Here is a 72,089-nt window from a genome sequence, read left to right on the forward strand (position 1 = left end):
TGAGGCCAATGTCAAGAACAATTTTACATTTAAACTTTATATCCAAAAATCCATTTTTAATTTTTTTTAAAACCTCTTATTTGCATTTTGAAAAGATCCCTTGAAATCTTGAGGCCAAGTGTCACTCATTGCCTCTTAGTTGCTTGTTTTAAAACAGACACACATTAAGATTTTTAAACTCAAATGAAAATTTTTTCTTAATGCGAAAATAACAATCATCATAACTGAACCAAAAAGCTAGACTTAGTGTCTTTATGACTTTTAAAAACATCCTAATTGTAAAACATTAAAAGCAAGTCACATTATATAATTAACTTTTAACCCTCTTTTTAAGGCCTTTTTAATTTTAATGTTAACACATCCAAGGGGAAGTTTTAGCAATACTAATCAGATCATTACATCACTCATTTTAACCATCATGTTTTTAGTGTCTATCTGCAGGGAAAAGAAAGAACAAAGATGGGCCACTCAGCAACTTCTATGGAATGGGTACACACCCAATCCGACTCTTTAGGGTTAGATGAACTGCGTTTGTGCCAGCTTGCCCTCTTTTACCCTGTGTGGACTCCTCCTAAGGCCTGTCCCACCATGCATGACCAGCTGAACTGCACTTCTGCTTGCTTACCCCTTATCCCTAAAGATAGTTCTTCTGTTGGCTTCTAAGTTTTCCCCTGTCTCTTTTCTTGGTTCTTGAATGAAATACACAGTTTTTAGACAGACAGAACAGGTAACATCTTTGACAGTGTTAAACTAACCTTTACATTTAAATTTTTAATATTTATCCCAAATTTTAGCCAAGGGAACCAGTTCCCAAACAGCCAATGCATTTTGTTAAGCCAGATAACTTGATTACAGTATAAACAGTCTTATGCATTTAAAATATTAGTTTTTTTAAAATACCAGATTTTCTAATTTGCAAGTTAAAAAATAATCTTTAAAAAGCCATTTAAAACAATGTGAAGATTTTTTTAGAATTTTTGGTAATGTGCAAACCTCATAACATTTTGAATTTTAAATTTAAACTCACCCAATTGTTACAGCATGCTGACAATTTTTATCTTTGAACTCGTTTACACACACACACACACAAAACACTCACACAGGTCTTAAAGCACCCAAAAATCAAAATCAGTCATACGTACATGTTTTAAAGTTTTTAAACAAAAATTTAAGACAGTATTTCTTTTAAACTAGGTACCTTTGTTGGGCTTTATTTTTCCAGACCTTGCTTATCTAGCAAGGCAATTCACTAATTAGTCTCTTTGAATCCCTTCTGTTGGAGGAGGGCTGGGGGATGGGGTCACCTAAAACTAAACTAGCCAGATTTTTTTAATCCAATTTTAGACAAGAGCACTTTACAAATTGTTACATTGTCAGGACTAGCTGAAAAAGTCCAAACTAGGCACACAACCTTCTACACCCTCCCTGCCGGCAGCCTCCACAGGAAGAAAATGCAACCTGAGGCTTGAAGGGAACCAAACTAGCCCAGTAACCTTCCATGCCTCACGGGGAGGGGGGGAATAGCAGGTCTGTGACCGAGCCCAGCTGGAACTTTTATTCCCCCAGAGATGTTCAAATAAATAACAAAAACACAGATAAACACAAAAACCAAGGATCCACATTTAAAACTGGTACCAATTCTAAAACAGAACTAGACAAGAACTGAAGGCTGAGTTGGGGACTAATGGGCCCCTGTTTATCCCTACCGGAACTCTGTGCTGTTCTCACTCAGCAAGCTGAATCCAGAGTCTGCTGAGTGAGCCTGCCACACTCACCCAGAACTTCCCTACCCCAGAAAACATAAAACAAACACACACACTAAAGTAAACAAGGCAAACAAGTGGCCACAAAGACAAAATCAAGTCTCAGTGAATGGGGCGACATCTCACCACCATTCACTTACCAGGGGACTCAACACCCCTACTCACCTCCGGAGGATTTTTCTCTTAGATTCCTGCAGACGTTGACCCAGGGGCCTTCCAAGGCAGAGGAGAATTTCCAGTCATCTTGGGGCAAGGGAAAGAAGTCCCTAGCTGCCGTCCCCTCAGACTGACAGGTTCTCCCCCACGCTCAGACCACCTGAGCCACGGCCCAATGCTGAGATCTAACTGGGGCCACTTGCAGATGGTCAGTGGCAGCTTCATAATTGAAAAACAAGCAAGTTATAAACGCAGAACCAGCGGTTTTTGTTTTTAAACTGACTAGGACAAGGTCTCAGGTGTCCTAGGAGTGGACTCACTTGTTGACCCATTTTCTTGAAAGTCACAAAACAAACACCAAAGACAATTAACGTCAGACAGACACAGACAAGAGTAGACAAATGCCGCGCGGTCCCCGAGTGAGCACAAATGAGGAGGGAAACTTCAGAAGGGAGAGGCCGGCCGTGCCTTAACTCCCCCGAACACAGAGACACTTGGATCTCGTCCCCCCGCCACACGACCCTGGATTAGGACTCCAGGGCGGGACTAGGGTAGTGGGCACGTCTGCTTTTCCCTCTAGTCCACCATGAATTCACACGACCCTGGGGTGGGACCCCTGGGCGGGACCAGGGTAGTGGGCACGTCTGCTTTTCCCTCTGGTCCACCACACATGTCCTTTATGTTTTGGATCTCCAAAACATAAAACGAACACAACAAACACAAAAGACAAAAGCTCTATCTTACCTCCTGCCGGTCCTGGAATCTGGGGTTTGGGGCGCCTGGTTCCCGGCCAATGCACCAAATGAAAGACCCTAGTCCCCTAGGATACTTTCGTCAATGGGAGGGCGCCCCAGAAAACTCAGACTCCAGGCCAGGAGATGCAATAAGCAAGAGGAGTTTATTTGACGTTTGCGCAAACAGACTCTCTGTCCCGAGCAGACAGGGAGCCCTGAGCAGCAGTTACAAGCCTTCTTTTAAAGGCAAAAACCACAAGATTAATGCATAACACAAAGCATCCCATGATTGGTCCATTTAAAGGTCATCATATACACCAACAATCACTTTGCCACACGGGAAATTTTATAACACTCTTTGTAAAATGACTGGCCCATGGTTGGTTTAAGGGGGTTTACATGGTTACAGGCCTATGATTGGTTTACATTTGGCTTAGCTTGTGGTCTTGGCAGGTGGTCATTATCTCTAGGTCCTGTCTGAGGAATTTCTCAATGGGAACTGAGGAACATGTACTGTCTGTTCTTTATCTACGACCACTGACCTTGTCCTTGGGACGACACCTGGGCTCTGAGACTTTACCCAATTCCTTATTTCCGGGGGGGGGGGGGGTTGGTGTTAGCTCAAGCAAGCAAGTTTACAGAAGCTGAGTCAGCAGTTAGTAAATTGTAAAATGGACGCAGCCCTAATTTCTCTAATTCTTCAATTCCCAATATTGTTCTCCTGAAACAGACACTGCCTGCACAGCAATAATGGCAAGCATAGCAAGAAACATATTTTCAACAGTGACAGTGTTTCCTGTAGAAACCACAACCTCCTCTGCAGAATGGGTGAGCTTCTTAATTTGTTCCCAAGTTGGTCGTTGGGCTTCTTTTGTTGTCTTCGCCTTTTGAGGAGAAAGGTGAAGACTTTTGTGCTTTTGCATTGCTTTCTTCATTTGCATCTTCTGTTTTTTTTTCCCCTGGGTTTCTCTTATTTTTGTAGGGGCACACGAGTCGGTTGAGATTCCAAATGGGTGACTCGGCATCCTGTGGAAACACACATGTGTACCCTCTTCCCGAGGTGATTAAATTCATCAGGCCCTTTCCATGTGCCTGTGAGCAAATCTTTCCTTTTAACTTTTGGCTGAACTTTAAATCCAATTTATCTCCAATGTTTTTGCATACGTGTAAGAATTTGTTCATTAGTATTAAGGTGATTAATTACAAATAAAGCATGATGGTTTCTCCTAGTTAATAAGTCAGCCATCATATTTCCAAATGAAAGAGGTGGGAAACCACCATCTATTCCTTATAATGTAAGCTGGACCAAACTTAGTCATAACTGTTGTGGGAATCTTTCTTTTCCTTTTATTATCAGAGGTACCTTTTTCTATAAGTCTCTGTGCTTTTGGGATAACTCCTTCTGGTTTAGTTTAATTCATTAATTCTGCCTATTGTAACATATCTGGAAATTTTAAATTTCTATATTTACTGTGAGGGAGCCACAAAACTGCTTTTGAAGTTGCAGGAGTTTCTGGAGGTAACGTCTCATCAGATGATATATTGATTGGGGAATTGTCCACATCTAAACTTTGGTCCTAGTCTTTATTATTTAGAGAAGCCGTCTCTATTGGACTGGAAAGAAACAACATGCTCTGTTCGTGGATCAATAGAAAAATAGCCAAAACAAGAATAAAGGCAACAAATGTACAGTCAAGAAGAATATAGTAAGAATAAAGGCAGAGGCAATAAAGGTGCAGCCAAGTGTATAGGAAGGCTTGAACCAACACCCCCTTCCTGCAGGCATGCTTCCATGAAGCTTATGCTTTGCCTGGCATGATCTCTCAGGCAGACTCAGCAGGAGGTGATGTGGCAGATGGAGTCTGCTCTTAATCATGCAATAAGTGTGGAATAATGAAACAAAACATGGTTCTTTTTCATCATTACCCTATCTCCATGATGAAGGGGATCCTTCACTCTATTCAGTTTTGCAGCTGGGGAAAATGAGGCATGGAGAAGCTAGGTGATCTACTCGTGACCCCCAGCACACTGGAAGCTCAGCCTGACTACTCTGCCATGCTCCCTAGGACAGTGGGTGCTATGCAGTCCACTTCTTATGGTGGGAAGTCCACTGCTTGTCAGTCATGGGGTTTGAACTCTGGGCCAGGGCAGTGTACCTAAGCTCCTCAGATCAAGGATAGCGCTCTACCACATGAGCCAAAGCATCACTTCCGGTTTTCTGGTGGTTCTTTGAGGATAAGAGTCTCACAGACATTCTTGCCTGGGCCAGCTATGAACCATGATCTTCATATCTCAACCTCCTGTGTAGTTAGGATTATAGGCCTGAGCCACTGGCACCTGGCATAAGTGTAATTTTGGCCTTCTTTCTCTCTCTGTCTTTCTCTCACACAGGAAAAGGTTGAAGGGTGCTGGAGGAGGTGGCCCAGCATCCCTATCTGGCTGGAACCCAAGCTGGCCTTCTCATTCTGGATGTGAGCTGTGGGTCAGCAGGTGTGTCGGTTAGCCTGTTGAACCGGCTTCATGAGGTCAGCCCCTCTGTTCCCTGGCTAGACCGTGATGGTTGTTCATTATCCATCCCATGAGTCCTTCCCCAAATCCCTCTGATAGACCATTGAAGGAAATTGGACTAGAAGGCATTGTCCCCCTGCCCAGCATGATCTCGGGCCTCTAACCCTCACCCTCACCTATCTGACCAGACCCTGGTATAAATCAATGAAAACATTCAGTGTCTAGTATCCTTTGCTAGGGTGTGTCATTTCGGTTAGGGAAACGGAGTGCAGAGGAAAGACCCTAGACCTGAAACCTCCCTGGGGATGTTTGTTCTTGTGACAGAGCCAAGTCATTGCTGTGGACAAGAAGGAAGCCTCCATCAGACTGACCCAGAACAATGCTCAGAGGTAGGTAGGCTGTTAAAGTATCAAACCCACTCATGTCTGCTTCCCACTCCCAATAATGGGGTGCAGTGTGGGTGGCTCAGCCCTGGGCCTAACGGATTATAAATGGATGGTGGTGGTCAGGAACTTGTGGCTCCTGACCATCATCCTGGCTATTGGGAAGCTGAGGTCTGATGGTCGTGACTCAGAGCCAGCCTGGGCAGGAGAGTCCATGAGATTCTTATCTCCCATGAACCACCTCCCCCTCAAAACCCACGCACAAAAAAGCCAGATTTGGTGCTGTGGCTCAAGTGGTAGAGCCTCAGACTTGAACAAAAGAAGCTCAGAGATAACCTGAATCCAAGCCCTAGGACTCACAAGCTAATAATAGAATAAATGAACAGTGTACACATTTTATCTGACGACCAAGAAAGATGGATTCAGTCTTCTCACTGGTACTTGTAGCCAAAGGTAAGGGGCTTAACTTGATGTTTCTCAAAACTTCTCTTTCTCTCCTTTATCAGTCCAGGTTCGGTTAGAGGACATAATTGGGATCATCCCCCTGGATGTGACCTTAGGTACCCTCCCCCATTCGCCTTCCTTGGGGTGAATATCCTGGATGCACTCCCTGCTGGAAAGATGAGGTACCAGAGAGATGGGGGTAGGTATCCCCGACACACTCCCACAAACCCACACCCCCCCACACACACACGACTAGGCCTACTCAGACTAGCCTTTTCCAAAGACACTTTATCTCCTTGGATTAACTGACCTAGGAGAGGATCTTGATCCCCTGTAACTGATTATTTTAACTTGGGCTTGCTAGTTGAAACTGGAGCACAAAAGAAAAGCCTTTGGTGCCCGTCACCTGGAGCTAAGGCTCACACCTGTCATACTAGCTACTAGGGAGGCTGAGATCGGAGGATCACAGTTTAAAGCCAGCCATAAGCTGGAAAGCTTGTGAGACTCTACTCTCCATGGAACCACCAAAAAGCCTGAAGTGGAGCTGTGGCTCAAGTGTTAGAGCACCAGCATTGAGCACGAAAAGTCAGAGACAGCTCCCGGATTTTGAGCTCAACCCCACACAAAGAAATGGCCCCGTCTTGTTCCCCACAGACTGCCCTGTGCTTGGAGGGCCCTATCTCAGAGTGTGGTACAACAGCTGTCTCTGGGTGGTGTATCAGTGCCTTCAGAAATCCGGTGGTGTAAGCCAGGACTTCCCCTTTGTGCATTCTCAACCCACACTGGATGGAAGGCAGGGCGTGATAAGGCCGGAAGCCTGCAGAGCAGAGAGGTTCCAGCTCTGCCAAGGTGATGAGAACGGGCTTCTTAGAGGCATCACTTGAAAAGGGGGACTTGCTTAACAAGGCGGAGCTGTCAGGAAGCAGAGAGAGCAAAGTTGCCGCAGATGATGGACAACATAGCATAGTGTGTTCATTTCCAGCCAGGACTGTTGGTGAGAAACTCGGTAGAGATGTGCAAGACTGTCTGGAGACAAGCCTGATGGGTCACAGGAGAACACCTATGTAGGGCTTGGATTGTGTTTTAGAGGTAGACGGCTTGCCTAGCATGCAGGACATCCCGGGTTCGATTCCTAGGTCCTGCATACACGGAAAATGTCAGAAGTGGCACCGTGGCTCAGGTGGAAGTGCTTACGTGGAGCCAAAGAAACTCGGGGATACCACCCAGGCCCAAGGCCATGCCCAAGGGCTGTCAATATAAAACAGCTCTCCAAGGGACCTTGGTGATTGGTGGATGGCTATGCCCTGTCGTTCTTAATAGATCATCCATGCTTTGTGTTTCCTTCTTTGACAGAAGGGAGATGGACACTCCTTCTGCCCTGGACACCCCTGAACCCATTATCAGCAACCCTCCAACGTCTTCCACTGGGACATGGAACAACTGGCCCCAGAAATTGTCAGGTACTGGTTGGGTTGGGCAGGGGGATAGAGGGAAGGCCCCAGAACTCCTAGTGGGTCTGATATGCCCTGGACGACCAGGCCATCCATAGGAGGCAAATGGGAGCTTAGAGAGTATTAGTGATGTGGAGGGGGCCCTTTAATGCCCATGGCCCCACCCAGATTCTGAGCTTCCCTTTGTTGTCACTGAGGGAGGTAGAGGGGTGTTTAGGTGGTAGCATCTAGAGGAGGACTAGCTGGAAATTCTGAAGAATGAGACACCTTAAGCCGTGTGCAGGTGGCTCACACCTGTCATCCCACGCCTGTCATCCTGGCCACTCAGAAGGCTGAGATCCAGAGGACCTCATTTCCCAGACCAGGCAGGAAAGTCCCAGGAGAGCCTCATCTCCAATCTGCAACTGGCAGTGGTACTGTGGTTCAAGTGGTAGACCACTGGCCTTAAGGAAAATTAGAATTCAAGGACAGTATCCAAGCCCTGAGTTCATGCCCCACAACCAAAAATCAAAGAAAGGAAGGAAGAAAGAAAGACACCCCTTCCTTGCTTGCAAGAGATGTTGAAGTAGTGGGGTTGCTGTGGTTGGGAGACCAGGTGCTGGCCCCACTGTACAGACATTTCTAAGAACTTCCCAGATTTGTCCCAGTGTGAAACCACAGTAGGGTGGGTAGTGTCTTACCAAGAACTCCATAGGTCGTGGCCTGTGGCAGGCAGGGAGTGGGTGAATGGGAGCAGGGTTGGGATGTTAGTGTCAATTATATGATCTCCATCCATGGAAGAATGGTTTTGGATGCTGGTGTCAAAGTCTGAAGTGAAGGGCTGCATGTGGTTTGTGGCCTGACGAGTTGCGTTTCCCCTGGGTCTAAGAAGGTGGCTGAAGCCAGGCACCACTGGTGGCTCACACTGTGTCATCTTAGATACTCAGGAGGCTGAGATCTGATGATCATGGTTCAAAGCCAGCTTGTGAAGGACAACCTGTGAGACTTTATCTCCAGTGAACCACCAGAAAGCCAGAAGTGGCACTGTGACTCCAGTGGTAGAGTGCCCACCTTCAGCTGAAGAGCTGAGGGATTGTGCACAGGCCCAGAGTTCAAACTCCATGACAGACAACCAAAAATAAGGTAGATGAATTTTCTGCATAGTGGTGTGTACTTTTAGGAAATTCCAACCTCTGTTATGAGCCATTCCAGATATGTGAGAGGCCATGAGTTTTGTCTACGGTTGGTCTGAGGATAGTAGTGCCATCTTCTTGGGGGTGGGATGTTCAGAGTGCTCAGGGACTGCTGAGGCATTGGGCTACTTATGTGTGTGTGTGTGTGTGTGTGTGTGTGTGTGTGTGTGTGTGTGTGTGTGTGTGTGTGTGTGTGTGTGTTTTCCCTCTTTTTTCTCTGTGCACTTCCTGGGTGCCTGTTTGACTCTTTCTGCCTCGGATAGTGCTTCTCCTCCATGCCGAACTTGTCTTTTAGCCCCCTGTCAAGGTCAACAATGAGTCCTAAATTGGCAGAGGCCTGCATTTCAGCTTTACTTTGGGACCAAAGTCTGGCCTGTCCAAATCTTTGGGCACCTCCAGGGGATTCTGGGCCAGCAGGGCCGACTGGCATAGGGTCTCCCCTGCCTCTGGGGGTCCTTAGTCATGCAATATCCTGATTTTTTCTCAGTTGGGCCTCTGGCTGCACGTCCCTCCCTTCAAGCTGGCAGTGGAGTGGAGGAAAAGGGGTTTCTGGTGGCTCTGGCCAACTTGAACTTGATAGCTGACTGAAGGCTTCCCAAGCAAGGAGGGTCCGGGGCTACATGGGAGATGAGTCCAAAGTGGTTTGGAGTATCCATTGGTGTCTAGGAAATGTCAATGTAACTTGTCACAGGAAAGTCTATCTTCCTGCCCCAGCTTGGCCTCTCAGGTCCTTCTAGACAATTCTGGATGTCCAGAATACAGAGGCACAGACTTTAGATTCTAAGTCCAGGGAACTGGGGCATGAGAGACTGGTATGGCCAATACCTCAATGTTCTGGGGCATTAGCCTTGACCTGGCTATGCCCCTCTTGTTGAAAGTTCTCTTAATCTAGTGTGGCCACACACTGGTCATTTGTGGCAGTGCTATGAAAGTGGCAGGAGTGGAAGTGACCAAAATTTGGATTTATGGCCTGATTGGGGGTGGGGTGGAGGCAAAGGGTGTCTAAAAAAAATCTTAGAGCTGGAACTCAGGCCTTAGGCACTGTCCCTGAGCTTCCTTTGCTCAAAGCTAACACTCTACCACTTGAACCACAGCTCACCTTTCATCTTTTTTGGTAGTTCACTGGAGAGAAGAGTCTTACATACTTTCCTTCCTGGGCTGGCTTCAAGCTGTCATCCCATGAGCTCAGCATCTTAAGTAGCTAACATTGCTGGTATGAGCCATTGGGAATGGCAAAGGATGTTGTGTGTGCTTTTTTGTGCATGAGTGTGTGTATGTGTGTGTGCATGTGTGTGTGTGTATTTGCGTCTGTGTTTGCGTGTGTGTGTTTGTTGTTTACCGAGGCTTGAACTCAGAGCCTGTGTGGTATCCTTTAGCTTGTTTGCACAAGGTTTGTGATCTACCACTTGAACTACAGTACACATCAGCTCCCAGCAGCCCCTGACTGTGTCTGGTCCATGGCAGTAAGTTCCATGGAACCTGCTGCTCCATCTGTGCACAGGGCCACATGACCAAGGGAAAGGACAATATGGATGCTCTTTTGTAGTCGGTCCATGACCCCAAGCACTGGTGATCCCTAGAACTCCAGGGATAGTGAATGCTACAAGCACCAGCCAGCCGGCTGTGGATTCCTGAATCCACAAGTCTTTCATGAGCCCAACTCAACACCCATCCGAGGTGTGCCGACAGATTTGCACTCTTGTGATACCTATGTGAGTAGGCTTTACCTGCCATGCCATCTTCTGCCCCTCCTGGCCCAGAGATATTGATTTACTGCTCAGACCCACACTGTACCCATGACAGATTCCATTCTGATGAGCTAGACGATGACCTCCATGCCCCAAGGCTGGACACTTCTCTGATAATGTGGCTCAATCTGTAGGCAAAGGCCTCCAAATGGGCTGCTCTCAAGATTTGTAGGATACCTAGACATTGGGAGAACTCAGGGGCCCACTGGAAAATATTCTGCTTAGAGCCACAAAGTGAGATCCAAGCAGGCCTGTTGGTCATCGGGCTGGAACTGTGGGCCAGGGCGTTGTCACCTAGCTTCAGCTTACCACTTGAGCCAGAGGGCCACTTCCAGTTTTCTGGAGTTTCAGAGTCCCCCGGACTATCCTCCTGGGCTGGCTTTGAACGGTGATCCTCACATCTCAGCCTCCTGAGGAGCTAAGAGGACAAGCATGAGCCACCAGTGCCTGGTGATCTGGCCTTTCACAACAATGGACAAGGAGCTCCTGAAAGCTTTTCTTTATTTTTTCTGTGCCAGTACTGGCCTTGAACTCAGGGCTGGGCTATGGTCTCCTAACTTTTTCCCTCAAGGTTGGCACTCTACCACTTGAGTCATAGCACAATTTCTGGCTTTGGGTAGTTCACTGGAAAGAAAAGTCTCACTAAGTTTCTTCCTCTGAGCTGGTTTTGACCCATGATCTCTGAACCCAGTCTCCTGAGTAGCCAGGATTTTCAGGGGTTAAGCCACTGTTGGCATTGGACCAGAATCTTTTCTTAAGCAAGAGTTCTTCCCTGCGTTTGCCCTTACTCCTCAATGCAAAGGATGCCTGAATGTCAGGAGCTGTGAAAAATAGGCTTCTAGCCACAAGAAATGGCTGGGGTCCATGGTGAAAAGTCAAGCTAATCTTCCCCCTGGCCCTCATTCTGGGACCCCATCCTCTTCCCTACCTGTGACTCAAATACAAACCTTGACCCAGACTCGAATGTCCTGCCAGATTTGTCTGAAGCCACAGAACATTCATTCCACTCACACCACCTGCTCTACACCACACCTCAGGACCTTTACCCATGTTGTACCTTCTGCCTGAGGCTCTCTATCCTGTTCCACGCCTTAGAACTCCTGTGGAATTTTGGCACTGCTTATATCACCTCCTGGAGCAAGTCTTTCCTTCACTATAGAGATGGAAATTTTGAAGGCTAACAAATGCTCTATCTTAGTGTGTGTGTGTGTGTGTGTGTGTGTGTGTGTGTGTGTGTGTGTGTGTGTGTGTTTGTCTGTGTCTGTCAGTGTTTGTGTCTATGTGTCTGTGCCAGTCCTGGGGTTTGAATTCAGGGCCTGGACACTATCTCTGAGCTTTTGTGCTCAAGGCTAGCACTCTACTCCTTGAATCCCAACTCTACTTCTGGCTTTCTGGGTGTTTAATTAGACAAAAGTGTTTCATATAGACTTTCCCGCTTGTCATTGTGATCAGAACTCAGAACTCAGCCTCCTGAGTAGCTGAAATTACTGGGGTGATGCACAATCACCTGCCCTCTACCTCTTTCCTCTAACCTTGGCCCTCCTGTGTCCCAGAAGAATATGTCTCATCAGGCTCCCTTTTATTTTTTTCCAGTGTTCGGGCATGAACTCAGGCTCTGGGCCTGTTCCTTAGCTTCTTTTTCTTAAGGCTAGTCACAGGGCCACTTTTGTTTTTTTCTATTTCTGTGGTACTGAGGAATTGAACCCAGGGCTTTGTGCATAGTATGTAAGCACTCTACCGCTAAGCCATATTCACAGCCCAAGGCTGACTTGTAACAGGAGTTATATGGGTGGGATTTATTGGCTTACCATTTGGCATAGAAATCGCTGACTATTTCATAACTTTACCAAGATTTGGGACCAGTCTATGACTCAGCAATGAGGAATGATGAATGAGTGAGAGCCACCAGGCCCCAGAGGCCTAGGCTCACATCCTACAGTGGGATAGAGAATATAGATCCAGAATTTTCGACCACTCCTGGAGGCAGTGGCTGGCTGCTAGGTGTCCCAATGGGACACCTCAGCTAGAACATAATGCATCCATTGCACATACCAACCCAGGCAAAGCCTTCGGGGCTTCAGTTAATAAATGGCAGAGGGATGCTTTGTTCAAGCTGCCGGCTCAGACTTAGTACTCTCTGAGGGTTTTTCCCAGCTGGCCCAGTTTGGGGTGGCTGGGCATGGTCAATCTGTTGAATGCCCATCATCCATACATCATCCATCCAAACACAGAGTGCAAGTGTGGGGTTTAACTATGAGCCTAGGCCTTGTGCCTTAGCTCATTTTGCTCAAGGGATGCACTCTGCAACTTGAGCTAAAGAGCCATTCATGGTGGGTTTTTTTTTGCTTGTGATCTCTTAGAAATTAGAGTGTTGCCGACTTTCCTGCCGTGGCTGAATTTAAATTGGCATTCTCTACATCTCAGCCTCTTGAGGTAGGATTACAGGCAGGAGCCGCTGACACCTGGATTTCTTTTCTTCTTGTTCTTTTTTTAATCGTGACAATCTGAAATCTTCAAGGTGTCATTCCAATGGTTTGAATTCAAGTAAACTACCCAGTCCTGGAGTTCAAATGCTAAGACTGCTACCCACAAATGGAGGGAGATCCTGACAAACTCATTCCTATTTTTGTGAATGCTAATCGAATGTTATAAAATAAATAATTAAATTTTCAGTTAATTCATGATTCTATTCTAGAATGCCACACAAATTTTATTGGATTTATGTCTTCCATTCTAGCACCATGGTATGATTCCCATAATGAAAAGATATTGACTAATTTTTAATTAATTCTTTTATAAGTATTCTACCATGATACTTCATTAAATAGTGGCATAATGCAATAACTAATTATTGGTAATAATATACATAATTGAATATCCTCACATTCCCTCTTTTTCTATATATATATATATATATATATATATATATATATATACACACACACACACACACACACACACACACACACATATACATATCTATCAATGTATATATTGGGCACTACTGTGGCTTGATCAAAGGTCCTCAGAATTTCCTCACAGTTCAGTTTGCTGGAGGCTGGTGTGCTAAGACTGAGACCCCATTTATGAATTGGGCATTCTAGGCTGTGAGTTAAAATCCCAGTAAGGCCAAAAATTTATTCATGAAGTAAGAAGCCAATTTGACAGATTTTTTTTCTTTTCTCTGAAAGTCCTGGGTCTCAGTACAATGTATAATCCATATGCAAATATAATCTAGTTGATATGATGTAATAAATGAAGTGTTACATGTATAATGCTAAATAAATAAGGGTAATAAACCTTATATGCATTAAACCCATGTATGTAAATAGATCTCATATATGAATATTATGCTGAGGCTTTAATTCAGACCCTGGGAACTGGTCTGAATTTCTTGTCTTTAAGATCAGTGAGCTTCCCCTTCACCCACAATGCTACAGAGTTACCCAGACCCTGAGTTAAAATCCCAGGCCTGCCAGAACAGTGATGCAAATTCCAAGCCAGGGCCTTATTTATTTATTTATTTACTTATTTCCTAAGCATGGAGCTTGAGCTTCGGTCTTGGCACCTCTGCCACACCAACCCTGGTTTCCTAGGACCCAAGTTCAAATCTTGGAGCTGGTAAAACTAATAAGGAAAAGGATAAAACTGAGAAGTTCAAGAAGGTAGTTTTACTTTTTTTCCTTTGTATTGTGCCCATCCTGAGTCTAAATGACAAGGCCCAGAAAGTTCACATTACCTTGCATTGCTGATATTTGTTACGCTATTAGGGAAGCTATAGCCGAAACCGGCAACTTAGGCCTGGAGGTCGAATCCTGGGACTGCCATTAATGAATGGTGGGATGGTCTAAGAAAGGCATCCTGAAATTACATTTGTACAAATGGAATGCTATAAAAGTAACAATTAAATTAGTAGTTAGTGTATGATTTTCATATTATAAAATTATACACAATTATACTTCGTGGACAAATTTCATTTAATACTTTATTATTTATTCAGTCATGATACTTAAAAAAGAAGGAATAATTTAGTTGCTAATAATTGGTAATAATATTGTATATGCAATTTCATAATATACAGACATCTTTCTTATTTTATACATATACATTTATTTATCTATCCATCTATCAAACTACGCATGTATCTGTTTATACGCTTGTCACTCCTGGAGCTCAGTGGTAGAGTGCTCCCCTAGTATGTACAAAGCCCTAGGTTCGATTCCTCACTACCACATGCACAGAAAATCTGGAAGTTGAGCAGTCCCTTATACAATCGAACACTAGCTTTGAGCATAAAAGCTTACGATTAGACTCTTACTCAAGACCCAAGACTGGCACCAAAAATAAATATATAATGTTCTGAACGCAACCATATAAGGATAAGACTGCAAAAACCTCATCAGAGAGCAAGCTGGGAGTCTGATGCTGACAGCTGCTATCTAACCTGACTTAGCCAGAGGTAAACCGCTGCAACCCAGCTCCATGGAACCAGATGTTGCTGGCTCACTCACCCCTATCATCCAAGATACTCGGGGCTGAATCTGACACTGGTGGGTTTAAAACCCAGCCTTGGCAAGAAGTCTGCAAAACTCTGAGCTGTGGCTCAAAGTGGTAGAGGTCTAGCCTTGAACTAAAGATCTTAGCACAGTAGCCCCAAACTTTCAGTGCAATCCCCGTGGCTAACTCTCCCCCACAAAAAAACCCATTCCTCTAAACAATTAGATGTGAACTTTATGCAGTTTGTGACGTGTTTCTGAAAGAATGGTGATACTGATGAAAACATCCTAATTCTAATGATAGCTTGTGGGATACAGCTATGTGATGAGTCCTTCATGAGGTGTTGTGTGCTGCGTCCTTCACAAGGTGCATTCTTTCATCTGGTCCTTGTAAGAGCTCCACAACTAAGATGATTGTGTAGATGAGAAAGTTGAGACTCAGATATGTCCCCATGTTAAGGCTAAAATTATGTATGTACTGAACTCTAATGAGTTGTCTCCTGCAGACAATTGTTTTGGTTTATTTTTCTCTGTCGTAAATGTTGAACTCAGGGCCTAGGCACAGATACTTCCCTGTTAGGCTCATGGCTAGTGCCCTATGAGGTGTAGCCAAGGACCCTAGGTGTCTGTAGCTGAGGTCTGTCATCCTGCCTACTCAGGAAGCTCAGATCAGACAATCCTGGTTCAAAACTATCCCAGACACAAAAGGTCCTGAGAGTCTTATATCCTTTTCACCACTTAGCAACTTGAAGTGGAAGCAGGGGGTCACTGACTCGGGCCTGTCATCCTAGCTACTCAGGAGCCTGAGAGCTGGGGATAATGGTCCAAAGCTAGCCTGGGCAGGAAATTCCTTGAGATGGTTATCTCCAGTGAACCACCAGATAGCCTGAAGGAGCGCTGTAGCTCAAGTGGTAGAGCTTGAGCTCAAGAACTCAGAGACAGCAACCAGGCTCAGACTTCAACTCCTCCAACTTACAAGAAAAGAAAGCAAGAAACCTGAAGTAGAATGCAGGGAATGGGTCTTAGGGGAAGAGTGCTTTGCATATAAGAAACCCTGGGTTTGAATCCTTAGTATCACATCACTAGAAAAAAAGCCTGAAGTGGCTCTGTGGCTCAAGTGGTATAGTGTTATCCTTGTACAGGTGAAACTCAGGAACAGTGCTCCAGGACTGGTGCATGAGCGCATGCATGCGTGTGCACATGTGCACACACAAATACACACATACACACACACACACACACACACACACACACACACAGACCAGAATTGAAGCTGTGATATCAAATGGTAAAGCAAAGAGCTTCTGCTCTCAGCTCAGGGTCCTGTTTTCAATCACGAAACCTAGCCACCCAGGGCCTAACTAGGAGAGGTCAAAGGTTTCAAAACCTGATGAGCTTCACCAACCCTACATGACAGGAAGCATTCTGATATTACACATAAGCTTAGATTTAGCAAGCTTCCGGAAACCTAGGGAAATACCATTGCCAATAATGAATCATTTCATTAGGTTCAGCTCTCAGTTGTCTGCCAGAAGAACTCTTGAATTAATTGCAGCAGTTTGTTTCAACACTGGGATATAGTCTAACAAAGATAGGATAAGTACAGGGAATTTGGCATGACCTGAGAGGCAGCACAAATGAGGGCTTCTTGGCAAAAAAGAGCACTGGGAAAGAGCTTGGGGTACAAAGTGGCCTTTTTCTCCTGGCGTTCAGAGTCTACCCACACTTATCCTCACTAATTGCCCCGGATGAATTGTTTGTTACACAGTTGTACAGGAGTGAGGCTTTTTGTCTGCCTGTTCCAACAATGAGGCAGACTTCCTCCAGCAGCCTGGGGTGTGGGGAAATGCTCAGGCTACACTGGGAAGAGTGAGGGGGAGCCCCAGAACCAGCACTGACTTGAATGAATTCTCAGTGCAATGAAATAATTCTATTCAAAGCAAATTTCCTATCTGGCTATCTTTCAACATAGCAACTCTGGATGTTCATCGGTAGAAATACATGCATACATACACAGACACATGTAGTTACTGGCTTTTTTGTGTGGCAGATCCTGAGGCTTAAACTGTTAGCCTACACATTTTCCCTGAGCTCTTTTTGCTCAAGGAAGCATTTTATTGTGTCTTAAACCATGATTACCCTAGTCTGGGGTGCAGCTTTTACACCCACAGATGATCCAGGGATCCTAGGACAGAATTCAACTCCTGGCACTGGCGGAAAAACAAAACAAAACAAAACAAATCACATCAAACCAACACAAATGGAGGAGGGAAAAAAACAGCAAGCTTTACACAACCGTTTTACCTTTGTTTCCTTTGCAATTGACCATCTTGGGTCTCAATGACTCCTCTTGAAAATTGAATGTGACATAACATGGCTGAAGGCTGGTGGGCTGTCAGTGAAGCCTGAGCCTAACCCACACACCTAGGCCCTGAGTTGGATACTGGGACTGGCACCTACACATTTCTGAAGATCCTATGTTCCTATGTGTAGGAACACTAATAGAATGTTTGAAATGTACTAATTGAATTACTAATTAGCTAGTCATTCTAGTATGAGATCGTACGCAATAAATTCAAGTCACTGATTAATTTAGTACTTTATTAAGTCTTCTACTGTGATCAATTAATGAAGGCATAATTTTAGATCAAATAATTGGTAGTAATAGAATATATGAAAATCAGATATAGATATCACTTTATATAGTTATGTACTAGAATCTACCTAAATGTCTATCTGCCTCTGTATACATTTATAGCTGCATATACATATGTAAATACACACACACACTGCATCTACACATCTATGTGTTTATATGTTGGCCAATCCTAGGGCTTGATCTCAGGTCCTCAAATTTGTCCAACAACTTCACTTGCATCAGACTGGTGTGCTAACATTGACCCATTCATGAAGTGGGCCTTCTAGGCCCGGAGTTCAAATCACAGAACTGCCAAAAACTTAATTCTGGTGGAAGAAGCCAATTGTCCCACTTTTTTCCTAATTGGTGAAAATCCGGGGTCTCAGGAATGATGTCTAATACACAGGCATATCTATGTCCTATGTAATAGGATGTAAAAAACGTTATATGCATAATCATACTCACTAATATACATAATAAATAAAACACAAAATGAATATCTACACTAACTGCAATATGCAGTAAACATGTGTATGTAAATATAAATCATGTACTTAAAATATATGAGTGCTAAGACTTGAGTTCAGGCCCTGGGAACAGATCTGACCTTCTTGTCTTCCAGCACAGTGAGCTACCCCTTCCCCCACACTGCTGGAGATTTACCCATTGGGTGCTGTGTACTGAGTATTTCACGTATTGCTGTGTGCTGAGTCCTTCAGAGTGCCATTTGCTGTGTCCTTCACAGGGTGCATTCTTTCATCTGGTCCTTGTAAGAGCTCCACAACTGAGATGATTATGCAGACAAGAATATTGAGGCTCAGATAACCTGAAATGGCTCTGTGGCTAAAGTGTTAGGGCACAAGACTTGAGCGAAAGAACTCAGGGACAGCACCCAGGGCCAGACTTCAAATCCTACAACTGACAACAAAAAAAACAAAAAGACAGAAACATACCAACAAACCTGAAGTATAGGGCTGTGAATGTGCCTTAGGTGTAGAGTGCTTTGCATATATGAAACCTTGGGCTCTGTGGCTCAAGTGGGAAAGGGCTATATTTTTACAAGAGAAACTAAGTACAATGCTCATGTTCTGAGTTCAAGCTCCAGGACTAGTGTATGCACACACTCACACACACACACACACACACACACACACACACACACACACACCAGAGAAAAAGGGAGAGAGCGAGTGAGAGAGATAGAGAGAGAGAGAGAGAGAGAGAGAGAGAGAGAGAGAGAGAGAGAGAGAGAGAGAGAGAGAGAGAGAGAGAGAGAGAGAGAGAGAGAGAGAAAGCAGAAGTGAAGCTGTGATACAAAATGGGCAAGCAATAGAGTTCTGTTCTGATCTCATGGCCAGAACCCAGGCCTTGTGGTCACAATCAAAACCTAGCCACTCAGGGTCCAACTAGGAGAGGTCAAAGATTTCAAAACCTGATGATCTTCACCAGCCCAATATGACAGGAAGTATTGTGATATCCGTCATATGCTTGGTTTTCCCAAGCTTCAGGAAACCAAGGAGAGGTATCATAGCCCCATCATCATCTGCAATGAAACATTTCATTAGGTTCAGCGCCATAATTCTGTTCCAGGAATTACATTTAGCACTGTATCGAACACGGCAACATAGTCTCCCTAAGGCAGAGTAAGTGCAGGAAACTTGGCTTGTCAAGGGAGGTGGCACACATGAAGGCTTCCTGTCAAAACAGAGCACTGGGGAGAGAGATAGCTTGAGGTACAAAGAGGCCTTTTTCTCCTGGGCTTCAGAGCCTGCCCACACTCATCCTCACTAATTGGCCTGGATGGAGTTGTTCATTACACAGCTGTACAGTACTGAGGCCTTTGGTCTGCCTGTCCAGACAATGAGAGAGACTTCTTCCAGCAGGCCTGGGGTACAGAGAATCCCTTAGGCTACACTGGGTCCACTCATGGGATCCCCAGAACATGCACTGTCATGAAAGCTGTCTCTGTGCTATGAAATCACTGAATTGAGAACAAATTTCATAGCTTGGTGCCATTCATAGTAGCTACTCTGGTGTTTCACCAATGAGAATGCATCCATACATACACAAAGACATGGAGGTAAAGGCTCCTTTTCAGGGGCAGGTCCTGGAGTTCAACTATGACTCTAGGGGTTGTCCCTGATCTCCTTTGCTCAAGGGTAGTGCATTAGCCTTGAATCACAGTCCCACTTCTGGTTTTTTCTGTTGACTCTTAGAAAAAGCATTTTAAGGACTCTCCTAACTGGGCTGGATTCACACTGAGAATCTCTACATCTCACCCACCTGAGGAGCTAGGATTATAGTCAGCAGACACTGGCACCTGCCTTTCTTTGCTTCTTCATTTCTTAATCTGGACAACCTAATTTCTTCACAGGGTCGTTCCAATAGTTTGAATTTATAAGTAAACTACCCAATGTTGTTTATAGCTGCTTTCTCTGAGAAGGATTTTCTCTCCTCATTTTCCCCTCTGGTCACATTTTAGAAGCCAAAAGTGGGAAATGAGTGTCATAGGATTTGGGAGCTAAGGCCCACAGTTCATGCCAGCTCTGTCACTTAGCTTTGAGCTGCAGTGAATTTACTGTCTCAGGATGAGAGGACTGAAAGCTGGAGTGATCCTAGTACTGTCTGCATTGCTCCTTTCGCTTATAAAATAATCTAATAGTTATGAGTGTTATGTGTCTCTAACCTTAAGTATCTAGAACACACTAGAAGCATCTTCATGTTTCTGATTTGCTAGTACCTCCCGAGATTTAGATTAAGGTTTTGTGTGGAGCGGTTTCTCATCGAATCCGTGAGGAAAGCCGCTTGAAGCCTCCTCAGAAGATTGCCATCCAAAGCCAGCCCAAGCAGGGAACTCTGTGAGACTCTTATATCCAATAAACTACCAGAAAAACAGAAGAGGAGCAGTGGCCCAGAGGGCAGAACTCCAGCTTTGAGAGAGCCGAGCAGGAGATACAGGACAGACCAGGCATGCCTGGGTTGACTTTATATCCAATTAATGACCAGATGGCTGGAAGTGGATCTGTGGCGGAGGTAGAGCCTCAGCCTTGAGCAAAACAACTGAGGAATGCATGGGGCCCTGAGTTTAAGCCCTGGGATGGCCACACAAATTCAAAAAGAGAAGGCCAATTTATGTACCAGTACCCTACCTACTTATGTGTGTATATTACCTCCCTGAGTGCAAATAGATCATATGTATTGCTTTTGCTTTTATTTACTGATTTATTTTTCAGATTTGCTTGTTGCACATACCACATCATTTTCTTCATTTCTGGCCATGGCTTTTCTCTTCCATGGTTCCAGGTCTGTGTCCTTATATGATGCATCCTTAAACTCTCAGCAGCCCTTATTTAAATTTTATTATGAGGCCAAGATAGAAACAGTCACAAATCAGGCAGGAGAAGAGAAGATCAGGGTTCATAGAAATAACCAGTATTCAGAAAATTAAACTTGGGGACATAAGTTGGTAGCATACTTACATAAAAACTACCATTAAGAAAAAGATGACGAGGCTGGGAATGTGGATTAGTGAGAGAGTGCTTGCCTAGCATGCAAGAAGCCCTGGGTTCGATTCTTCAGTAGCACATACACAGAAAAAGCCAGAATTGGTGCTATGGCTCAAGTAGTAGAGTGCTAGAGACAGTGCCCAGGCCTTGAGTTCAACCCATGGACTGACAAAGAAATAGCTAGCTCACTCGGTAGGTAGGTAGGTAGGTAGATAAGTAGGTAGGTAGGTAGGTAGGTAGATAGATAGATAGATAGATAGATAGATAGATAGATAGATAGATAGATAGATAGATAGATAGATAGATAGATAGATAGATAGATAGATAGATAGATAGATAGATAGATAGATAGATAGATAGATAGATAGATAGAGATGATAGGTGAATCTGGTCTTAGACTTCAGGAGGAAAGATGGGAACAATTCCCAATCATGAGGCTTTCTGCAGTGCTCTAGGCCACCAGGTTCACCATCACACAACACAGAACAGGAAGACTGTCTCTATCCCACTTCTCAGGCAGCAGAAGAGCAAGAGGGCAGAGCCAGGTTCTAACTCAGGTGCTTGGAGATAGTAGAGAAAGGGCCCTGCCTCTCCTTTACCTGGGATTTGCATTAGTGATGTGGAGAATGAAGGAAGGAGAATGGACTGGCAGAGGTAGAAGAAGGGCCTTCTAATCTGACTGAGTCAAAAACCTACTCCCTAAGACCAGAGAGTAGGATTTTTCTACTCTGTTCCTCCATTCTCCCCATTAAACTGGCTCTCCATTATTGACGTAAAGATAGCGTGAGGATCCCTTCACATGAGGGAAGATTAATTAGTCATTGTTTGAAGAGGCTGAGAAAAGCCTGACCCTGGTGTAATTCTAACAAATGTTTGAAGTTGCTCCCCTTACCCCCATCGCTGGTTGTGCCTGAATGAATGAAGTGGTTTTGCAACTCACTTTCCTGTTGAATGTGTTCATTCTGCCTCCTAATCCTACAGGCCTTGGTCTCTTCACATAGCCGGGCTTTTGCAACTATTTTCTGTCCTTCAAATACAGTGTTACAATGGAGTACTTCCTGATAACAGGGCTAGGGCTTGGATTCTGAGAACTTCATTTGAACCCAGGATGGGTCAATAATGTTTCTTTCCTGCTTCTATAGCTTGAGAACTCTAAGAACATTTAGAGTGCAAGTAACCTTTCATCACCAAGGGAAACCCAGGAAGTTCTTGAACATCTGACATTTCAGAAGTGAAAGTCAGAGTGTCATAGACTTTCCTGCCTAGGCTGCCTTCACCCTGTGATCCTGAGACCTCAGTCTCCTGAGCTAAGGTGACCGGCCTGAGCTACTTGTGCAGTGCTAGAAGTCAAGTGTTTATCACAAAGGGCTTGGGGAACATATTATGCCTTTCAATATTGGACCTTTCAGAACTCTGTAGGACACAATGTTATAATGTTAGAGTCTGAGAGGCTGGGCATATGGATCTGCTATACTTGAACCTTGAGCCCTGACTCCAACTCTGGTGAAAATTAATGTTCATTTTCCCGAAAATATTCTCATAATTAGCAAATAGGAAAAGCACTTTGATTATCCCTCACTGAGGAAAAGTACTTTGCTTATCCCTCACTCTTTTTCCAGTTGTTTTTCTCAGACTGAATCCTGGGCGCTGTCCCTGCACCCTTCAGCTCAAGGCGAACAGAGGTCTTTTGGTGATTCATTGGAGATAAGAGGCTAACAGGCTTTCCTTGTGTAGGCTGTCTTTGAACTGTGTCTTCAGATCTCAGTCTCCTGAGAAGCTAGGGTTCCAAGAGTGAGACACCAGCATCTGGCCCATTGTGTTTGCCAGTCCTGGGGCTTGGTCTAAGGGCCTGGGTACTCTCTCTGAGCTTCTTTTTCTCAATTCTAGCGCTCTACGACTTGAGCCACTCCACAGCTTCAGGGTTTTTCTGATTATGGGGCACTGAGGATTCAAACCCTGCATTCATGTATGCTGAGCAAGCTCTATACCACTAAGCCACATTCCCACCCCCACCCTTACAATTTTATCCCACAACTTGCTTAACCTCATAAAAAGGCTTCTGAGTATAAATCATCTAACGAAATCCCTATAGTAAGTTGTCACAAGATAACTAAGACAAAGCTCATACTTGGGAGAGACTCTAAACATGTGATGACTGTGACTAATGCCTCCATTTAATTATGTATCATGTTTCAACACTTAATAAAGCATTGATGAAAAACAAGTCAATGACCTGATTTATTGTGTATAATTTTATAATAGATGTACAAAACACAATAAATATTATGTGTATAATAATAATAAATACAATAAACTATGAAATGAATAAAATAAATACAAAGTCAATAATTATAGTAATCAATATATAATAAATATGCATATATATCATATATTACACATGTATAGAAATATTTTTTACATTGCAGGGCCTCAATGCAGGCCCTGGGAACTCTAGCTTGAATTTCTTTTACTCAAAGATAGTGAGCTTTCCCTTCACCAATGGTGTAAATGAGTTACCCGGACAATGAGCTCAAATCCCTTCAATGGCAGAAATACTGGCCCCAGTTCCAAGACAGTGACTTAATATTTTTAATGGAAGCACTTATGTTTATTCAGTTCCATATTGAACATTAAAAAAAGTAATGTAGAATTTTATACAGCTATTTAGATATCCTTCCCTTACCCGCAAAGTGCTTCTTTGAGCACTACATTATTTTTTGTATGTTTTTTATTGTAAAAATGTTGTACAGAGGGGTTACAGTTACATGAACAAAGTAATGAGTACATTTCTTATTGAGCATTTTTGCTTCCTCTTTTGTTCTCCCCCTACCTGTTGGATCTTCATCTGTCCCGCAGAAGATGGACGGGGTCCGAGGAAAGGTAAGTGTGCTGCTAGCCCATTCGCCAGCCTCCCGTAGCCCCAGAGACAGTCAGATGCAGCAGAGAGTCAAGTCAAGCAGAAACTCGTTTATCACCACGCAGCAAGCAATTTTTAAAGCAAAAGACCGAGTGGCATGGAAGGGGAGGAAAAGGAACCAACCAATTACTGTAGAGGTCATCCTATCATGCACCTAAACTTTCTATACTTTCCCTTCTGTCTTTGAGCTATTCAAGTACAGATGTCACTTTGCCTGGTTGTGGTACACAGTCAGATTTTAACATAAACAACTCGGACTCTGCCCACTAAACTGCCTCTCAGCGCCACCTTTGTTGTCCATGTGCCCTACAGATTCCCCTTGTTTACATTAATGGCAGACCCACCTATTTGCTGAGGTTCAGGTCAGGGCACCTCTTATGAGGTTCGCCCAATTGGCACCTCCTCTTTCAGTGGTTCACCTAAAGTATGGAGCAATCTTCAGCACTGAGCTTATCATAATAGACACGGAGAGCCATTCATTGGATTTCTTGGGCTCTATCCTTTTCGATATAACCGCAACCCCCACATCCTGCCCATCTCCCAGTTAGTTATCCTTTTTCCCTCCTCAGTAAAGTTAATAAACGTTAGCCTCACCACAGTTAGAAAAGTCTGAAGCAGTTCGATTACTATTGAGACATATATAATAGTCAGTATCTTATAAGGTTGACCTCTTTAAAGCATGGGAGCAGCCTGGGTATTGGGGGTACCCTACATGAGGAACAGTGCATCCTCGTGGGCCCCCACACTAAGGCCGTCCTTGGTAAAGGGGGTCTCAATCTCCAACATCCCAGGATCCTCTAGCCAGGTCAAAGATGTCAAAATGAAGCTCAGGCCACCAGGTCGAAGGGACAGCTTCTCTTTTGGTGCTGTTGATGATTTCTCCATTGCCAGTGCTGATCACTGCACAGGTTACCCATTGAGGTTGATGTGGATTCTGTGGGGCCATTGCCAGGACTGGGAGGGTCAGGACAGCTAACAGCTGGAATATCACCATCTGCAATTGTTAGAGAACACAAGAGCTTCTCAAGGGCTGATTGCCATTGGGGATGGTTAGTAATTATCCTTTCAGCTTTTCCTCTTTTAAACACAAGCATGGACCAGCATAGCCATTTTACTTTCCTTGTTCATTAGTTTATCCTTGGGCTTCTTCCTCTATAGAGGAAATGGGTAAAAACTTAAAGTTCCTGGTCGGGATCCAAATGGGGGCTGTCTCCCCTATGGGAAAAACGTATCTGAATCCCCTGCCCATGATTACTAGGGGGTCAGGTCCGCTCCATTGTTGTGTCAGGGGGTCCTTCCACATGACTTTCACTTGGGGCTTAGGATTTAGTTGTCCGCAGTGATTCTGAAATCTGGATTCAATTGTCCCTTTTGAAAAATTTAAAATGTTAATGGTAAACAAAGCTATCTGTAACTATATATGGGGGTTAACTCCCCCTTTTTGTTTTACTAATTGCTCATTAAGGCATTGTTGATTTCTTTCTATAATTGCTTGGCCTTGGGGATTATAGGGATTTCCTGTAGTATGAGTAATATGCCATCTGTCAAAGAACTCTGACATTGCTTTATTAACAAAACAAGGTCCATTATTGGTTTTAACTTGTGTTAGTAGACCCAAGGTGCCAAAACATTGAAGAAAATGTGCTTCTGAATGTTTAGTTCTTTCTCCTGTATGTGCTGTGGCCCAGCATGCTCATGAATAGGTATCTATAGAAACAAAAATATATTGAAGCTTACAAAAGTCTGGGAAATGAGTCTCATCAGTTTGCCAAAGGACATTGGGTTTGAGGCCTCTGGTTGTAGCAGGGGTACTTTTAAGAAGGGCTGGCATGAGCATTTTTTACCATAGCTAAGATATGGAACCAGCCCAGATGCCCCTCAGTAGAAGAATAGATCAAGAAAATGTGGTATATATACACAATGGAATTCTATGCCTCCATCAGAAAGAATGACATTGCCCCATTTGTTAGGAAATGGAAAAACTTGGAAAAAACTATATTAAGTGAAGTAAGCCAGGCCCAAAGAAACATAGGTCCCATGGTTTCCCTTATTTGCAATATCTAGAATGTGTATGCATCAAATGGAAAAGGTCAGATAATGTGATGTTAGGAAAATGAATCCTTAGATATGTATTTTAATGTTTTTTTATCCTTTCAGGCATTTGTTTCTAACGCATTTATAAGATTATCTCTTGTAGCTTTGTATGTTCCTCCCCCACAGTATAACCCCTGCTTTCACTATATTTGATGTCAGTATAACTTGTAGAGGAGATCGGGAAAACAAGTCGTTTAAGGATACAGGTGGACCTGTTGCAACAATGAGAAGTACAAGATCATGTCGAAAATGAGCTTTACAATGTTGGTGGGAGTGGGGAAAGCAGGGATGATTGGGTGGGGGCGTCAGGGGGGATGCTGGGAAGGGATGTGAAGGGTAAACAAAGGAGGAAGCTGCAATGCTTGATAAGAAAGATACGCATTAACCTGCCCATGTAATTGTAACCCCTCTGTACAGTGTGTTCACAAAAAATAAAAATTAAAAAATTAAAAAAAGAAGGGCTGGCATGTATTACAGGTATGTCTATCCTTTTGAAGTCCTTTACAGGAAACTGAGGAAATCTATGTTGAAAACCTCTCCAATTATTGTGGGTTAAATCATGTAAACAGGTGGCCTCGTAACATTAAAGCTTGTGGGCCAGTAGCTAACTGGTCTGCCCAATTATTGCCCACAGATAAAAACCCAGGAAGTTTTGAATGCCTTCTCAAACGTTGAATATGAATAGGGGCTCTCCATACATCTAACAGGCCCTTAAGAGTGTACATAAGGGGGAAAATAGGGTTTCCAACCAGTTTAATATGTGCCTGGGGATTATGAGGGAGCAAGTTAATCATATATAAACTATCAGAATACAAATTAAAGGGTTTTTTAATGTCTTGAAGGGCCATAATTACTGCAAACATTTCGTTTTATTCTGCTGACCCTTGACAAGGTTGAAATCTTTGTTGGCTTGGGGTCTTTTGTTGCTCCTCAAAGACTGCATATGCAGACCCTGTTTTACCTCCATCAGTAAAATCATGTAGGGCGCCAGGAATAGGTGTAGGAAAAAATAGAGAAGGCATTATGAGGTGAAGTCGCCATAACATGACTGTCCATTTAGATGACCCTTAATGACAGTCAATTTGACCTAGAAATCCTTCCAGGGAGAGAGCAGGTTGAGCATTGGCTCAAGTGAGTACTCAACATCTGCCATCCGAAAAGAAAAAACAATGGAGTGAGGGTCAAGGCCATAATGCCTTTGGACTTGGGTCCTTCCCTTGACAATAGCATCGGCAAGTTGTTCTGCCTGAGAGTATACCCGAGGTGTGACCCCCAGTGGAGTGTGAAGCCACTCTAATGGCTCCCCCCACCTTTGACTTAAAACTGCAGAAATCAATGTAACACCTGCAAACAATGAGAGAGAAATGGGCTTAAGAATAGAATACCTCTTCAGGGAAAGTTCATCCAGGGCTCTTTGGAACTGTAAAAATATTGCCCGATGGTTATTTGTAATTGTAATAACTTCTTGGGGTGTCCTGTCTTTTAGTCGGGTGAATAAGGGCACAAGACTATCTTTAGGGATGAGAACCTATGGCAACAGCCAATTGATTTCCCCTAAAAGACTTTGAAGTTGGGTTAGGGACAGAGATGCCGGAATATCCAGCAAAGGCTTAGGGGGGCTGGCCTGAGTCAAGGTAAGTTGGGATCCAAGCTCCTTAAAAGGAGATACTTTTTGAATTTTATTTAAGGATATTGGAAAACCCTCCTTTTTTAATATGGTGAGAACATGGGCTAGAAGGCCCTCCAGGCGGCCCAGGTCTTGGTGCCTCAGAATTATGTCATCCATGTAGGCATAGGCAAGGATGGTGTCTGAACCCAGCACAGGCCCTAAAATTGTGGCCAAGTATTGTTAGCAAAAGGCCAGGCTGTTGGCCATTCCCTGTGGCAGCACCCTCCATTCAAACCCCCTATCTGGATGGGAAAATATTAAGAGAAGGCATGGAGAAGGCAAATTTCTTGCAGTAATCCAGATGCAAGGGGATAAAAAAAACTATCTTTAATATCAATTACAACCAAGGTATATTCTGAAGCAGGAGTCCAGGGCATACCTATTAGGGCATTCGTACTAGCTCCATCCTTTCAGTTACCTTACATAGATCTTGGAGCATGAACCAAGCCCCGGATGCCTTTTGGATAACAAATACAAGGACTCACAGAAGGGAATATGTGCCCAAGTTTTATTTGTTCCTCCACCAAAAGTTGGAGCGCTACAAGTTTAGGTTTGGTCAATGGCCACTGCTCCACCCAAATACGGATTCTCGGTTTCCACCTAATGGGAGGTATTTGGGGGACAATTGCCTTTAGGATTGGGGGTGCACCCAAGTGGGTCCCTTATGTTCTTCTCTGTACTTATGAAAGTTAAAAAAATCCTTTTTCTTAACTCCCTCTAGATCATATTTAAACCATTGTGCTTCTTCGCCATCCAGGATATAATCATAGGATGCTCGATGGTCTGTAGTGACCACAGCATCCATGTGTCTTGCCCTAGTAAATTGGTGGTGAGGTTTTTTTGCCACTAAAGCGCATATCTTTCCCTGCTTTCCATCTAGGCTAGTCCATTTCATAAGGGCGATCGACTTTGTTCAATCTGCCCTCATGTCAATTAGGCAGTAAAATTGCTTTACACCTAGGAAAATACTCATTTTAGGGCGGAGTCCTTCCCCGGGGGATGGTCCAATGGGCCTGGGTCGTCCTGCCATGAGGCTGCCTGGGCCTTACAGCAGAGGGGGTTCCACCTTGAGCTAATAGGGCTGGAGGATGCCCCTCCCCTAGTTTAATGGCTTCCCAGCTAAATCAAATTTGGATTGACAATCCTTTTTCCAATGGTACCCCTTCCTGCACCTGGGGCAGGGTGTAGGGGGTGGTTTGGACCCCCTGGGCCAGTTGGTGGAGGGACGGGGGGGGGGATTGGTGTGACCAGTCCCGCTTAAAGGGGCCCTCATTTAAAATATGTCCCTCTCCTTGATGGCCTTGGGGTTCCTTGGCCCTGGGTTGCCAGAGCCTGGGTAATAGCCTCAGACATTGCAGATGTCTGAGCCTGTAAAGGTAAAGATAGTGATTGGGCCTGGGGCTGTTTTATTCCACATCCTGCAAAGCCACCACCCATCTGCTCAGGGAACACTCTCTCAATCCCAAGCAGGCTGTGTGGTCTGCATTCATCCCTTCCCAAACCAGTAGCTTTACAAACTGATCTTGGAGGTCCCTTGCCGGCGACTTGTGGAGAACACTCAGTTGGACTCGGTCTATAAAATCAGGTAGAGGCTCACCCAATTTTTGTCTCACTCCTGCTATGGGGAGCTCAGTGAGCCCTTCATCCAATTAGTACCACTAGGCAAGTCCTGCCTGCCTCACCTGGTCACGGGATGGGCCTGGTATTGTGGCCTGTTGGATGCCGGTGGAGTACCCTTCCCCTGTCCTGGTTAACATGGCATAAGTAATCGGTATTGTGGGTTGAGCCTCCCAGGTATTCTCCTCCTGCCCTCTGCATTCCTCCTTAAAGAAGGCACACGATTTAATAAACTGAGAACTGGTGAGGAAAGCTTTGGCCACATCTATCCAGTCTTTAGGGACACACTGAAAATAAGCAATGTCCTGAGGAAAGCTTTGGCCACATCTATCCAGTCTTTAGGGACACACTGAAAATAAGCAATGTCCTGTAATAGGGTCTGGGCCCAAGGAGAGTTCGGACCATCCTCTACCACTGCCTTGCAGAGCTGTTTAATATCCTTGGCTTCCCATGGATACCATGGGTCTGTTAGCTCCTGGTGCCAGATTGACTGAATACGCTTTGGGAAGTGAATCCTCTGGCCCAGGGTCCAGGTTCCCTGGTGGCCTTTCCTTAACAGGTTAAGACTCAGCATAGGTTACTTCCCTGGCCCTCGGCTTCTCCGTGGAAGGTCTGTAGGGGTCCAGATCTCCCAGGTCCCGCTGTAGAGCCGCATAGGGCACTGTACCTCCCCCCAATTGTGGGAATAGGGTGAGGGCCTAGGAACGTCAGGGGCACCCAAGTCCTCTTTTACATCCACTAGGACTAATGTTGCCCCCTCCTCCTCCTCTGAGATAGCATTACCCATATTAAGGATTTCACTTACCCTTAGAGACCTCTTAGCCTAGGCTAGAATATTTTCCTTTCGTGCCCCATGTTGGGTGCCAGATGTTGGGTCTTGGTTCATCCCGTGGAAGACGGACCAGGTCTGAGGAAAGGTAAGTGCGCCACTTGCCCATTCCCCAGTTCCCCTCGCCCTGGAGACAATCAGAGGCAGCAGTGAGTCAAGTCAAGCAGGAACTCTTTTATTACCATGCTGTGATTTTTTTTATCTATCTTCTATTTTCTTCCTCCATGGTATAACCTGTTTTCACTGTATTTGATGTTGGTGACTTGCATCTTGCATATACATTTTTCTACTGTGGGAGTGGAAGGGAAATAAAATTCTGAAACAAAGACACAGTATGACCCATTGTAACAATGAGATGATCAAGACTCTATGTTGAAAACGAACTTTACAATTTGGGGATGGGAGGGGAGATTTGGGACAATTGAGAGAAAAGGGATGGCAGGGGAAAAGCAAATGAGGAGGTAACAATGCTTGTTAGATAATGTACTCATTAACTTACTTATGAAACTCTAACCTCTCTGTATACCATTTTCACAATAAAAAACGAAAAAAGAAGCTACCCTGGAGTACATTAACTTCAAATGTCCCAAGTGCTCTGTAAATTAAGACCAATTTTAAGTGGGAAGAAAGTTCTCAGAAACATTTTTTGTGAGTGTGTGTGTTGTGCATTATTTCCCAAGTTTACATAAGTCAATAGAAGGAGAAACAATAGGAATAGAAGAAAGTGAAGTTCTATGTTTATGTATAATGGTTCAATGCACTATAGAAGACTATGCAAATAAGATAACTTTGAAACAATAAAGCCAAGGCCAGTATTTAGATCTATGGGAATGATATAGAGAAAGCATTATTCCTAAGTGGAACATGAAGGATGAGGCCACCCTCTTTCTTCTACTAGCTCTAAATATGTTAGCTAATCCTGTAAATTTGTAAAAAAGTAGAATGGAAGAATAATTCTGGTTCCAAGCAAGTCAGATATAAGAGCATGGACTTAACTGGAAAAAAGGCCATGTTGAGAGAGCAGGAATTATACTAGCAATCAACTGGTGGCTATGATCTCATTTCCTTTTCTCTTTTTCTTTGTTTTTCTTTTTTTTGATGGTAGTGGGGCCTGAACTCCAGGCCTGGGCATTGTCCCTCTTCTCTTCAGCTCAAAGATTGTGCTCTACCTCTTGAGTCACAGCGCCACTTCCAATTTTCTGGTGCTTCATTGAAGATAAGTGACTCAGAAACTTTCCTATCCATGCTGGATTTGAACTGCAATCCTCAGTCTCAGCGTCCTGGGTAGCTAGCACTATAAGCATGAGCCACTGGAACCTTGCTTAGGATCATATTTCTAACAGTGTACACTCAGCATATGTAATGTGTATGTCCATCTATCTTTACATGAACTCGTGTTAAAAATCTGGGCTACAGCTTAGATTTTACACTCACAGAAATGTTTGTAGTTTAAGAGTTGATACTCCTGGAGAAATAAAACCTAATAATGTAAAGGAGACTGGTAAGTTCAGTTTGCATCCAGCCTGGGCAGAATAGTCCTTGAGACACTATCTATAATTAACTCGCCAAAAGCTACATTGGAAGAATGGCTCAAGTGATGGAATTCAGCAAGATTGCTGAATAACAGCTTGAGGTTTTTGCATACATAGATACAAACATGCACATACAAAGGCACATATATGTTCAAACACACATAAGAAACAACTCTCAGAATGTGTAGAAAAGTTAGAAAATAATAGAAAATATTTCCTGAGTAAGACTAGAATTAAGTGATAATTTTTAATATTAGAAATCCTTAAGGGAACTTTCCCCAAAAAAGCTTAAGAATATTATATAGGTAGGGGCCAGAGATAGAAAATCAAGTCATCATTAATAAAGGGATCAGATCCATGGAGGAAGGAATCAGAGACCCCTTCAGGTGCATCTGAAAATGTTCATATCCTGTGTCAAATATTAGAATAGCTTTGAACATAGTACATGAACAGTCTGAACCATCAGTCTAGTGGAAATGTTATTGGAGTCTGTATCTAAATAAACCAACAAAAAATGGTAGGACAATGTGATACAAGCCAGGAATTCTAGCACTCATAATAAGACAGGAGATTAGAACGTGCAATTACATAGTGATACATTCCCTGGATTAGGTAGTATAATTTTGTCTCAATAAAACAAACCAAGAAAGGAATAAAAAATAAACAAGGAAGGCATACAGAGTTGGAAGTTTGGGCTAATTTTGTCATTATGTTTTGAGAAGTCAAGTTTCCTATTGAAATGTAACTAATATATAATCCTCGGTTGTGTTTTAAATGTTTTCTTCATTACAGAACATTCCAAGATGCTAAAGAGCTCATGATTCCCAACCAAAAATTTGAAAAAGTAAGCATCATTCTGTTAGATTCCAAAGAAATGATGAAGGATTACAAAAGTTTAAGCCTGGAGAAATAGGAAAGTTCATTTAATGTAGGACTTTGTAGACCTGGCTAAATTAGAATTTAGATTTAAAATAAATATTTTTGTTTGTAATTTACTATTCGATAGGATACTACAAAATTCATTTCAAGTAGAAGTTTTACTTTAGAAATTGACAAATGATTCTGGCATTCTATTTGCCTAGAATATTCTTTCAAGTGAGATATAGTTAGAACTTAGTTAATCGACAATTCCAACAGTTCATGTGTAACATGATACTGTGAATAATCTAGACAAAGTTGCCAACAAGTTGATATTAATTTATAAATTTAGAAATCGAGCAATATTTTGAGATTTTGGTGTAACATAGTATGAAGAGAGTAATTGTGTGACATCTTTTTTCTTTTACCTATACAAAACACAGGAAGAAATTTCCTTAATTATTTACCTCTGTATAAAATGAGAAAATGCAAGGTTTGGCGTGTGGTTTTATTTTGGTTTTTTTTTTGTTTGTTTGTTTTGTCCTAGGGCTTGACCTCTGGGTCTGGGCACTGTACCTGAGCCTGTTTTGCTCAAGACTACTGCTCTAATATTTGAACCTCAGTGCCACGTGTGTCTAGATTTTCATGAGCAGTTTAATTGGAGATAAGAATTTAAGGAACCTTCTTTCTTGGGTGGACTCTGAACCATAATCTTCAGATCTTAATATTCAGATATTCAGATCTCCTGAATATCTATGATGGATAATATATGTAAATATATAATAAAATAAATACAAAATAAAAATAAAAATAATATTTGCAGTGTTCTGATCTCAAGAATACCACTGGGGGGAAACGATGCAGCAAAGTTTAGTATAGTGTTCTTTCTGCAAGACGAAGGGCATCATATTAGCAGAAGTGTAGTATTTTTTCACAATAGTGATAAGCTAGTCATGATGTGAATTTAGGAAATTTTAAGATGCAACTTACAAATTGGAAACTGTTGTTCTAGGATGACTTTATGGAATAAAAATTGGGATTGATGTCATAGAAATAATAGCTTACTCTGATTAACAAATGTTTACTTTTGAGAAATTAAATATTATAGACACTTCATAGTTTTATCTTCTACCAGAATGTGTCTACTTTTTTGTTGACTTTTAAATATGTAACGCCTCATTGGAAACTGCATCTATTGCAGATTTAAATAAAACGCAAACAGGTACTGTTTTGAATGTCTCTGGTATGGCATGTTCAGAATTTGAAAATGAGTAGATAGTAGTCATAGGAATGTTGAAGACCATACATATTCTGTCCTCTTAACAATTATTAAGTTTTAAAAGTTAGGAGTTTCCATAGAATTGATCTGTTTTCTGAGGTAGTATGAGAAAAAATTAAAAAAAAATTTTTTTTCAAAATAATGGCAAGCATATTCTGAAAACATTGTATAGTTTGATAACATTCCATTTGATGTCCCTCTGATAAAGAAAGGGCTAATTAATTCAAATTAGCAGTCAAAATGTTCATTTTTTTAAAAAGGTAATACACATAGAATAATATTTACTATACCAATACAGTGAAATTATATTTTATGCAGCTCATTTTTAAATTTAATTTTATTTTCAAGGTGAAATATAGAAGGGGTTGTAGTAATTGTAACGTAGTGAATACATAACATGTCGAACTTTTTACACCCTCCCTTATTTTTCTCAGACTTTTCCTTCACCCCATTACTCCTGACAAGTTGTAATGTAAATTTCCAACATGTTGTCTTGTGAGTATTGCTATTGCATTGTTTTGCCCTTTGTCCTTTGTTTCACCATTTTGTTGTGCCTTTTCCCTTGCTAAATTAAGATAAATGTATAGGGCTGGGAAGGTGGCTCAGTGGTAGAGCGCTTGCCTTGCATGCCTGAGGCCCTGAGTTCGATTCCTCAGCACCATATAAGCAAAATGAAAAAAGCCGGAAGTGGCGCTGTGGCTCAAGTGGTAGAGTGCTAGCCTTGAGCTGAAGCGCTGAGGGACATCGCCCAGGCCCAGATCTCAGGCCCCACGAACGGACCCAAAAAAGATAAATGTATATGCAATGCACAAGGTACTGAAATCAAATACAGCAGGAGATAAACCATAGGGGAAACACAAAAGGAAAAAGAAATCACATAGTACATTAAAAACAACAACCACAAAGAAAAACCTCTATTTCAATATCCAGGAGTTCATTTTGCTCAGCATCATCTTATATGGTTATATGTACATACCTGGTGAGAAATTCTGTTCATCTGCTAGGACTATCCTAGACATTTCCTACTTATTACAAATGAGGAAAACCATGGAATCTGTTTCTTTATGGCTTGTTTATTTTACTTAGTAGGATTTTCCCAAGTCTCTCCATTTCCTTATGAATTGGAAGAATATAATTCCACTGTGCATATATAAATCACATTTTGTCAATTCGTTCATCTACTGAGTGGCATATTGGTTTAAAACATGATTGCATGTAAGTATCCTTTAGGGTCATTCAAAAATGACAGATGCCACCGCACCAGATATACTAAAATCATCATTTCTAAGTAAGATAGTATTTTATGATGGTACAATTGTTGAGATATCTGGATGAGTGTAATGTATATCTTGGACTGAATTAGGCAAGAAGATATCCAATATCATATAGGACAAAAAAGGTAGTGACAAAATATTTCCCTTGAGAAAGATATAGGAGACTGCCAGAAGTATGATATAGTTCAGATAATTTTGAAGAATTTAGAAATTCAAGCTCAAGCATGTCTTTTTAAATAATAATTATGTAAGTGGAAGGGCAAAAGAGGGAAAAAGAAGAAAATAACTGACAGTAGATCATTGTCCCAAATTAGAGTATAAAAAGACATAATCTATAACTTCCAATATAATACGTCCCAGTTAATTTATGTACATGCAGAATATTTACTTCGCTTTTTCCTACTTTAATGCTCCAAAATAAATGAACACTTATAAAAAAAAAGTTATGTGATTGATATTGCTTCAACCTGAACACTAACTGTGATGAGTCTTCTTTTTCTCACTTTGCACTTGGAAAAGTGTCCCTAAGTTGATGATGTTGTGGCTGATTAGAGTCAGAGTTAGGGGCTTCTCCTTGTACAATTGTCCCAGAATAGTTTAAAGCAGTTTTTCCCCCAAGATATCCAACTACATTGTTTGAAGCTGTACTTTGAACACACCCTCAAAGCTGAGCACAGTATTTGAAATTATACTTTAGCATTTCTTGGCACATTCTACTTTGTGCCTATGTCTTCTTTGCACATTCCTTTTGAGTTCATAGTTGCTCTATTTCCATTTCATCTGTACAAACATACATATATACATACATTAAACATATTTAAAATATTATGGAATTCAGACCATTTTCTCTGCCAGGCCTGGGATTTGAACTCAGGGTCTGGGTAAATCTGCAGCACTGTGGGCAATGGGGAAGATTACCATGGGGGAAGACAAGAAAGTCAGGCCTGTTCCTAGGGCCTGAATTCAAGTCCAAGCACTGAAAAAAATAATATTTATATGTCGCATCCACCTCGACCAGCAAGGAAGACACGACCCGGGATTCTTCTCAAAGCAGTTTATTCAGGAACCTTGTTTGATAGCTTTTTGCTCTAGCTTTTCTCTAGCTTCTCTCTAGCTTCTCTCTGCTTCTTCCTCGCCGCGCACCGGCACTCCAGTTATAAGCCTCCTGGATGGCTGATCCTGAAGTGCCACGTGGCAAATACCAATAGGGTCACAAACACGGAAGCAAGCCAGTAGCCAAGCCATAGCCATATAATGAGTTGTTTTTCACAGAGAGCACTCGCCGTCGGGAAGGGGGAAGGTGAAAGCCAGCGCCATCTTTGGTCATGGCCGTGCCATGCGGCCCCGCCATCTTTGGTCGGCTCCCGCAGCTCTCCACAGCTCCCCCTTTTTTGTTTTATTGAGCGACAGGTAAGAGTAGAGGTTGGCCTCTGTCTGAAACATTAATGAGAGGACCTTGCACTGGTCTTTGCCTGAGGTGTGTGCCTTCCCCAGTGACGACCAGGCCCATCCGATGCCTTTTTTGCAGAGGTGGGATCTTGGGCATCAACCCACTTGCAACCCAACATGCTCTTCTTGGGCTCACGCCAGGAAGTGATTCCCATGTGCAGTGCGTTTGCCCAAGTGCAGTGCGTTTGCCTTACACCCTGTGCTATTCTCTTAATGTGGCAAGCCACACGTGAGGGGACTGTCTGGCCTCAATGGCAGTGAAGGCCTGGACCACCATAGCCATACTCCTGCGCTGCGAGCTCCTAATCCGGTATATGCACCAGAGGCACAACAAGATCACCAATGCCAGTATACCAATAAGGGATCCTATTCCCGCTCACTCCTTCAAATGATCCACAGCTGTCAAAATCCAGGAGGAAACATCTTGCAACAGGGCATCATCCATCCATGTAGAGTTTATCGCTACAATGGCCGATCGTAGCTGCAACATCAATTGGTCCAATTCTCCCGTCCAGTTGCCTAAAAGATAACTTGACAGTTGTTTAGACAAATTTGCTGCTTGTGTATAGTTATAATACTGAATAGCAGTAATACAAAACCCTTCATATTTTTGAACACATCCCAGCTGAGCCAACTGCCACATGATATCAACCTGTTCCTGTACAAGGTCAATCCTTTGATTTAACAGCATCAGTCCTCCTTTTAATTGTGCAATGGCCACTTGTTGTAAATCCAAAGTTCTGGCTGTAGTAGCTGACAAGTTATTTAAAGTCTGAGCCGTCTGCACAGTATGTGACATGGCGACAGTGGCAGCCGTCGCACTCGCAGCAGCCACAGCTATAGCAGTTACAATGGCTGCAGTGATGCCAAAATCTCTCTTATGCCTAAACAAGGTTACAGCTTGAAAAGCATCTACTGGCACAGGCACCCAAAGCGGAATGCATGCAACTATAGCTAACAGGTACTGAGAACTCCAGCAAGGTAGCATAATAGCAGGTTTCATTAGTACAAGCACACACATCATCTGAACATATAGAGATGTTGTTAATTATCAAAAACACAAAAGGGGAAACCATACACACGGGGGTAGGCTGATAGCTAATTACCATATAATTCTTACTAAAATGACAATTGGCACCCACAGTATGAGCAGTACGAATCAAATTGCAAGTCATTTTTGCTATAAAAAAGTGACCTCCTTGCAGCATAACTATAGGTTCGGCCTGCAAGCAACTTCCATTAAGACCACATAACAGCCAATTATTAAAAGGATTAATTCCAGCCCTAAATAGTACACTAACATCGGACAATATACTAGGGGAGAATGAAAAATGCTCAGACTCATCAGCCCAAACAACTTGTCATGATTGGCAACCTGTCCAAGGCCAAGGTTCCCCCATACGGTCAGGAAAGCAAAAGGGGGCCCATTTAGGTTGTTTTACAGGCCACGGGTCCCTGCTTAACTTTAAACTTTTATAATATCTGCCTAAAACAGTAACAATAAATCCAGTAGCATTTGTCCAAACCTCAGTTGATCTCGGATTCCCATTCCAATATCTAAAATAAGCGGCTGGGGAACGAGTCAAGGCTATGCAACTACCATTAAAGGTCGCATCACTTCAGCAAAAGCATAGCGTTCCTATCAAGCTAATTTTTCTAGCTTCACCTATCCCTGCCATTTCTTTATCCTCTGGGTAAAAGGGAAGGTTAAGAGTCTTATTTGTGGTGAAAAATTTAGGGAAAAGAGAGACATCATGTCTCACGGGCATGGGCCTCGGAAATGCAGAGAGTATCCCCTAACTCGTTAAGTGCAGGTTGGCTTAGCTTACTTTCTCCCTTTTTTTATACGGCTCCTTTTCATCTGTTGAATAAGTGCTCTCACTTCTTCCTCCTCTAACTCGCTGGAACTTTCTCTTTCCTTTTTTAGCTCAGACAGTTCTGGGTATAGTTGCCTCCTTTTGCCCTGTTTACTGTCTCCGTCTTCATTGATCACCTTTTCTGACCTCTCCTCCTGTAACTGCTCCAGTGCTGACTGTCCATTTTCTATAATCTCACAACAGCTCTGATCCTCCAGACAGCCCTTAACCAATGCCCAATTGGGGCGGACTCCTGCCCTTAATGTGCCCTGTTTATAGGCAAAGTCCAAATCCCTCCCTAACTTTTCCCACGAAGCTGCTGTAAGGCTCCCAGACACTATGAACAAAGGAGCTACAATGTTGCAAGCCTCGAGGAACCTCTGTAAAGTATCCTTTTTTTAACTTCAGCCCTTTCAAGCTTAGCAGCTCTTCCATGGCCAGAAAAATTGGATGTGACGTCACGGCGCCCATCTTAGTTATTAAAAAATTTTATTTTTTGGTACTTTCACTTTAGGCCTGTATTTCTTTGCGGGTTTCTGCTCTCTCTTTATCTACAGAGAAGAGCCCCATATTATGCCCGCTTTAATCTCGGATTCCCACTTACCTGGGAACTTACCCCCGCTCTTGTAGCGGATTTCCATTTTCCTGGGAACTTACCGGTGCACCACCCTGACTGCCAGGAATTCTGAATCCCTTGTGGAGTTAGTTCCCCGTAGGGGCCACCAGCTGTCACAATCCACCTCGACCAGCAAGGAAGACACGACCCGGGATTCTTCTCAAAGCAGTTTATTCAGGAACCTTGTTTGATAGCTTTTTCCTCTAGCTTTTCTCTGGCTTCTCTCTAGCTTCTCTCTGCTTCTTCCTCGCCCCGCACCCGCACTCTGGTTATAAGCCTCCTTGATGGCCAATCCCGAAGTGCCACATGGCAAATACCAATAGGGTCACAAACACGGAAGCAAGCCAGTAGCCAAGCCATAGCCATATAATGAGTTGTTTTTCACAGAGAGTACTCGCTGTCGGGAAGGCGGAAGGCGGAAGCCAGTGCCATCTTTGGTCGTGGCCGTGCCATGCGGCCCCACCATCTTTGGTCGGCTCCCGCAGCTCTCCACATTTATATACATTTTAAATAAATGATTTATATTTACATACACATATTTACTGCATATTGCAGTTAATGTATTCATTTTCTTCTGTGTTTCATTTATTTCTTATGTATTTTAGTGAGTATGATTTCACATATATCATTTTTTTGCATCATATTACATAAGACATAGATTTTCCTATGTATTGGGCGTCATTACTGAGACCCAGGACTTTCACTGATAAGGAAAACAAGCGGGACACTTGAATTTCCACCAGGATTAAGTTTTTGGCATTTCTGTGACTTGAACTCCTCAGGACCTAGCAGACCTACTTCATGAATGGGTAAATGTTAGCACACCAGTCTGATGCAAGTGAAGTTGACCGGCAAATTTGAGGACCTGAGATCGAGCCCTAGGAATGGCCAATATATAAACAGATAGATGTTTAGAGTGCAGTTTGTGTGTGTGTGTGTGTGTGTGTGTATGCGCACGTGTGTGTGCGTATATTTACATATGTATATGCATCTATAAATGTATACAGAGAGAGACACAGATAGACATTTATGTAGATTCTAGGGTATAACCATATATAAAGAGTGATGTCTATATCTTATTTTTATAATTATATTATTACCAATTATTTAGTATAAAATTATGCCTCCAGGAATTAATCACAGGAGGAAACTTAGTAAAGTATTAATTAATCAATTACCTAAATTTATTGCTTACAATCATATACTTGAATGACTAGTTAATTAGTAATTTAATTAATACATTTCAAACATTGTATTAGTATTCCTATAGATAAGAACAAGTTTCCTAGGATCTTCAGCCATGTTTAGGTGGCAGTCCCAGGATCGAACTCAGGGCCTAGGTGTCTGGGTTGGACTCAGGCTTCACTGACATCCCCCAGCCTTCATCCATGCAAGGTCACGTACAATTTTCAAGCCAAGTCATTGAGACCCAGGAGGGTCACAGTGCTAAGGAAACAAAGGTAAAACTGTTATATCAAACTTCCTGGTTTTTTTCCTCCTCCATTTTTTTTTTTTTTTTGCCAGAGCTGGGAGTTGAACTTGGGTCCTAGGATCTCTGAATCATCTGTGGATGTAAAAGCTGCACCCCAGCCTAGGGTAAACATGGTTTAAGCCACAATAAACTGCTTCCTTGAGCAAAAGGAGCTCAGTGAAAATGTCTAGGCTCACAGTTCAAGCCTCAGTAACTGCCACAAAAAAAGAGTCATTAACTCCGTGTGTCTGTGAATGTACCCACGTATTTGTATCAGTGAACATTCAGAGTCTCTATGAATAAGGGCACCCAGCTAGGAAATTTGCTTTGAATAGAATGATTTCATAGCATAGAGAGTACTTTCAAGATGGTTCATGTTCCCTGGTTCCCCTCAATGTTCCCAGTGTAGCCTGAGGGGTTCTTCATACCCCAGGCTGCTGGAGGAAGTCGGCCTCATTGTTGGAACAGGCAGAGAAAAAGCCTCACTCCTGTACAGCTATGTAACAAACAATTCATGAGGGGCAATTAGGGAAGATGTGTGTGGGCAGACTCTGAAGGTCAGGAGATAAAGGCCTCTTTGTACCCCCAAGCTATCTCTCCTCCCAGTGCTCTGTTTTGACAGGAAGTCTTCATTTGTGTCATGTCCCATCTGAGGCCAAGTTCCCGGCACTCATCCTGTCTTTGTAAGCCCATATTTCAGTGTTGAAACAAACTGCTACCACTAATTCAAGAGTCCTTCTGGCAGACAATTGGGGAGCTGAACCTAATGAAATTATTCATTATTGGCAATGGTGCCTCCGTGTGTGTGTGTGTGTGTGTGTGTGTGTGTGTGTGTGTGTGTGTGTGTGTGTCCTGGGGCTTGAACTCAGTTCCTAACCACTCTACCTGAGTTTCTCCTGTGCAAGGACAGCACTCTACCAATTGAGCCACACAGGCACTTCAGGCTTTTTTTTTCCCCTGGTGATGTGGTATTGAGAATTCAAACCCTGGATTTCACACATGCAAAGCAGTCTACCTCTAAGAAACATTCCCAGTGCTCCACTTCTGGTTTCTTTCTTTCTTTTCTTGTAAGTTGGAGGAGTTGAAGTCTGTGCCTGGGTGCTGTCTCTGATCTCTTCAGCTCATGTCTACTGCTCTACCACTTGAGCTACAGCACCCCTTTAGGTTTTCTGATAGTTTATTGGAAATAACCATCTCAAGGAATTTCCTGCCTAGGCTGGCTTTGGACTGTGATCTGGGACAGTTTTGAACCGAGATCCTCAGCATCCTGAGCAGGCAGGATGATAGACCTCAGCTAAAGACACCAAAGCTGTGACACTTTGCTGCAAGGAGGTCCTTGGCTCCACATGGTAGAAGGTTAGCCATTAGCCCAAGAAGAAAGTCAGCACCTAGGCTCTGAGTTCAAGGTTCGTGATGGAGAAAAGTAAACCAAAACAATTGTCTGCAGGAGACAAGTCACTAGAGCTCAGTGTATACATAAATTCGGCCCTACCTTGAGGACATATATGAGCCTCTGCAAAAATCATCTTACTTCTCTAGCTCTTATAAGGACCAGATGAAACAATATAGCTCGTGAAGGACTCAGCACATAGGACCCTGTGAAGGACTCAGCACACAGTACCCCATGAACGACCTAGCACCCCTGGAAAGACTCATCACATAGTTGTATCCCACAAACTGTCATTAGAATTAGGGTGCTTTCATCAGTATCACCATTCTTTCAGATACATGTCACAAACTGCACAAGTTCACATCTAACTGTTTAGAGGGGTGTTTTTTGTGGATAGGGTCATCAGCCTCGGGGATTGCACTCATAGGTTGGAGGTACTGTTCTGAGATCTTTTCCTCAAGGCTACATCTCTACCACTTTGAGGCACAGCTTATATTCTGGCAGACTTCCTGCCAAGGCTGAATTTTCAAACCACCAGTGTGTGATCTCATCCCCTGAGCATTTAGGGGGGAGCCAGCAGTGTCTGATTCCATGTTGCAGGGTTGCAGTTGTTGACCTCTGGCTAAGTCAGGTTAGATGGCAACCATCAGCTTCAGACTCCCAGCTTGCTCTGTGATGAGGTATTTGCAGTGCTATCCTTATATAGTTGCAGTCAGAACATTCAGTCTTTTTTTGGTGCCATTCCTGGGTCTTGGTTAAGAGTCTATACACAGTCCCTTAGCTTTTATGCTCAGCTAGTGCTCGGCTGCTTGAGTGACAGCATGACTTCTGGATGTTTCTGTGCACACAGTAGAGAGGAATCGAACCCAGGGCTTTGTATGTACTAGGCAAGCACTCTACCACTGAGCCCCAGGAATGACAAATGTAGAAACAGATATATAGATTGTTTCATAGATATACAGAAATAAATATATATATGCATGTGTGTAGAAAACAAGACAGAGATATCTGTATATTATTTGATTTTATATACTATATTACTACCACTTATCGATAAATTATTCCTCCCATTATTTAAGAATAGTGGTTGAACATATAACAAAGTATTAATTGAAAATTAGTCAATGTACTATAATTGTTGTGTATAATTTTATAATATAATCATACACTACTAATGTAATTATTACTTTACAACATTCCATTTGATTGGATGTATATCGGAATGAATTTCTTAGGATCTCCCACCATTCGTAGGTGGCAGTCCTGAGATTCGTGCCCCAGGCCTAGGTTGATGGTTTTGGCTATGGATTCCATGATAGTCCACCAAACTTCAGCAGTAGAAGGTCATGTACACTTTCTGGGCCCTGTCATTTAGACCCAGGATGGTTGCAATGCAAAGGAATAAAGTATGTAAAACCACCTTCTGGAACTTCTGTTTTATCCTTCTCTTTTTCCCCCCTCTCTTTTTTCTCCTTTTTTTCGGTATTGGGGCCAGAACTCTGAATCTGGGTGCTGTCCATCAACTCTTCAGCTCAAGACTATTGCTCTACCACTTGAGGCATAGCACTACTTCCAGCTTTTTTCTGTTTATGTGGTGCTGAGGAATCAAACCCAGGGCCTCAAGCATGCAAGGCAAGCACTCTAATACTGAGCCACCTTCCCACCACTTCTCCTTTTTTTTTTGCGAGTCCCGAGATTTGAACTCGGGTCCTAGGATCTCAAGATGGGCTATGGGTCTAGAGGCTGCACACCAGCCTAGGCTGATAGAAGCTGAGACAGGGTTGCCACGAGCTGAGTTCAATCCCCAGGCCTGGCCAAAAAAAATTAAGAACCTGGCTTGGAATTTACACCATTTTTCTGGAAGGCCTGGAATTTGAACTCAGGGCCTGGGTAATTCTGTGTCACTGTGGGGCAGAGGAAGCTCACTGTCATTGAATACAACAATTTAAGCCCAGTTTCCAGGGCCCGAATTCAAACCCCAGCACCGATAAAAGTAATATCCATATATGAGATCTATTTACATACATGGGTTTATTCCATATGACATTTATTACCCTTATTTTTACTTTATTTAGTATTATTACATATATAACATTTATTTCATTCATTACATCTTATCTCATGGATATATTTATATGTGAGTTATACTATACATCATACTGAGAGCCAGGATTTTCACAGAGAAGAAAAAATGTGTCAAAATTTACTTCTGACTCCACATATAAAATTTTGGCCATGCTTGGATTTGAACTCACAGCCCACAATGCCCAATTCATGAAAAGGCCAGTGTAGAAAAAAACGCCCTTGGCAAACTGAGCTGCCAACCAGTTCTGAGGACCTGGGAACAAGCCATAGTAGTGGCTGATAGATATAGATAAATAGATGTGTAGTTTGCTATATATGAGAGAGAGAGAGAATGTGAGGATATTAAATTATATATATTATGAATTATTATTAAATTATGCTTCCATTTAAAGAAGTATCATGGTAGAATACTTATTGAAGCATTCATATAAATGTAGTAAGTATTCCTTATTTGTGACTATTACACCATAGTGCTAGAATGGAAGACATAATCCAATACTTTTTGTGTGACATTCTATAAGAGAATAATGAACTAACTGCAAATATAATTGTTACTTTTATAACATTCCATTAAGCATTCATGTGAATAGTGAAGATTTTCTCAAGATCTCCCTCCATTTGTAGGAGGCAGTCCTCGCAATCAAACTCCAGGCCTGGGTAGTTTACTTCAAAATGCAAACCATTAGAATGACACTGTGAAGATTTCAGTTTGTCACAATGAAAAAAAGGACAAGAAGAAAAGAAAGCCAGGTGTCATTTGTGCGGTCTGTAATCCTAGCTCTTCAAGAGTCTGAGAGGTAGAGAATGCCAGTTTGATTTCAGCCAGTACAGGAAAGTCCACATCACTGTTATTTCTGTGGGATCACAGAAATTAAAAAAATGCCATGAGTGGGGCTATGGCTCAAGGACAGGGCGATACCCTCGAGCAAAAGGAGCTCAGGGAATGTGCCTAGGCTCATAATACAACCCCTGGACCTGCCAAAAAAGAAATTCACTCCATGTCTCCCCATATATGTATTTCTATCAGTGAAGGTCCAGAATCCCTAAGATGAAAGGCACCAAGCTAGGAAATTTGCTTTGAATAAAATGATTTCATAGCAGGGACAGTGCTTTCAAGACAGTGCATGTTCTGGGGCTCCCCTCACTGATCCCAGTGTAGCCTGAGGTTTTCTCCACACCAAGGACTGCTGGAGGAAGTCTGCCTCATTGTTGGAACAGGCAGACAAAAGGCCTCACTCCTGTACAGTTGTGTAACAAACACCTCCATCTGGGCCAATTAGTGAGCAGGAGTGTGGGTGGCTCTGAAAGCTAAGAGAAAAAAAAGCCCATTTGAAACTCAAGCTATCTCTCTCCTCAGTGCTATTTTGACAGGAAGCCTCCATTTGTGCCACCTCCTGTGGAAGGCCAAGCTCCCTGGACTTATCCTGTCTTTGTTAGACTATGTTCCAGTGTTGTAATAACTTTCTACAATAAATTCAAGGGCCCTTCTGGCAGAAAACAAGGGAGCTGAACCTAATAAAATGATTCATTATTGGCAACGGTCCCTTCCTAGGTTCTGGAAGCTTGCTAAATCTAAGCACATATGTAATATCACAATGCTTAATGTCATCTAGAGCTGGTGAAGATCAACAGGTTTTGAAATCTTTGACCTCTCCTAGTTGGGCCCTGGGTGGCTAGGTTTGGGGGTTGAACACAGGGCCTGGGTGCTGTCCATGAGCTCAGAACAGAAGCTCAGTGCCTTACTATTTGGAGTCACAACTTCACTTCTGGTATCTGTGTGTGTGTGTGTGTGTGTGTGTGTGTGTGTGTGTGTGTGTGTGTGTGTGTGTGTGTGTGTGTGTGTGTGCATGAATGTGTGTGCATACACTTGTCCTGGAGCTTGTACTCAGGACCTGAACACTGTTCCTGAGTTTCTCCTGTACAAAGATAGCACTCTACCACTTGAGCCACAGAGCCACTTCAGGCTGTATTCTAGTGATGTGGTACTAAATAATCAAGCCCAGGGATTCAAACATGCAAAGCACTCTACCCTAAGACACATTCCCAGCAATCCACTTCAGGTTTCTTTCTTTCTTTTCTTGTACATCGAAGGAATTGAAGTCTAGGCCTGGGTGCTGTCCTTGAGCTCTTCAGCTAAATACAAGTGCTCTACCACTTGAGCTACAGCACCCCTGCAGGTTTATTTTTAATTCACTGGAGAGAGGCCTTTCAAGAAATTTCCTGCCCAGGCTGGCTTTGCACTGTGATCCTCAGCTCTCAGGCTCCTGAGTAGCTAGGATGACAGGTGCGAGTTCCTGGTACCCAGCTTCCACTTCAAGTTTCTAAGTGGTGAATAGGAGATAATAGTCTCATGGGACATTTTGTGTCTGGGATAGTTTGGAACCGAGGTCATCTTATCTCAGTTTCCTGAGTAGGCAGGATGACAGACCTCAGCTACAGATGCCTAGAATATAACACTCTGTTGCAAGAGGGTTCTTGGCTCCACATGGTGGGGTGCTGGCATGAGCCAAACAGAGAAGGTCCAGTGGCTAGGCCCTGAGTTCAAGATTCACGACCAAGAAAAATAAACCAAAATATTTGTCTGCAGGAGACAACTCACTAGAGTTAGGTACATACACAATTGGCACTGACATGGGGACATACCTGAGCCTCAAGTTTCTCGTCTGTACAATCATCTGATTTCTGGAGCTCTTACAAGGACCAAGTGAAAGAATTTACCCGTGAAGGACTCAGCACACAACACCTCATCAAGGACTCAGCACATAGCTGTATCCCACAAGCTGTCAGTGTTAGGGTCCTTTCATCAGTATCACCATTCTTTCAGAAATACATAACAAACCACAAAAATTTCACATCTAATAATTAATCTAATGATTAAGGGATGGGGTTTTGGGGGGAGGTGGAGTCAGCCACGGGAATTTCACTGAAAGTTTGGGGGTACTGTCTTATGATCTTTTGCTCAAGGCTAGAACTCTACCACTTTGTGCCACAGCTCAGAATTTTGCCGACTTCCTACCAGGGCTGGGTTTTAAACACACCAGTGTCAGATCTCAGCCCCCGAGTATCTTGGATGACAGAGGGGATGGAGCCAGTACCATCTGGCTCTGTGGAGCTGGGTTGCAGCCGTTTACCTCTGGCTAAGCCAGGTTAGATGGCAGCTGTCAGCATCAGACTTCTGGCTTGCTCTGTGATGAGGTATTTGCAGTGCTATCGTTATATAGTTGCAGTCAGAACATTCTTTTTTTTTTGGTGCCATTCCTGGGTGTTGAGTAAGAGTCTAGACACAGTCCCTAAGCTTTTATGCTCAAAGCTAGTGCTCCATTTTTTGAGCGACAGCACAACTTCTGGATTTTTCTGTGCACATGGTAGTGAGGATTGAACCCAAAGCTTTGTATGTACTAGGCAAGCACTCTACCACTGAGCCCCAGTAGTGACAAGAGTATAAACAGATCGATTGTGTAGACTGATAGATAGATAGATAGATAGATAGATAGATAGATAGATAGATAGATAGATAGATAGATAGATAGATAGATAGATAGATAGATAGATAGGTAGGTAGATAGATAGATAGATAGATAGATAGATAGATAGATAGATAGATAGATAGATAGATAGATAGATAGATAGATAGATAGATAGATAGATAGATAGATGTGTAGATATATATATATATATATATATATATATATATGCATACATAGAGAGGGAATGTGAGGGTATTAAATTATATAAATTATTACCAATTATTAGTTATGAAATTATGCCTCCATTTAATAAAGTATCCTGGTTGAATACTTATAGAAGCATTAATTAAAAATTATTCAATATCCTTCCATTAGGGGAATCATACCATGGTGCTAGAATGGAAGATATAAAACCAATAATTTTTGTGTGGCATTCTAAAATAAAATCATGAATTAACTGCAAATTTAATTATTACTTTTAAAACATTCCATTAGCATTCACATGAATAGGAATGAGTTTGTCAGGATCTCCTTCCATTTGTGGGTGTCAGTCCTGGCATTCGAACTCCAAGCCTGGGTAGTTTACTTCGAATGCAAACCATTGGAATAACACCGTGAAGATTTCAGATTATTATGATTACAAAAAAGAACAAGAAGAAAAGAAAACCAGGACCCAGGGGCTCCTGCCTGTAATCCTAGCTGCTCAGGAGGCTGAGATATAGAGAATGTCAATTTGAATTCAACTGGGGCAGGAAAGTCCACGAATCTTATTTCTAAGACATTACAGGAAAAAAAAAAACATGAATGGGGCTGTGGCTCAAGGGCAGAGCACTACCCTTGAGCAAAAGTAGCTCAGGGACAGGGCCTAGGCTCATTGTACAAACACGGAACTGCCTCCCCCCTGCCAAAGGAGGCAAGAACTCCATGTCTCTGTGTATGGATGATGGGCATTCAGCAGGTTGCCAATGCCCAACCCCCCAACCTGGGCAAGCTGGGACAAGCCCTGAAGAGTACTAAATCTGAGCCAGCAACTTGAACAAAGCATCCTTCTCTGCCATTTAATAACTGAAGCTTGATATTCTGGCTGAGGTGTCCCATCGGGACACATAGCAGCCAGCCACTGCCTCTAGGGAGACCACAGTTCCTAGACTGTAGGAGTTGTCAAAGTTTCTGGCTCCATATTCTCTATCCCTCTGTAGGATATGAGCCTAGACCTCTGGGTTTGGTGGCTATCACTCATTTATCATTCCACATTGCCTAGTCACAGGCTGCACCCAAAACTTGGCAAAGATATGAAATAGCAATTTCTATGCCAAAAGAGGTATGCCAATAAATCCCACCCTCATAACTCCCTCTAGAAGTGAGCCTTGGGCTGTGAATGTGGCTTAGTGGTAGAGTGTTTGCCTAGCATGCACTAAGTCCTAGGTTTGATTCCTCAGTACCACAGAAACAGCAAAATCCAAAAGTCATATTGTGGCTTAAGTTGTACCCTTGAGCAAAAGAAGCTCAGGAACTTGCCCAAACCCTGAGTTCATGCACAAAGACTGGCATAAAAAAAGTGAACCTGCTGAGACATATTTTTTCTAGGACTAAGAGGAGGGCCGAGGTTATATGTAAGAGGTAGGGTAGAAGGCAGGTGCTGGTGGCTCATCCTTGGAAGCTCCTCAGGAAGCTGAGATTTAAGGATCCCAATTGCAGGCTAGAAAGTCTATATGAAAACCTTTTCTCCACTTAAACACCCAAAAGCCAGAAATAGAACTGTGGTTCAAGTAGTAGAGTGCTAGCCTTGAGCACAAAAGCTCAGGTATAGATAGCATCCAGGCCATTAATTCAAACCCAGGACAGGCACACACACACGCACACGCACACACATACACACACACACACACACACACACACACACACACACACGCACGCACACACACACACACAAAGATAGAGCATTTGCCAGTCAGCCTGCAAAAATTCCATCTCTAGAAACTCAATATAAAAAAGAGGGAGAAGGGAAGCAAAGACTTGTTCCAGAAGGTGATATATCCAGTGCCAAAATTCCACAGGAGTTCTAAGATGTGGATACAAGACAGAGAGCCTCAGCCTCAGGACAAAGGTCCTGAGGTGCTGTAGAGCAGGTGGTGTGGTTGGAATGAAGGCTCTGTGGCTTCAGAAAAGTCTGGCAGGACATTCAAGGCTGGGTCAAAGTTTGTACTTGAGTCACAGGACAGAGGGTAGGGTCCTAGAATGGAGCCCAGGGGGAAGATTAACTTGGCTTTACACCAGGGACCCCAGCCATTTCCTGTGGTTGGAAGCCTAATTTTCATAACTCCTAAGCCTCAGGCATCCTTTGCATGGAGGAGTCAGGGCAAATGCAGTGAAGAACTCTTGCTTAAGAAAAGCTTCTAGCTCAATTGCACCAATGGCTCAAACCCTGTAAATCTTACCTACTCAGGAGACTGAGATAAAGATCGAGGGTCAAGCCAGATCAGGAGAGGAAAGTTAGTGAGACTCTTCTTGCAGATGAACTACCAAAAACCAGAAATGGATGTGTGGCTCAAGTGGTAGAGTGATAAACTTGAGGGAAATGTTAAGAGATCAGAGACCAGACCCTAAGTTCAAGCCCAGTACTGGCACAGAAAAATAAAGAAAAGCTTTCAGGAGCTCCTAGTCCACTCTGGTGAAGGCCAGATCCACTGGACGGTGGTGGCTCACACCTGTCCTCCTACCTCCTCAGGAGGCTGAGATGTGAGGATCGCAGTTCAAAGCCAGCCCAGGCAGGAAAGTCCAGGAGACTCTGATCTCCAAGGAACCTCCAGAGGACCAGACGTAGTTCTGTAGCTCAAGTGGTAAGCTTAAGAGCTGGGGACAGAGCCCACGCCCATAGTTCCAACCCTGTGACCAACACCTGGTCTGCTTGGACCTCACTCTGTTGCTCAAGGCAAAGTAGTTTCCAGTGGGCTCCCTGAGGGTCTCCCAATGTCTAGGTGTCCTACAAGTCTTGAGTGGAGCCTGTTTGGAGGCCATCGCCTACATAGCAGGCCACAGTACCAGAGAAGGGTCGAGCCATGGGGCATGGAGATCATCAGAATTGCATCTGTCATGGGTGCAATATGGATCTCAGCAGTAAATCGCCATCTCAGACCAGAATTCTGGGCCAAGAGGGGCAGGAAGTGCAAGATGTCACATCAAGTGACATCCACTCATGCCGGTATCACAAGTGTGTGAATTTGTCAGACACACCTTGGGCAGGTGTTGAGTTGGGCTCATGAAAGGCTTGTAGGCTCAAGAATCCACAGCCAACTGGCTGCTGCTTGTAGCAGTCGCTATCCCAGGAATCCCAGGGCTTGGAGACCTGCTTTCCTCACCATTGCTCGGGTGCAGATTAAGATCTGCAATCGTGGGCCAACTACAAACGAGCATCCCTAGTGTCCTTCCCTTCGTCCTGTGGCCCCATGCACAGATGGAAAGGTAGGTTCTATGGAACTTAACTGCCGTGGCCCAGACCCCTCAGCCCAAGAAGGACTTAGGGAGAATGCACTTGATTCGGCTTGAGAATTTACTGTGACTAAGCCTCAGGACTGCCCCCAGTTCTAGCTCAGCTCATCATTACCACCTTCCTCTGTGTGTGTGTGTGTGAGTGTGTGTGTGTGTGTGTGTGTATGTGTGTGTGTGTGTGTGTGTGTGTGTGTGTGTGTGTGTGTGGTGTGTTTGTGTGTGGATGAGCAAGTATGCATCTTGGTTCTAGGGATTGAACTGACGGTCCAGGCACTGTTCCTCACTTTTTTCATTCAGGGCTAGCTCTCTACCACTTGAGCCACAGCTTTTCTTCCAGCTTTCAGGTGGTTCTTGGGAGAGGAGAGTCTCACAGACGTTTCTTGCTGCCCTTCCTCTTAATGGCAATCCTCAGATTTCAGACTCCTGAAGAGCTAGGAATATGAGAAATGAGCTATTAGCATTAGGCCACACTAACCCTTCTTGGCTAAAAGAGAGTACCTGTCTCCCAGGTGAGCACCCATCTACAGCTTACCCAGGCTTCAGATGAAACATAACCTCCTTCCCTGAGGACAAAGAAATGTGTTCTCCACATAATCAGGGGCTGGTGAGAGCTGTTGTGGAGGACAGAGATCTAGGCCAGGGCAAGTAGACATCTAGAGTAGAAGAGAGTATGAAAAGACATCCTTGCAGCTGGATGCCAGTGGATATAATCCTGGCTACTCAAGGCTGAAATCGGAGGATCAATCAAGATTAAAAGCTAGCCTGGGCAGACTCTTATCTCAAATAAATCACCAAAAAGATGGGAAGTGGAGCTACTGTAGGTTAAGTGGTACAGCACCAACCTTGTGCAAACAAGCTAAAGCATAGCACCTAGGCTTTGATTTCAATCCCCGGGAAACACACACACACACACACAAACACACACACAAACAACCTTAGCAAGTGCCCGTGGCTCATACCAGCAATCCTAGCTACTCAAGAGGCTGAGCTCTTAGGGTGGCAACTTGATGCCAGCCCAGGCAGGAAAGTATGTGAGACTCTTATGTCTACTAAACTAGTAAAAATGATGAAAGGTGAGCTGTGGTTCAAGTGTTAGAGTGTTAGTTTTGAGCAAAGGAACCTTGGCACACAGGTGCCAAGCTCTGAGTTCCAGTTCTAAGATTTTTATAAAGACACCCCCCCTACCCCAATCAGGCCATAAATCCAGATTTTGGTCAGCCTAGATCTCATTTCTGATCCTGCCCCTTCCACAGCACAGGTAGCTGGTGTGTGGCCAGCACTGGGTTAAGAAGTGAAATTACACAAGTGGGGCATATCCAGGTCAAGGCTAATGCCCCAAAACACTGAGGTACTGGTACATTCCAGTCCCTTATCCCACAGTTCCCTGGCCCTGGAATCTAAAGTGTGTGCCTCTGTATTCTGGGGATCTGGAATTGTCTAGAAGGACCTGAGAGGCCCAGCTGGGCCCAGAAGATAGACTTGCCTGTGATAAGGTACGTTGACTTTTCCTTGACACTGACCAACACTTCTAAGCCACCTTGGCTTCACCTCCCTGATCATCCTTGCTTGGGCAGCCTTCAGTTTGCTATCAAGCTCGATCTGGCCAAAGCCACTGGAAACCACCCTTTCCCCACTCCACTACCAGCCTGCTGGGAGTAGGACATGCAGCCAGAGGAAAAGGACATGACAAAGTATGACTGACTCTGCCACCCCAGAGGCAGGGGAGAACATATGCCAGCTGGCCCTGCAGATCCAGAATCCCCTGGAGGCAGCCAAAGATATGGACAGCCGGACTTGGGCCCCAATGAAAAGCTGGTATATGCAGAACTCTGGCAATTTAGGACTCATTGTCGACCCTGATAGGGGGTTAAATGCAAGGTTGCTATTGAGGAGGGGTACCATCTGAGATTAGGAAGAAGGGAACAGGCTCCATGGAAGTGGACAGAGAAAGATGAGGAAAATACACAAACACACACACACACACACACACACACACACACACACACACACACACACACACACACGGGTAACACAAGGCCTCAGCACTCCCGGATCACCTGAACATCCTAACTCCTGAAAGATGGCTCTATAGACCTCATACCAAATGTAGACAAAACTCAGAGTCTCTCATACATCTGTAATGGCACATAACTCAGCATGGCACTTCCTACTGTACAAACTGCTATGAAGAAAAGTCAGCCACCTTATTTTTGGTTGTTGGTCATGGGGTTTGAACTTTGGGCCTGTGTGTAGTCCCTCAGCTCTTCAGCTGAAGGTGTGCACTTTACCACTGGAGCCATAGCGTCACTTCTGGTTTTCTGGTGGCTCACAGGAGATAAAGTCTCCCAGCTGGCTTTTAACTGTGATCCTCAGGTCTCAGCCTCCTGAATAGCGAGGATGAAATTTGTGAGCCATGGGCAGCGCCTGGCTTCAGCCACCTTCTTAGACCCAGGAGAAACCCAATTTGTCAGGCCACAAAGCACATGCAACCCTTCACTTCAGACTTTGACACCAGCATCCAAAACCATTCCTCCTTGGATGGAGAGAATAAAATTGACTCTACCGTCCCACCCCTGATCTCATTTGCCAACTCGTTGCCTAAGATAGGACACAACCTCTGGAATTCTTGGTAAGGCAATGAACACCGTGCTGTGGCTTCACACTGGGGCAAACCTGGGAAGTTCTTAGAAATGTCTGTACACTGAGGCCAGCACCTGTTCTCCCAACCACAGCAACCGCATTCCTTCACTATCTCTTGCAAGCAAGGGGTGCGTTCTTTTTTTTTGTTGTTTTGATTTTTGGTTGAGGGGCTTGAAATCAGGGCTTAGGTACTGTCCCTGATGATGATTTTTGCTCAAGGACAGTGCTCTACCACTTGAGCCATGGTGCCACTTCTGGTTGGAGATTGGAGATGAACCTCTCATGGAACTTTCTTGCCTGGGCTGGGAAACAAGATCCTCTGGGTCTCAGCCTCCCAAGTAGCCAGGATGACAGGCGTGAGCCACCAGCGCGGGACTTATAGTTTCTCATTCCTTAGAATTTCCAACTCGTTCTCCTCTCAACACTACCACCTAGACACTTCTCCCTCAGGCATGGCAAATGGAAGCTCGGAATCTGGGTAGGGCCATGGGTATTAAAGGGCCCCTTCACATCACTACCCCTCTCTAAGCTCCCATCCGCCTCCTCTGAATGGCCTGGTCTTCAGGGGCAGATCAGACCTACTAGAACTTCTGTAGCCTGCCCTGTATCTCCCTGCCCCACCCAACCATTACCTGAGGATTTCTGGGGCCAGCTGCTCCATGTCCCCGTGGAAAATGTCAAGAGGGTTGCTGATAAGTGGGTCCAGGAATGCTCAGGCAGAAGGAGTGTCCAGATCCACGCTGTCAAAGAAAGAGACACAATGCATGGATTGATCAACTAAGAGATACAAGGCATAGCCATCCACCTGTCACCCAGGTCCCGTGGAGTGCTGGGGCTTGACCTCGTGGCCCAGGCACTGTCCCCGAGTTACTTTTGCTCGAGGTGAGTGCTCTTCCACCTGAGCCAAGGTGAGACTTCTGGCTTTTTCTGTGTATGCAGGATTTAGGAATCAAAACCAGGGTTTCCTGTGTGCCACGCGAATCTACTACTGCTAAGACACAATCCCAACCTTGGATAGCTGTTGTTCTGTGACCCCTTGGGCATTTCTTGGCACAGTCTTGCACATATTTACCGGGTTTCTTACCATCAGCCCTGGCTAGAAATGAACACACTCTGCTATGTTGTCCTTTATCTACCGCATCTTTGCTCTCTGTGCTTCCTGTCATATCCTCCTTGTTAAGCAATACCCACTTTCAAGTGCTGTCTCTAAGAAGCCCACTCCAAAAGCCCTGGCAGAGGAGGATCATTTCCACTCTGCAAGCTGCCGGTCTTGTCATGCTCTGCCTTCCAGTTGATGTGGGTTTTGAGCCCACAAAAGGGAAGGCCTGGCTTCCACCACCCAATGTCTTTCTGAAGGCTCTGATTCATTACCCAAGGACCTGTGCTGTATTTAACTCCATGACAAGGCACTCGAGGCCCAGGCAGTCTGGGGGCAACAAATGGGGCCATTTATTTGTGTGGGCTTGAACTGAGGTTCTGGGAGCTGCTTCTCTGAGTTTTCATGCTCAAGGCTGGTACTCTACCACTTGAGCCACAGCTCCACTTCTGGCTATTTGGTGGTTCCATGGAGAGTAGAGTCACTGACTTTTCAGCTTAGGGCTGGCTTCACTTTTTGATCCTCAGATCTCTGCCTCTCGAGTTGCCAGGTTATCAGGTGTGATCCTGAGCCAGAAGTGACAGGCACCAGGGCCTTACTTTTGAGCTTTTGTTTATCTCATATCAACTAGCAAGCCCCAGTTAAAATAGTCATTTACAGGGGATCAAGTTCCTCTCCTAGGTCAGTTAATCCAAGGAGATAAAATGTCTTTGGAAAAGGCTAGTCTGAGTTGGCTAGGTGAGTGTGTGTGTGTGTTTGAGTATGAGTTTCGGGGATACCTACCATCATCTCTCTGGTGCTTCATTCTCCCAGTGGTGAGTACATCCAGGATCTCCACCCCAAGGAAGGCGGGTAGAAGAGGGTACATAAGGTCACACCAAGTGTGATGATCTGAATTCTATCCTGCAACTGAAGCCCGGAGAGAAAATAGAGAGAAAGAGAGGTTTAGAGGAACATCAAGGGAAGACCCTTACAATTGCCTACAAGTACCAGAGAGAAGACTGAATCCATCCTTTTTGGAAGTAAGATAAAAGGTGCCCACTATTCATTTATTTTATGTTTTTGAGTCCTAGGTCTTGGATTCAGGCCCTGAGCTTCTTTTACTCAAGGCTGAGGCTCTAACACATGAGCGACATCACCACATCTGGCTTTTTTGTGGGGGGAGAGGTGGTTTATGGGAGATTAGAATCTCTCAGACTCTCCTGCCTAGGCTGGCTCTTAGTCATGACCATCAGACCTCAACTTTCCGAATAGCCAGGATGACGGGTAAGAGCCACTGGCACCTGACCACCACCATCCATGTATAATCCCCTAGAGCCAGTGCCAGGCCACCCTCACTGAACCCCCTTGTGAGTGGGAAGCAGACATGGGTGGGTTTGTTACTTCAACAGCCTACCTACCTTTGAGCATTGTTCCGGGTCAGTCTGATGGTGGCTTCTTCCTTATCCACAGCAATGACTTGGCTCTGTCACAAGAACAATTGTTCCCCAGGAGATGTTAGTTCTCGGATCTTTCCTCTGCCCACCGACCCCCTCCCCGTCACAACATACCTCAGCAAAGCAAAGTAGACATAGAGTGAATTCATTTTGTTATATTCAGTGTCTGGCCAGATAGGTGGAGATGAGGATCAGAGGCCCGGGATAGTGCTGTCTGTTTGGACAATGCGACATTTCCTCATCCACTTTCCTTTAACTGTCTTAGCAGAGGGTAGTGGGGAAGAACTCACCAGACAGACTGACAAGGAATAACCATCACAGTCTATCCCGGGCACAGAGTGGCTTACCTCAAGGAGCAAGTTCAACAGGTTGAGCAAGACAGTTCCTGAAGCACAGCCCACCTCAAGAATGAAAGGGACACCTTGAGTCCCAGAGGACCCTGGGCTACCTCCTCCAACACCCATTCAACCAGTTCCTGTGAGAGAGTGAGAGAGAGAGAAAGTCAGAATTACACTTAAGCTGGGTGCCAATAGCACAGGTAACTACACAGGAGGCTGAGACATGAGGATCATGGTTCATACCCAGCCCAGGCAAGAATGTCTGTGAGACACTTATCTCCAAAGAACCACCAGAAAACCGGAAGTGGTGCTGTGGCTCAAGTGGTAGAGTGTTAACCTTTATCTGAGGAGCTTGGAGACAGTGCCCAGGTCCAGAGTTCAAGCCCCACAACTGACAATAATTGAAATTCCCACCCCAAGAAGTGGACTAAATATCACTCTTTGTCCTAGGGAGCATGACAGAGAAGTAAGGCCAAGCTTCCTTTCAGCTGGGGGTCAGGAGTAGGTCACCCGGTTTCTCTGTGCCTCATTTTCTCCAGCTACAAAACTGAACAGTGAAGGATCCCCTTCCTCATTGGATAGGGTAAGGATGAAAGAGAGCCATGTTTTGTTTCATAATCCCATACCTGCAGCACGATAAATAATAGGAAACATCTGAACCCTTTCCAGGTATCTTCCTGTCATATGCTCACATAATTGCCAAGAACCATATCTGATGACCACTCCCTCTATGCCTGGCCATGCCCCAAAGATCCCCCTGTATTGATGCCTTATTTCCTCACAACTGTCCTGTGAGGAGACTGAGGTCACACGGTTGAGGCCCAATGCAGAGCTTCAACTGTGGTCAAGAATCAGCTGCCATGGATTAAGAGTTTGGGACAATCCATCTAAACTGATGACTGAGCATGGCGCTACATGTCTAGCATCCCAACTACAGAGGACCAGGCATGGTGGCCAATTCTTGTCACAGGAGGACCGAAATCCAGCCCATTCTGAGCATATATTGATACCCTACTTCAGATATGACCCATGGTAGAAGACCTGCCTGGAAAGCCTAAGGCCTTGAATTCAAACACTAATATACTGAAAACAATCAGAGGCCCGGTGCCAGAGATTCATGCATATAATCCTGGATGCTCAGGAGGCTGAGATCTGAAATCATAAGTCAATATTTAAAACAGGGTTGGCCTCTCCCATCAAATGTCATGATGAGAAGACCCAGAGTCTGACCCATGCCAATATGCTCCATACTAAGTGCTGGCCATGTTCCCTGTCCCGCTGAGGAGTCACCCCCTGTGGGCCCCACCCCCCAGGTCCTCCCAATCTCCACTGTAACCAACCAGGCCCAAGGGAGTGAACAGTTCCAGGGCACACAAATCCCTTCATCTTATAATTTAGCTGTCCTGAGTCCCCTTCAAGCTTCTTACCCTTCCAGGCCCCCAGACTACAGCCATAAAGCCCATTCACCCCCAAAGACAGCGGTTAGAAGTTACCAAAGGTTCAGGTCTCCTTGTTACAACCCACTTCTACACACACACACACACACACACACACACACACACACACACACACACACACACACACAAAGCCAGCACTGGTGGCTCATGTCCGTCATCCTAGGAGGCTGACACCTGAGGATCACTGTTCAAAGCCAGCTCATTCAGGAAAGTCTGTGAGGCTCTTATCTACAGTGAACCACCAAATAACCAGAGGTGGAGCTATTGCTCAAGTGTCAGAGCACTAGCTTTGAGCACAAAAGCTCAGGAACAGCACCTAAGCCCTGAGTTCAAGGCCCAGTTTTTCTATTTCCAAACACACACAGACGCAGACACAGACAGACAGATAGACAGACAGACAGACAGACAGACACACACACACACACACACACACACACACACACACACACACACACACACATGTGTAGCCCAAGGCTTCAGGAGTCCCTGAGAACGGAACCATGATCTCCCTCCATTAGGGTCACATCCCATCCCCAAGAAGGTGGCACTACCGACCTCAGACCCACTGTAGACAAAACAATGAGCCTATCACATATCTTACATATCTCATAACCCAGCATGGAATTTCCTACCATACACACTGCTATACAGAATACTTAGTCACCACTTATTTTGTTGTTGGTCATGGGGTTTGAACTCTAGGCCAGGGTACTGTCCCTCAGCTCTTCAGCTGAAGATGATCACTCCCCAATTGAGCCACAGCACTACTTCCTGTTCTCTGGTGGTCCATTAGACATAGAGTCTCACAGACTTTCCTGCCAAAGTTGGCTTTGTACCGTGGTCTTTAAAGCTTTATGATTAGCTAGGATGACAGTTGTGAGCACCAGTGGCCCCCGGCTTCAGCCACCTTCATATACCCGAAGAAACCCAATTCATCAGGCCACAAACTTCTTGCAAACATTCACTTCAGACTCTGACAACCAGCATCCAAACCCATCCTTCAATGGAGAGAATACAGACACAAAAATCCCACCCCTGCACCCATTTACTCACTCCCTGCCTGCCACAGACACGTCCCTGAAGCTGTGGCTTCAAACTGGGGCAAACTTGGCCAATTCTTAGAAATGTCTGTACAGTGAGGCCAGCAACTGTTCTCCCAACCACGGCATCTGCCTGCCTCCACCCCCCCCCCATTCCCCATCCTTTGCAGACAAAGATGTCTTACTTTCTTCCTTTTTTGCTGTTGTGGGGCTTGAACTCTGGACCTGGGTTCTGTCCCTGATCTCTTCAGCTCAAAGCAAGCACTCAACTACTTGAGCCACAACACCACTTCCGGTTTTCTGCCAGTTCCTTGATGACAAGAGACTCAGGTTCTTTCCAGACCTGGTTGGCTTTGACCCATGGTCCTCATATCTCAGCTCCTGAGTACCTAAGATGACAGCCATGAGCTACTGGCATCCAGCGAAACACAATTTTCCATTCTTGTCATCCTATCCCCTCAGGACACTGAGATTTGAGGACTGTAGTTGCATGCCACCCTTGGCAGCAAAGTCCATGAGAACTCTTTATCTCCAATTAAACACCCAAAAAAGTTGGAAGTGGAGCTGTGGTTCAAATGGTAGTGTGCTAGCTTTCAGCATCAAACACAAAGGATAGGACCCAGTCCTTAGTTTCATGGTTTTTCTAGCAAAGACCCACCCAAGAAAGAGAAGCAGGTCAGCAAATGGGAGCTCGAAGTTAACACATAATAATCAAGACTCCCCGAACAGGCCCCATCATGCTCTGATTCTTTAGATTCTATGTCCTACATCATGACAGTCTTAGATGGGATAGACCATGCACCTAGTTAGGACATTCAAGTACAATCTCATACTGAGGATCCCCTGACCTTATCAAAGACTCAGGATCTCTCGCTGTACTGCCTCAATACTGGGCAGTGAGGTGAGTTCTAGTTATCCAACCACAAGATGTGGGAACGAAAGGATTTCTGGGCCAAGGGTCCTTCTCTCTCAAGAAGGAGAAAAGGGCTCATCCATCCCAGGAATGTTCCTAGGTGATGAGTATCCTCAAAGAAACAACCCTGCTCAGAGCCTAGTGTTTCTAGTTTTGTACCCAACCCTTCCCCACCTTCAATGTCCCTCTCTGAGTGCCAGATCTGCCATCTAGACTAAAGGCTGAGCCAGCAAAGACACCCATCTATGCCTCTGAGAATGGCAATCACGGGGTCCTAACGCCCACTCGAGTAAGTCTTGGGGTACCACCGATCCCGACTCCTGCCTTCATTGCCTGTCTGTCCTGTGCCAGTGGCATGCTTACCTCTTTTTCTGGTAGAGAAATGAGCACCAGGGATGTGATCTTCAGATTGAGCCTGGAAATCCCAGCTCCCAAAGTCGTACTGCACAGGCATCCTGCGGTGGATGATAGCCAGGTGGTCAACAGGCACCAGGACATTTAATAGCAATGTGGCTGGGTCAGAAGCTCTATCAGTGATGGTCTAGGTTGACAGGCGAGGTCCTGACACACCTGACCTGGGATCATCCTCCCTCTTCATCTTCCTTTTTATCCCTTGCTCCCCCTTCTTGACACTCCATCACCCCAACACCTCCATAGCCCTTAGACATTTCCTTCTTATCTGACCAGAAAATAAACTCCTTGGGGCTGGAGATGATTTAAACCTGGTGACCCTCCCTGAGCCCAAGGTCCTACCTGAGGCTGCTTCCCTCTGCAGTCGGTGACCACAAGGCTCCTGGATGTCATGAAGTTGCTGAGGGGTCAGTGGCTTGGTCCTACATACTGCCTTTATGCTCTGAAACTGTCCCCAAAGAGATTGTGAATGGTTGGCTCCTTTGATCCAGGGACTCCACACCAAGGCTTGCATGTTCTTCCTTCTTCCTTCCTTTCTTCCTTTTCTATCTCTGTAATTCCCTCCTCTCTCTCTTTCCTTTCTTTCTCTCACTCATGGTCCTTGAACTCAGAACCTGGTTGATGTCTCTGATCCTTTTACTCAAGGCCAACAGACTACAGCTTCAGCCACACATCCACTTCTGCTGTTTTCTTTTTGTTAGTTAGTTGGAGATAAGAGTCTTACATGCTTTCCTGATCTGGTCTTAAGCCTCTATCCTCCCATCTCAGCCTCTTAGTAGCTAGGATGACAGGTGTGAAGCATCGGCATCCAGCTCAAACTCAAGGTTTGTTCATGTGCTGTGGAACCAGCACTGGAACCTTTCATTGTCTATGAAGCCCCGGGAGCCTGGCTCACACTGTAACTGTTTGTTGGATAAATAAATGAGCATCTTCCTACAACAATACTACAGAAAAGTCTGAAACAGGTAAGCATCCTGGTGGGGGGAAGCCTGATGTAGATCTCCCACAGTTCTCTGTCCTCCCTCTTCCCGCCCTCCTGGTGCCACTGCACTCAACTGTTTTGGCTCTGAGAAGTGAGCCACGATGTACTCGCTGGATTCTGGGACCTCTGGGATGCCTATCTTTTCAAAGAACTCTGTCCAGCAGCTGACCATCTCTGTGGAACTCAATTCCCCACACAGTTGTGAACGAGGTTGCCTTGAGCTGAAGGCCTGGCTGAAGGGGCTTCCTCTTCTCCCCTTGGGGCCAGCCAGCATGGTCTACCATATCTGGCCCCCAAGATTCATGTTGCAGAGAAAGGATCCTCGAAGCATCCTGGGTTTCTGAATCTCCAAGAGTCCAGTGCAGGTTCTGGGAATCATCTCTGCTCACAGCTGGCCGGCTGGGGATAGTGAAGTCACAATCTCTGCTCCCCACGATGTCTTCAACTGTGGTGGTCACCCTAGAGAGAGCAGGAATAGAAACACCAACTGTCAGAGAAAGGCAGTCAAGACATGACGTTCGTAGCAAGAGACCATCTGGCTAGGGAACTCTACCTGTGCTGCTTTGAACGTCATAGTTTGGTGGATGAAATGGTCCATCTAATTTTACCATTAATCCCAGGTTTTAGTGAAAATTTCCTGCTTCAAGATAAAACCCTGGAAAACATGGTATTTAATTTGTACCAATCAAAGTGTTCCAAAGTCAGCAGTCCCCTTTTCCTTCCAGACAGCCTACAGCAGGTTACAGAAACTGGCATTCAGAGAGCCCTAGCTAACTTCTACAGCCTGATACCGAGCGGGCTCCGCAAGGGGAACGCACTTGCCTACCACTGCCCAGCTGGAAACTGCCCAGGAGGGAAATAGATTGGAGTCTGCAGGACCCAAGGGATGATTTACCACTGGTACAATGCCTCGGGAGGGAATACATGTCACCAGTGGGGGCCCGGAGCATCCTTCCCAGATGCCCACGGACACAGTCAATACCCTGGGTAAGGTTGCCTTCTCATCCTCGGTTGTGGTGAACCATGTGCCATGTCACATCATTCGCCACTCCCTGCCTCACAGCCCCTGCCCTACTCTCCCCACATCTAGTTCCTTAATAATGTTTGGCAGACACATTCCTAACCCTTGAATTAGCTCCAACTATACACACAAGAGCAGACTGTCTGGCTAGAAGAGTACGGCTGCATTCACACTCGCCTCATGGCCTTCTGGCTGAAGACAGAAGGACAGGTTTCCACTCTGGTGTGCAATTCACACAGGCCTCCTAGGGTAGACCCACACAGGCCCAGCAGCTAGTGTGGGCTATAGGAAAAGGTGAAGAGGTAGGAGGAAAGGAACGTCTACTGAAAATTTCCCCAAAAGAGGCATGAAACGGTGAAGGAAGAAACAAATTATGGCTGGACCCATACTTGGCATTGATGAAAAAAGAACAAACACACACACACACACACACACACACACACACACACACACACACACACATAAAATGCTTTTGCTCTTTTTAGACACAATGACTTAAATGTTTTCATTGTTCTCTCTGCTCTCCGAACACACACACACACACACACACACACACACACACACACACACACACACACACACACACACACACACATAAATCCAGACCTGTGACAGAAAACTCAATGCAGCACCTGCAATTTGCCAACTGATCACTAACCTGAGCACAGACAGGCAGGTATAAGGAAAAAGATGATCTCTCTCTCCTTCTCTCTCTCCCTCTCTGTCTCTGTCTCTGTCTCTCTCTCTCTCTCTCTCGCTCTCTCTCCCTCTCTATCACTCTCTCTCTCCCGCATCCCTCTCTCTCTCTCTCATGCATACACACACGCACACACACACACACACACACACACACACACACAAACGCACACAGAAATAGACTCAGCAGTGTCTCTCCTGAGTTTGTTGGTTCCTCCTCTGGGACAAGGTACAAGCTGGAGTACAGGGATTCCCTTGTCAAACTAGTGGCTCCCACCCAAAGGAGCACCGCTCTAATAACGCAGAACCACTCTGCCTCTCCCTTTCTCAAGGGCCAGACCCTTTCCCTTGGGAACAACCAGCATTTACTCCCCATTCACCAAAATCCCAGGCCAGCACGCTGTGTGAAGGTGTCTTGAGATAGGTGGCTCCTCAGACCCAGGACTGATAACAAGCAAGGGGGTCACAGTGTTCCACAGGGGTGTCTGACCTGGGGTGGGGACAGTGTTGGGAAATGCATGGGGTTCTAAAGGCTACATACATGGACAGACTATCTACTTCCACCCTAGATGCTCCTGGATGGCTTGGTGGATTCTTGTGAAGGACTATTACAGCAGATCGACTGTGAGCCAGCAGATGCTGGGAGAGCTGGGAAATGTGATCACCCTGTGAGAACTGTTGACAGCTAATGTGGGGAGGACAGGTCAGGTATATGTGTGTCGGTGGGGGTGTGTTCTTCCCAGATATTCACCTTCTATTGACTCCAAGTGCCCTCACATAACTAGTGGGCTTTTCTGGGACCCTCCTCAGGTGAAAGGGTGACCGAGCACAGAAGACAAGGGCTCACACAACAAGGAGGGCCTATTTTTTGCGTCCAACACACACCACCCTCAGCAAAAAGGAAAATACCCGAGAAGGCAGGTGTGGAGGTGCTGCTCCCCACCTCTGACTAAAGCCACCAGGTTCCCAACTGGGAGAGGAAGGGTGCAGATGCGCGGCTGTGTGGCTCCCACTGCTCCAGGCCAGGAGCTCTGTGGTGTCCCCTCCTCACCCATTCCTGCATCTCCCCATTTCCTGGTACACAGGTTGCTAGGGATGAGGGTGGGATCCCCGGGTCAACACCCACTCCCACCCTCCAACCCTGGGGCACATTTGTAGCAGGGACATGACAGACTGTGGGGCATGGGGCAGGCAATAGCAGGGCAGGAGAGGGGAGGCAGGAGGGGCGGGTCCGTGTCAGCACGATTGGGGCATTTGGCAGGAAGGTTCCCAGGGCGCAGGCCCATGGGGCAGCCACTCATGTGTACTTTTGGGAGAAGCTGTAGGCAGCGGCTCTGGGTACATGCAGGCCCGGAGTCCGAGGACCAGGATCCGAGACCTGGTGGAGGCTGCAAGCAGGCCAGGGGCGTGCCATCTCTGCTGGGCGACTTCAAGAAGCACCGTGGGTCTGAGCCGAAAACACCATGTTTGAAATGCGATGCTGCAGGTAGTGGGCAGGCTTGCATCTGCGGGGGCATGTCAGGGCTGCACATGGCCTTTGCACCTCCTCATCAGCCAACACTGTGCCAGCCTCAGCCACCTCCACTGCCGTGCTCCCTGCGCAGGGACCTCAGACTCAGGCCTACCATGGCCACCACACCCACGAGTGGCTGCCTGTGGCAATGTGCCTGCTGCACGAACTCCACATGCTCTGTACTCCCCGCCAGGACTTGCGCTAAGATTTGGGAGGTCACCAGCCGATAAAGCTGCTTGACTTTTTGTGTGTGCTCACTCTTCGATCTGCTCTCTCTCTCTGCCCCCACTCCTCTCCTGGGCTGCCTTGCCCCCATGGGGTGCACCATCCCCCGCTGTGAACACAGTGTGCTGTGGGTCCTACCCCTCCTCCCCTTGTCCACGCCCCCTTCCCCTTGGCCCGGTCCCCCACTCCTGCTGCATGCCCAGCCCTGACTGGGCCCTCAGGCTTCCAGTCCACATGATTGTAGCCTCATCTCAGATCATTACTCCTCCCTAACCCCAGTACCTGCCCGGGAGATCGAATCTCCCCTCAGACCCACCACTGGAGGAGACTCTCCTCCTTCCCCCTCCACTCTATACACCAAGCAGGTGTACAGTGACCTGTGTGTTTGTGTGTGTGTGTGTGTGTGTTTGTGTGTGTGTGATTGTTGGGGATAACTGCCTCTCAAGGACTCAGAACATAGCACCCTTTGAGATAACTCAGCACACAGCACACTTCTAAAAACAGCACAAAGGACCCTGTGTATAGGACTCAGCACACAGCTCCCTTTTAATGACTCAGCATACAGTACCCTGTGTAGAGTACTCAGCACACAGCACCTTTGAATGAGGGAGTCCATAGCCAACAGTGTAAAGGACTCAGCACATGGCATGCTTTGAAAAACTCAAGCACACAGCACTCTTTCCCAGGGACTTAGTACATAGCATCCTGTGTTAAGACACACACAGCTCCCTTTGAAGGACTGAGTACATTGCACCCTGTGTAAAGCACTCAGTGCTTTACAGCACCCTTCAAAAAACTTAGCAGATAGCACAATTTTGAAAGACTCAGCACATTACCACAGTGTGGAAGGACTCAGTACATACCACATTGTCGAAGGAATCATCCCAGAGACAGTACAGAGCACTCTACTTTAAGGTCTTGGCACAAAGCACTTGAAAAATTCACCTCCTCCCTCACTTCTCAAGGGCGCAGCACATAACAGCACCCTTTGGGATGAATTGGCACACCGCACCTTTTGAAGGACTCAGCATATAGAATGTTGTATAATGGACTCAGCACACAGCACATTTTGAAAAGCCCAGAATCGCCCACTCTTCTCAGGGACTCAGCACATAGCACCCTTTGGGATGACTCAGAAAACAGTACCTTTTTGAGGACTCAGCACAAAATTCCATGTGGGAAAGCCCCAGCAAACAGCACCCTGTGAACGACTCAGCACATAGCTGTATGTCACAAGTTCAGCTGTCATTAGAATTAGGGTGCTTTCTTTTTTTATCACTATTCTTCAGAAACTCTTCACAAATCCTACAAGTTTACTTTAGCCAAACTGTGTTTTATGGGGGAGGGTCAGCTGGGTGTCTTGAACTCAAAGCCTGTTCCTGAGCTCTTTGGTTCAATGCTAGAGCTCTAGCACTTTGACCCACAGCTCCAATTTTGTTTTTGGGGGGTTGTTCTTTGACAGGTCTTATGGTGATCAGGAAGGCCAAGTTGGGTTGTCTGTGGGCAAGGGCTCTTAACTTGGCCAGGAGCTGACCTCTCCTTTCCTTATGCCCTTGGAGCCGGGCCTCCTGGAGCTCCCTTGGCCTAGCATGGAACAGACCAGCTCTGGCATCAGTACCCAGGGTGAGCAAAAGTCAGCTTGGCCCTGGTCACTTCCCCCAATTGAACTCTAGAGAAGGATGGCACAGCCTCTCATGTTCCATGTCTGGCTGACAGGGGGCAGGAGTCGCCCACCATAGGGATTGTACCTGTGAGTTCTGTTTACTCTTGTTTACCTGGGGCTCCATCATGCTTCCAAGCCACCCTGGACAGGAAAGTCCTTGAGACTCTTACCTACAATTAACCATCAAAAAGCAAGTGGGACTGTGGCTCAAGTGGCAGAGCACTAGACTTTACCAAGAAAACTCAGGGATAGAGCCTAGGCCCTGAGTTCTCACACAGACACAGACACAGACACAGACACATACAGACACAGACACAGACACACAGACACACAGACACACACAGACACACAGACACACACACACACACACACAGACACACACACACCACATGCATGCAAAATCAGAGATTTCTACACTGCAATCTTCAGGTATTCTCTACCTATTCCCCACTAAACCTGGTGGCTGTTGGCCAAGGTGTTTGATGCACACAACACCATCTGGTGTCTTTAATTGTGGAGAACAGAATGGCTAGAAGGTCAGTCTTCCTCCATTTCAGCTCCTTATTTGGGTCATGGTCTATCCAGGCCCTTTGGGACTCTTTTTACAGACTCGACAAGATGCCTTCAAAAGGCATCACAAGCTAGGCACTGGGGGCTCAAACCTGTCATCCTAGATACTCAGGAAGCTGAAATCTGGAGGATCAGAAAACACCAACTGGTAGAGTGCCAGCCTTAACCAAAAAGAGCTCAGGGACAGAGGCCAGGCCCTGAGTTCAAGCCCCATGACTGGAAGAACAAATCTTTGTTGGAAGCTTTTCTTCCCTTTGAAAACAATTTATTATTTGAGATAAGCATAACATGGGTCTCTTCCCTGGCCACCAATGGGCTATTAGATGTCTCTTGAATTTGTGGTGCTTCCCGGCAGCCTCTGCCCTACCTGACCTGCAGTTTATCCTTCCCATCACCTGGCAGATGGAGGCCTGAGAGAAGGCTGCCTGGCCACCTATTTCTGGTGGCTGCCGTGGCTTTTGAGAATCATTATGTCACATAGAGAGTCATCATCCACATCAGTCTACAGAAGAAAGAAAGCGAGCACTCCTTGACCAAGCCTGCCAGCTGTAGGCAGCTCTGGATGTGGGACATCTGCTGCAGGGGAGTCATCTACAGAGTTGGGAACCCAGACCTCTCCTCTGGCAGTTTCCACGCTGTCTTGAAGTTGCAATTTTTCAAAACCTTTCTGCTCCTCCCTCATTTTGCCCACCCCAGAGCCTGAGGCATTTGAAGCACCTGCGGTGGTGGGGGCTCATCCTGTGCTGGCATCTGGAGCCCTCTATCCACTCCTTCCCCTGCAAGAAGGGACAGCAGCTACCCCAGCTCTCTTTTCTCCATCTTCTCCTGGGAGAGCCAGCACATGCTCTTGACTTTCTCCCGACACAGTTCATCCAGGATGAACATCTGCTCTTTACATGCCATGAGGGACTCCAAGACAGTGCAGATGTATGCCAACAGCTGGCTGCATCAATGGCAATGCTCATCCACTGGACTATGGAAGTCCACGTCATCATGCAGGTCATGGATGAAGCAGATTTTGTTCTCAGATGCCCAAATATCACACTTCCCATCCCAACCCCTGCTCTGGTGGCAGCTCATGGGGCGGGAGGCCTGTGGCTCCAGCTCTGTCTGCCACTGAGCTGCTGTGTTTGCCGGGTACCTTCAAAGGGGTCACCACTCCTGCAGCGCGAGTTTCCCCCTGTGGATCTCAGCCTCTGAGAGTGTTCGCAGAGCTACATCCCTCTAGGTCTGGGGCACCTCTCCATCCTCTGAGATGCTCAATTTGTGGAGGCCTCACCTCCTCAACTTTTGCTTGTCCAGGCTTCACAACCTAAGTTGTGCAGGACAATGGTTTCCCCAATATCCCGCCATTAAAAAAAATTAGCCCCCTGGTTTGCAATTGTACCATTTTTTCTGCCAGGCCTGGTATTTGAACTCAAGGTCTGGGTAAATATGCAGCACTGTGAGAGAAGGGAATCTGACCATACTTGAAGACAAGAAAGACAGGCCCGTTCCCTAGGCCTGAATTCAAGCTTCAGGCTGGGAAAACATACTCTTTATATCCATTTTAAACATAGGATTTATACTTCCATGCAGTTATTCAGTCCATATTGTGTTTGGTGTAGTTATTCATTTTATTTCTGGTTATATTCATTTATTTACCATTTATTTTATTGACTCTGATGACACTGCTACCATTTATTACATTGTTTACATCCTTTCACACAGCATCCAGATTTGTAGATATGATATCCATCATGCCTGACACTCAGGACTCTCCCAGAAAAGGAAAACATGTGTCACACTCGTCTTCTTACTCCAAGATTAAATTTATGGCAGTGCTCGGATCTGAAGTCAGGGCCTAGCAGGCCCAATTCATGAATGGATGAGTGTGAGCACAGCAACCTCTAGCCAATGAAGCTATCAGATGGTTCCCAAGTGCTTAGATCCAGCCCCAGTTTTGGCCAAAACAGTGATACATGGATAGGCATATGATGGTATACAAATAAATACATATTAGAAAGGAGCACCAGATCTGTCTGTTCATGATTGAATGAAACCTACTATGATGTTTCTACCAACTCTTAGGCATTTATTATACCGCCATTGAAGTAATATTATTCTTTTCATGTTCAAGAAACTATTAATTAAGATCAATCCGCATGATAGGTTTTTGCATCCAATTTTAGACTAGACTGAAGCATGAAGTCCTCTTTCAATAGGTATTCCTATGCACAGAAATGAGTCTCTTGTAATATCCTTCCATTGGTAGAGTCAGGACCGGGATTTGAACCCAGGGCCTATGTTCACAGGTAGGCCTATGGCTTCCCTGATAGCCCACCAGCCTTCAGCAATGACTGGTCAGGTCCAATTGCAGCTGTGTCATTCAGACCCAGGATGGTCACCTTGCAAAGAAAAAAAATGTAAACCCCCAGCCCTCTGCAGCTCATCACTCTTTGTGGTATCCTACTTTTTTTTCCTTCGTGCAAGCCCTCTGGACATAGGAGCCCAAGATCGGCTATAGGTCCAAAGGTTGTACCCCAGCCTATAGTGATTGAAGCTGAGGCAGAGTTGCACGACCTGAGTTCAAACCCCATGTTGGAAAAATAAAGAAAAAATTAAAAAATTAATTAATCATTTAACTAAAATAAAAAACAAAGCTCCCTGGTTTGGAATTTCTACCAGTTTTCTTTCCTAGCCTGGGATTTGAACTCAGGGTCTTGGTAAATGTATCGCAATGTGAGGGAAAGTGCAGAGTTACCACTACTTGAGATCAAACCCTGTGCAAAGCCAAAAATAAAAAATTGTCACTGAGAGCGGCAGGGGGGGTAGATGTGGAGATGGGAGGTAAGGTATGTTATGGGGAAAACAAAGGAGGAGGCAACAATGTTCAATAGGAAATATACTCATTACCTTGCTCATTTAACTGTAACCCATCTGTATAATATTTTTACAATAAAAAATGAAAAAAGTCATGCTCAGAGAAGCATTTTGGGGGTAAGGGAAAAATGTCTGAATAGATGTACAAAATTCTACACTGCTTTTTTTTAATGGTCAGTATGGAACTGAATAAGCATAACTGCTTGATTAAAAAAATTAAGTCACTGTCTTGGAACTGGGGGCAGTATTTCCATCATTGCTGGGATTTGATCTCACATTCCAGGTAACTCTTTTGCACTATGGAGGAACGCAAAGCTCACTGTCCTGGAGGAAAAGAAATTCAGGGTAGAGTTCTGAATGAAGGATCTGCAATGGAAAAAATATTTCTATATATGTGTAATATATGATATATTTACATATGTATGTTTATTACATATTATGATTTTTGTATTTATTTTATCTTATACATTGTATAGTTTATTGTATTTAGAATTATTATACACATAATATTTATTATGTTTTGTACATCTATTATGAAATTATACAAAATAAATTAGGTCATTGACTCGTTTTTCATTAATACTTTATTAAGTGTTGAAACATCATACATAATTAAATGGAGGCATTAGTCACAGTCATCACATGTTTAGAGTCTCTCCCAAATGTGAGCTTTGCCTTATTTATCTTGTGACAACTTCCTCAGGGATTTCTTTAGATGATTTATACTCAGAAGCCTTTTCTTAAGGATAGGCAAGTTGTGGTATAAAATTGTAAGGGTGGGGGTGGGCATGTGGCTTAGTGGTATAGAGCTTGCTCAGCATGCATGAATGCCACTGAGGGTTTGAATCCTCAGTGCCACATACTCAGAAAAACCGAGAATCTGTGGAGTGGCTCAATTGATGGAACGCTAGAATTGAGAAAAAGAAGCTCAGAGACAGTACCCAGGCCCTTAGAACAAGCTCCAGGACTGTGTGAAACAATAGGTCAGATGCCAGTGGCTCACAACTGGAAAACTAGCTTCTCAGGAGGCTGAGATCTGAAGACCACAGTTCAAATACAGCCTAGGCAAGGAAAGCCTGTTAGACTCTTATCTCCAATTAACCACAAAAAGACTACATGTGGCGCTATGACTCAAGTGGTAGAGTGTTCACCTTGATCTGAAGGGCTCAGGGACATTGCCCAGTTTTGATTTTGAGACACACAACTGGAAAAAAGTGACGGTCAATCACATTACTTTTCCTATTTGCTGATTAGGGGAACATTCTCTGGAAATGAACGCTGAGGTACACCAGAATTGGAGTCAGCGCTCCAGGTTCATGTGTAGTACATCCATATGCCCAGACTCTTAGACTCTAGCATTACAACATTGTGTCCTACAAGGTTCTGAAAGGTCCATTGTTGAAAGACTTAATATGCTCCCCAAGCCCTTTGTGATAAGCAGTTGACGTGTATTGTCAATATCATTACAGTTATGAACCTAGCACAGCAGCAGTACCTCACACCTGTCATCCTACCTCAGGAGGCTGAGGTCTCAATATCACAGGGTGAAGCCAGCCTGGGCAGGAAAGTCTATGACACTCTTACTTCCAATGCTGAAATGTCAGAACTTCAAGAGTTTCCTGTATTTCCCTTGGTGATAAGTTGCTTGCACTCTAAATGTTCTTAGAGTTCTCCAGCTATAGAAGCAGCAAAGAAACATTATTGACCCATCCTGGGTTCAAATGAAGTTCTCAGGATCTGAGCCTTAGCCTTGTTAGCAGGATGAACTCCAGGGTAACATTGTATTTGAACGCAGAAAACAGTTACAAAAGCCCTTCTTTCCTCCTGACATCCAAAACCAGATTCATCTATTATCTTTCTATGTATATATCTATGTATCTATGTATCTATGTACCTATGTTTCTATGTATCTATATATCTACCTACCTAGCTATGTACCCACATACCTAGCTATCTCTTTGCCAGTTCTTGGGTTGAACACAAGGCCTGGGCACTCTCTGTAGATCTCTATTACTTGGGCCACAGAACAAATTCTGGCTTTTTCTGTGTATGTGTTACTGAGGAATCGAACCGAGGGCTTCTTGCATGTAGGCAAGAACTCTCTCAGTTATCCACATTCCAAGCCCCCTCATCTTTTTTTTTAAATGGTAGTTTTTACACAAGTATGCTACCATTTTATGTTCCAAAGTTTAATTTTTTGAATATCGGTTACTTCTAAGAAACCTCATCTTCTCTTTCCCTGCCTGGTTTGTGCTGTTTCTGCATTGGCCTCATTATAAAATGTGAATAAAGGCTGCTTAAGGTGATCTGCTTTAGCTGGATGGCTGCAAAGATT

This window comes from Dipodomys merriami, unplaced genomic scaffold (assembly GCF_024711535.1).
Source record: "Dipodomys merriami isolate MVZ:Mamm:240054 unplaced genomic scaffold, mDipMer1.0.p SCAF_721, whole genome shotgun sequence".
Lineage (NCBI taxonomy): Eukaryota > Metazoa > Chordata > Mammalia > Rodentia > Heteromyidae > Dipodomys > Dipodomys merriami.